The following is a 72,089-nucleotide window of genomic DNA, read 5'->3' on the forward strand; positions in this document are numbered from 1 at the left end:
TTGGTGTGTATCAAAAATAGGTGGAAAGTGTACTTGTGTTGTGACTAATGCTTTTTGACTTTTGTTTTCTCACTTTGCTGCAGCTTTGATAGAAATCAGCAGTTATTCCAATGAGTTCAGTGGGAATTGGTCTAGGTTTTCAGTTACCCACAGATACACTCCCCTGAATTTGGCATATAAAAAAACTATTTCAGTCCAGTTAGACAAATTTGTACTTCCACAGAGCAAAAACCAAAATTCCAACCTATTCCCAAGGGACCAGGACTTAGCTTAGGCCATTACTGAGACCTCAATGCTAAGAAGCCCAGAATAAAAATGAATACAGTAGTAGAATAGATAACAGGACATAGTTTTAAAGTGTTTAACTAGTTGACTGCAGACAGTTAAAATTAAATCTTTCCCCCCACTTTAACTAGGACTGATTATTTTCAAGTGTAGTTGTCATAGCCTATGCCCCTGACATCTACATATAACTGTGTGCAATGTCACCTTTACAGCTGCTTAAATACTGGAGAAATGAAAGTGCAATGCAAAAGAGTATCAGGGACACTGTTTTAAAGCTGTTCAAAGCTGAAGTGTAGAGACAGTTTTCCAGGTCTCATTTAGGTTAGAAATAGCTTGACCTTCCTAAAGTGTTAACGACCATCAGTTCTACATAAAAGACATGGAGCACTAGCTCAAAAAACTAATTTATCAGAGTTTTTTTTTTTTCTCCTCCTTCCTGGTCCACCCTGTTTACCTGTAGGTTGCAACTGGAACTGAGGAAAATGTTTACCCACACACATGCAAAATATAGCTGTTACATTGAAAGACATTTAATGCAGTGCACTAAAATGTTGAATTAATCTGAAATAAGATTAAAAAAAGATTAGCCTGCCTGTCTTAAGGACCACCCTCTGTAATGTTAAGACATAGGCCAGTTTCTTTTCAAGTAAGTATTTTTTACAACTAGTTGATGGACATGTTTTATTTATCATTGTACTCAGAACTTTTCATTCTGAACAAGTTTTATTGGCATCTAAAATAGAGAAGCTGGGTGGGTAATTACGCAATGTCTTAATGAAATCACAATTTTATCAATAGCTGAGGCGATAATTACATTAAACTGAAATTTTGCACAGTATTCCCCGTGCATGTGTAATTCATGTTAACATGTACACTAGCAGCATAAACAGAGTTTGGGCATGATGATGAGTACCATCTGTCTGGAATCATTTAAGGGGAAAAAAGGCATTGTAGAAAGACAGATCATTCCTTACAGACATAGCCAGAGCTAGGTCCTTACAGAATCATCCCTAAATTCTCCCAACTTGCATATAGTTGCTGTTACACATGTGTGCTAGCTGTACTGCTCAGACAATGTGGATTCGGAGAAAAGGCGGGATGAATCCTGTCCATTTGGGCTAATGTCCTGCTGGAAAGAAGACTGAGGAGTCTTCATCTTCCAGTGAACACCTAAGTCTAAAGTCAGAAAGAGGATAGAGAAGTTATTTGTTACACTTTACATTGCTGTTAATTTTACATTCATGTGCTGATGGGGGTCTATCTGGTCTTAACAAAAAACTTCTTGCCTATTTACATATTTTTTATCTCACTTTAATTGTTTGCTTTTGTCTTAAGAGATGGATTTCAGCCAGCACAAGTAACATTTTGCAATACACAAAATCATTCTGATTAGCACTGGGTAAACTAATCCTTTGAAACAGTTTAGCCATGCCTTTTCTTCTCTGCAAATTTTATTGTTCTTCCCCCACACACATTATTTGCTGGACTGTAGTTGTACTTCAGTTTAATGAACTCAGGCAATTTTCTTGAGCATGGCCTATTTCTTAGTATGCTGAACAGATTTATTACAACTGAAAGTATTTCAGAGTCATTATAACTACAGTCACCAAAGTTAGTAGGTTGATTTAAAAATCATTAATATTTTCCAGCATTATTATATTTGTGTTCCTTTAATTTACCTCTGGGTTCCTCAGCTTGTAATATTATGCTTAGATCATATTTTCCAACTTTTCTCTCCTATACTAAATTTAGTTTCAAATTCCTTATATTCAGACAAGTTTCAAAAACTTACACACTCTCCAATGAAGTGAGAGCTATTAATACATCTAATTCATCCTTTACTCCCAGACAAGGCCAACACTCCCAAGAGATATTTGCCTAACCTTTTCTTAAAACTGTCCTCTGTGATAAACTGGATAATATGTTCCAGTAGTTAACTCGCCTTACAGTCAGATTCTCCTTTTCTTGAGTCAGTTTCTCTCTCTCTCACTTCAATTTCTGCTTACCTTTTAACTTTGTGTGCATCGGGATTCTTTCTTTAAAAATGACAACTGCAATTCCTTTCCTCTTTCCTACGGGTCAGTCATTCCTGTTGCACTCATCTGAACTCTCCTTGATTCTTACCTTTGAACACACTGCCCAACGCTGGACACAATGTTTCAGCTGGAGCTTCTCCAATGCTTTGTAAAGAAAGACAATGACCTATGGGTCCTACTTCTGTTTACACACACCTGTTGATATTTGCCTGTTATTGCACAAGTATAAATGTTGCTTTCATTCTCTTTGTAGTCTCTTACATCCTTAGACTATTTCATTTAAAAATGTGATCTAAATCTCTTCATTCTAGATCTGTTCTGATGACTTCTCACCTAACTTTAGATGTTTGCACTCTTCCTTACAGAACTGAATCCTATTTCATCCTTTCAGAAGAATTCTCAAATCTGTTACTATAATACCAATTCATTACATTAACATGACACCAAACACTTTTAAATGTTTCATCTGTAATGTAAATGAGCAGAGTTTTTATTCTGTTATCCTAGTAATTAGTGAAAACAGAGCAGTACCCAATACAATGATGACCCCAGAAGCCCAGAAAAATGAGGCAATATTAGGTATTCTCTAACTACAATCTTCTAGCTGGTTTTTCCTGTATCTGACCATAGATCCGAGGTGGCAAATCTTTAGCAGGTTTTGAGGAGATCGTACAGGACATTGTAAAAACCTTCATCTGGCTGAGATAAATGAAAACTACATTTTCTCCTTTGTCCACATGATTTTTCAGTTGATATAAGAAAGAATTTTAAACTGTTTATTCTTGAGAATCAGTGTTGGCTATTTCACTTTTCCAGTTATTTTCTAGGATAATTGCTTACAAATAATTTTAGTATTTTACCCAGTATTTTTCTGTAACTGAAAGCAAACTGAATGGTCTGTATAGCTGCACAGCTCCTCCTCTTCTTCCTCTTTTGAAGATACATATTACAATCCATCAGAATACTTTATCTGCAATACGCCAGTTCGGAATCCTGACAAATTAGGCACCCCTTGTAATCACTGCAGAGAGACAGACAACTACTACGTATTTGCATTAAATACTAAGTAAGTGTAGACAATTAGCTAATTCAGATGTCTACATTAAATGCTTAAAGTTAGGGACCAGAAAAACTTATATTTATTCAAGAGAACATCATTCATCCTCCCTGAGTTCTCAATTCTGCATTAATATTTTAGAGGTTGTTTAGGTTACTCCTCTAATCAATCCAGAATGAATTTCAACAGACTCAGCTGACTGAAGATATACATCTGTTCTAGCTTGATTTTTTTACTCCTTATTTCTTATTATGTTAAAATCAACAGAAAACATTTGAAATTTTACTGAAACATGATGAAGAAATGACAACAAACACTGCGTTCTTCACATTATCATCTGTCGATAGCTTCCTTCTCTGAGTAGTAAACGAGGTGTCTTTCTTTTGTCATCTTTTCACTACAGTATGCTCATTCTTTCTCATTATACTTTATAGACTTTTCTAGTTCCATATTATTTTGTGCTTTGGTTTTCTCATTTTTATCCCTAGAGGCTTTCTCCTGCAGTTATCTGAAGTCATTTGACCTACTTTCCTATATGCTTCCTTCAATATTTGTGATCACTGAAAAGCTGATGGTGTAGAAAAGTTAATAATTTAAAATATTTTTTAGCCTTCCTCCACATCAGGATGGCGGGTGCTCGTGCACTATTAATATAATTTCCTTCAGGAATTGCCTGAATTATAATAATGTGGAAATGCCACCAACAAAATATGAAATTAAATTAAAGTTACGGATGAGATTTTGATTGCAGTGATGTGTACCTTATAGAAGGGTGGACAAATAACAGAAAAAAGGATAGAATAAAACTCCAGAGCATCAAGGATTCATTTCAGCAAGGCTGCTTCCAGGCGAACTCAGACTTCTTACCATGAGTGGCTCCTATATACACCTAATAAATATTTCATTCTTACTGTTCAGTCTGCTCAATCCATCTCTTGCTAATGAAACAGTTGTTTTTGAAAGCTCATCTATTTATATCCACCTGCTTCACATGCATGAGCAGACTTCTTGATACAGAGATGAGAGAGACATAAATATAGATGTACATTGATCTCATTTTGACTGCAGTTACATTTGGTATTACTAGAGTAACTCTAAATCTAAAGATACATTAGTATAAAACCAGTGCATTTGAAATCAGTTTCAGGCATGTACTGTTATGCTGCTGATGTATTTGTTCATCATGCTGAATTTCCTCATAAATAGAGCATTAGGAATACAATATGCAATCTGGCAAAGAACAGTCATTAATAACACCTACTATGCCTTACTTAAAAATTCCTTTGGCATAAGGTTTTGGTATTGCTTCAAGATTTTGATGTCTATATCCTTTAAAGGAGTTCAGGTGGTTAAGGATAGTGTCATTTTTCTTAACTTCAGACATGAAACAATATGATGTCCAAGGTATTATATAATCCTTTGTCTTTCTTATATTACATGATCAAAGACACTCTGATACCAATGATGAGAGTAACTTGAGCTCTGCTTTATTTCACTTAAGCAGAGAAAATGCCTTTAAAAATGTGTTTGGTTGCAAAGTCTGAGGAAAGTTGAAGTCAGTGTTTTCAAACTATCTTGGTTTGCAAGAAGAATTCTCCTCACTTGGCATAAACTTATCATCTGGACCTTGACACTTGATCTTAATACAGAAGGGAACGGTTAAGACTCCATTCAAAAACATATTTCTAAAGTCTGTGTTTGAGATATTTTCAAGTTTTTAAAAAGAAGATATAAATCTACACCCATCTGTTTAAAATCTTAAGCTCTATGGTGATAAACATTTCCTAGACATTTGCAATTCTTTGGCCTGTGTTAAGTAGAAAATCAGATCATAGTGGTCTCTCTTAACCTTAAAATGTATTAATGTAGTCTTACAATTAGAAATAATAACAGTAAAGATAATGATCATGCCTTTTTCATGGAGTGGAATTGTAATATAGCACTGTGGAAAAAAAAAAACCTACAAATGCAAATTCACAGAAGCTATGCAGAGTGGCATAAATGATTCTAGGTGTAAGATACTGAGTGAATGTGAGCAGAAGATGAGATTTGTGCACCACTGTTACTTTGTAGGGTAAACCTAGGAAATAGTTTCTCTTTATTTAAGTAGAAAAATAAAAGGAATTAACCAAATGGAAATAACAAAAATGGCGGAAAGAGGGGGAAAAAAACAAACCCATAAATGTCTGCCTAACAGTTACTCTTTCTCTTAGTTCACTCTCTCTTCACTCCTCCTCTCCTGCAAAAATCTCTTGCATTTGTGCACTCCCTAGTCCTATCAGGACAGGTGGAGGACTCCTTCTCCTTAGACTGTTCTGCACTGTGACAGCTAGGAAGATGAGGACTTACACAGGCTGAGATGGGTGAAGGATCATCCCAGCTCCCTTCTCAAAGAGTGAGCTATTTCCCCAGGGAAAGCAGCAGGAGCACCTCCTCCAGCCAGCTTTAAGCAGCACAGTTCTCATTGCTGGAAACGTGGCTCTAGTGAAGGCTTAGATTCTAGGAAGAACAGGGATATCTGAACCCTGACTTGCCAGAACATCACGGGGAAGAGGACAGACTCCTACACCAATTGTCTATTCCACAAGCCATTGTTCAGAGTGATGTTTGGGGCTTCTGTGACACGTTCCAGAAGTGCCTGACTCTCTCTGGGCACCATGTATGGGATGTCCTTTACTTAACTTTGGCTGTGTATTGTGGAGAAGTACCACCTAATATGGTTGTCCAGCTCCCTCTATAGCCAACTGAGCCAGAGATGCTGCCGGTCAAGGGGTGGCTCATCCTCCCTCAAGTAGGGACATCTGGGGCTGGTGGATGAATCCCCTCTGGTCTGCTAATTCCTGTCTAAGAGGAACCCTGCATCTTTAACTAAATCCCTAAATTTCAGATGACTTAAATTATGTGAAATGTATTCCAGCCCAAACTTGCATATTCTAACAGGAGGTATTTGTCTAATTATTTTAATATCTAAGTTGGACATTCCCAGCTAGGCACTCTGAATCTCACTTATCTGTTCTTAACCCAACAGCACCAGTTAAAATGTCTCATAGCAACACCTTACTGACATCTGCCTGAGCTGTCAGATGTGTTATAGCTTGGATGAAAAAACTCAAAAATTGATACTTATTAGGTTTATATTCTTTGAGTATCAGCTTTTTTTACTGTCAGAGTCATTTAGCCCACTTGAATGCCAGACTTCTTAAAGTGTGAATCTACATGCTTTTATAAGCTTAGATTTGCTCCAACATCCTTTAACAATACAGTTAAATGACCCACATTTCCCTGAGGATGCATGTTATGTACCCCAAGTTTTTACATGTTCCCAATAAATTTGGCTGTAAATGCTACTCCAGTAAGCAGACTTGCCTTTCCCCTTTAGCACATTCCCTTTATTAAGGGGAATGAAAACAAACAAACAAACTTTGTTTCTTAAGATGTGGTTTTTATTCATGGGGTGTGCAAGGGAAAACATACAGGAAAAAAGCACATGTTTTCACCTTCTTATGAACCCTTCAGAAAGCAGAAACACAGTCGCTTATTTATAAAGCCAGAGGAAAATTTTTTGTGGAACCTCAGAATCTGAATGTGTGGCTTTGCAGTTAAGTGCAAAAATAATTATGTTAGGGGCCTCAGGTTAGCTAAACAGGATTTTTCCTTGTTTATTTGTGTGTATGAGTGAGAAGGAGGGCATTACTATATATGGGATTTCTTGGTTATTTGTGATACAAAACGAAGTATGTGAAAGTCAAAAGTATTATTTTCTTTCATGCTCATGGGATCAGAGCCACGAAACCAAGAAAACAGAGTGGTCCAGATCCAAGAATTTATTTAGAAGAATGCAGCTGGTTTTGATGTCTAAATAGTCTGAATAGGGTTTGTGACACTAAAATTAAGGTTTTACATCTGCATAGTTTCAATGATCTCTGACTCTTTTGACACCATCATCAATCTTCACCGATATTGTTCACAATTGTTCTTGTTAGAACAAGAAACAAACAAGTTTATTTTATCCACATTCATAAAGGGGTTGAGAATATCACCCTCCACCTTAAAAAAGCTAGAAACCTAAACAGAAAAGCGTGGATACTACTGCCATTTCCTAATGAATTTATAACTTGGCCTAATTAGAGGCTGGAATAATGCTGAGGGTGTTCAAATACTTTGCTACTGTTTTTTTTTTTAGATTTCAAGCTTCTTTTCAAAGAGGATAAGGGCATGATACACTTCCTATTTAGACACTTATAAAAGACATGTTGAAGAGGTTGCCCATAATCTGAATGGCTGAATCAATAGGCACTTCATGCCAATGGCTCCTGCCTGGAAAGCAATTCCTGGTTCCATCAACAGGGTTTCCAGAAATATTTGGAAGCCTCTCGAATCTGCAATAAATAGTTTCTGGTTGTTAGAGAAATCATTCCTTCCTTGTCCGTTGTGTCATTCTGTTGTGCAATGTGTCATTATCTGTTGAAACTCATCCCAAAAGTGAAGCTTTGACATAAACGAAAAAGCAGACATAGTAGTAACATAAAAGATGTCTCCTTTTACAATTGCCTGAGGTCACCATCAGTTTCCTCCTACATTTTGACTATAGATCACCATCAAACACTGGCAGTAGTGTTAGAAACACAGTTCACACATGCATTGGCTTGATGGGATTGTTGATTTTCAAGTGAATGATACAAAGAGAACTATTTAGGTTATCAATTGGACACCTGCACAAACGGTGTTTAGAAAGTAAAATAACTTCTGGGGCATTATGGGAATGCTTTGAAAAAAGCATGAAAGACAATAACGCTGAATCTTAATTTTTAATTACTGTTATCTAAAGAGATAATGACTAACTTGCATAGCTGGATGGCTTACCAAGAAGGAGAAATCTTAGGTTTTCATGTAGTTCATTTATGGAACATTTGTAGCCTTAGCCAGTGTCAGCTAAGGCCTCTTGAAATAGCTTTTAAATAAAACACATAATTTATTGTTAAAAACTGAGTACGTTCCTTTCACAGCATTTTAATTACACTAGGAGGTAATGCCATTTGGTGACACATTGCAGTGCAGAAGAGCCAGGTGATCAGAACCCTTACCTGTCCAGTGCATGATGGTCAATTCAGATTCTTAAATAACTTTGTCATTTATGTTTATTCATGAGATTCTTGGAACAACATGTTCTTAAGGTTTTTTTTTTCCACAAAGGTGTCTCTACTCTTCCATTAGCCTTCTAGTCAACTTCAGCAAATGTAGCAGTATTAATAACTGGTAAGTCAGTGGATGAACATATGTAGAGGAGAGAAAAGGGAAAAAAAATAAAACCACTGATCTTCATTCAGGTTCCTACTCCAGTCTTTCACTTCTTTTCTGTGCCGATAATTGTGTTGATATGATGCAGACAGGTATAAGTTAAGACATTTAACTATGTGAATGAAGTTTCCTACTTATGTGATTACACTCAGCAGAATCTCACATAGTAAAAATAAAACCTATAATTATTTGTACATTGGCATTGCTAACCCTGCTTATCACTGAAATGAACTATACAGAGGACAAGGTAGAGCAGAGGAGGCGTGTGCTGCTCACCAAGTCTCAGGGAGTCCAAATTTAGGTGTGTCTTTTGGCACAGAAAAAATAGGATCCATCACACCAGCTCATGATAGGAATGGTGGAGCTTATGAAAGAGCAGGAAAAATATATTCCTGAAGTTTTTCCACTGTGTAGGAGGTCAATATATTAGGCCAGAATCACCACAGTTAAATTTAAGGACTTTGAGGTCCCTGATTTAGGACAGAAACATCATCTTTAGCCCAGGTAGAATGAGCCATTTGCTGGGGTTGCTTCTGCTGGTTTTTACACAGGAATGTTAGCTCAGGTCATGCATGTACTGCTGTCATGAATTTCCCTGTTGACTATTCTTACCATCCTTCTGTCTGCATCATAGAGAAATTCTTACAGCTCAAGGACCTTCAGGTAGAAACTAAACAAGAAGATGCTCTCCAGAGGGACTCCCAGTGATTCCCAGCTCCTAATGTGCCGGTAGCTCAGAGGTAATCTGACCAGCAACACCAAAGCACAGGCAGTCTGGACTTTTCAGTGTTTCGTTCTCCAGATCTGCTCTTGGTGTAGCCCACTACTTGTTGGCATACACATATCACATCTCTGTGCCTGTGGGCTGAACAAGAAAAGCAGTTTTATAATTAGAAATAAAGTAACTAGAGGTACTACTTTTCCAATTTAAGATTCACAGTGGTACTTTGAACTCCGTATAGTCATGTGGCTCATATGTCACTTTTTGAAGGAATTTGCAGTGTGTTTTAGTGATTTGCCCAAATCAGAAAAGCTGTTGACTGTGTCTGGAAGCAAGTTGCTGTTGCCTGCTGTATTACATTAGAGAGGGAGTGTATCCTGAGCCTGAAGCTTATTATGGCAAATATTCCACATCCCTCATGTTACTCAGCTAGTTAGATTATGTTTGAATTGCCTGGTGAAGCTACATACAGCTGCCGCAGTACTGATATGGATTAACTTCTGATTGGTGTCTTCACCAGAGAAACTGTGAAGCAGAGAACAGATCTTACCTTTGTCACCCTTTAAACAGGGCCAATTACACTGATGCAAAATGGTCATTTGTTAGACAGTTCATAAATACAATTTCAAAATAAAAAAAACCAAAAGACAAAATACTGACCTGTGTTGCTTGATCTTTTGTTTAAATCTATTCTTCTGAACCAATATACTAGTAATTCTGATATATTATTAAAATTAAATATTAGATTTATTTTCAAGTAGTTTTATTCTCTTTGAAATGCATAACCCTTTTAATAATGTATTATGTGCTTAGGCCTTATTTGTGCAGTAAGACTTGTGAAAATGACACCTTTGGAGCATACACAGGTGCAAATATATTTCCCTGCCACCCTTAAAATAAATACAACTCAGACTTCTTCTGAAGAAGCCTTTTAATTATGCATTACTTTTTATCTCATTATTTGGTTAAACATTTGCAGTTTTAGCAGAGCTGACATTGAACCAGTGGTTTGTGTTTCTGTGGCCCGAAGGCATTGGTAATTCCAAAACACTTGGGAGATTTATGAACTGCAGCAGACAAATTTTCTTAGTATCCTTCGAAGACCGCACCAATTTACTAGCATGCCATTGTGACTTTTTAAAAATTAAGGCCAAAGTAATAAGTTTTCTCATCCATCTACTAAGACGGAATTGCATCTTCATCATCTCTTGTAATAGTTTTCATGTCATATTCTTTTTATTGATCATAGACTAGTACTACATGGGAGGTTTCTTAGCAGGATTTATGAAATATTCAAATAGGATATCATAATCTGTTATAAAAATCTGTTCCCTTGCTTTCTTTGATTTACTGATTTTTATGCACGCATGCTACTATTGCTGGGCCCAATCCTCAGCTGATAAAAAGAAGTCAATCAGCCAAAGCGATGTGATAGAGAGAAAGTAATAATATTTTTTGTATGTTCTGATGAATCAGTTCCATTTTCTAACATTCTGAGTATTTTGTCTCATGTGCATACCTATTCCACCTGCTAGCTAAGAAGAGACATCCTCTCCTTTAGGTTCACTTACATGGAGCACTGAAGCTTTGCCTTTGTCGTCTGTGGACTACATTGCATAGAGGCGATCTCTTGGAAAACCAAAATAATTGATTATTCTGATAATACTTTAAGAGCATTTTAGGATGATTTAATTCTGTGACTGTACTATTCCATGGACATCATCCTGGCCACAGCACTTCAATTCGCTTCAAGCACAAATTTCAATGATTTGGGTCAAATGTGTTCGATTTCCTTTCTGAACGAAGGACCAGATAAGATAGATGTAGTATCAAAACCAGTTTCTGTTACATTAATTATTTTAGTATGTTCTTTAATAAATGGTTAGGAAATAAAAAGCAAGGTGAATCCTGGCTCTCTGACAACAGTAAGAGTTTTTCCTCTTAGTTAATGTTTTATTCTCAGATTAAAACTGTTAAGAGTCCTTGTTGCTGGAATTTTCGAGGATGTTTCTCTCCAAATTTCTCTGGAACTTTGGAATCTTCTGTCCTTACCTTTGTTTACCATTTTTTGTCATTGCCAGGTGTACACATACCCTAAGCATTTTTTTCTCACCACCAGCTGTTTGTGGACTTTACATTTGACCCTGCAGTAAAATCCAAGTACTAAACTGGGATTCCTTGAGAATAAGTCCATTTAATGAACCCATTGCAAGGTTGGGTGGAACTGGAAAAGCTCTTCAAATATATTAAAGAATTGGAAAGAAAATGCAAGAAATTAGTACCTAGTACATTGCTTTTTATAGTAAAATTTGAAGCAGAGCGCAAATTCTTTTAAGGATTGATTATAGGAACATTTTCAAAGGCAGCAAGAACAGTTAGTTATATAGTTCTCATTGAAAATTAATGGGGCTTAGGTACATAAGTCTACTTTGCACTGTCAAGAACTTCTTCAACAGTAGCATATTTTGCAGTTTCCCATGTGTTTGTCAGTTTTGAGTTTCAGTTACTGTGTTGTATTTTTTTCCCAACCTTGTTTCTAGAATAATTTTATTTATGAGCTTCTGTTTTCATTAAAAAAAAACAACAACCAACCTTACTTTTTTCCCGTTGTAACCTTTTCCTGAAGGCAAGAGAAAAATAAAAAGAAAGAAAAGAGAAAATGAAACAAATCAAATAACTTTGAAAATATTATTGTTTTGTAGAAATTTAGCTTAAGCAGTACTGGTGATTTTGGGAAGGCTTTCTTGATTTTCTGAATTCTCATGCTCAGCTATAATGTGCTTTTTAAAAAATTATTAAAAATTGTTCGAATTTTCATGCATCTCCAAGAGGACCAAAGCAAGATCATCTGAGTGGATGCAGCACAAGAATTAGAAAGCTCACAAATAGATCAACTCATACTTTTATTCCTGCTAATGCAGCTGGTCAGCCTTGCAAACCTTTCAGACATTTGGAAAACTGCCATTGTAGTTGTTTCTTCTGATACAGCACCATAAATTGTTTATTCTGGATATCTGTCACACAATCTCTTTCGACTGTCTTGTGACACCTGTAATAGAGATCAGTGTATTCATGTTATTGCTTTTGACAGTCTTTATTTTTTTAAATTACTTCAGTAGTCTTCCAGCTTATCCCTAGCATGTCTGTTTTCCTGCATTCTGTCAGCATGCCATGACAAAGTATCTATCAGAACTATCACTACTTAGACAGAAAGGAATTGCAAATGTAAAAATCCACATCTGCTGCTCATGTATCATTGCTTTCCAACTTCATGCAAAACAATCTCCTTAGCAGAAATTCTATCAGGTCAGAACCGGGTGCCTGAAAGGATCAGTTGTGGGTACCGTCATTCAATATTTCTGCTCCACAGTATGATCAGTGACTTCAAAACAAGATCTCTGCTTGCTCTTGGAGCACTCTAAGTGCGCTTTTAACGATTGTAAAGGGTTTCATTGGGCACCATATTTTCTTTTCCTGCAAGCAATTTTGAACAGCTAAGTAAATATTTATCTGAACAATGCTGAATATTTCTTTTCTGTATTCTGTACAAATGGTCATTCGTTCAGTTGTTCTCACTGTTCTAATGATTTTTAATTGCAGAATAACCTGAGTAGGAAATAGACATCCAAGAAGAAACAGCCATGTGCAGTGGATTTGTCCTCAGAGTACTCACGATAATTCTCTGAACTGTTTGTATTGTCTGTCATTTGGTATTCAAAACGATTGTAGTACAAAAAGTAAAAGGGGAAAATGTTTTTAAACATTAGATTTTTCAGTGTTTGAGTACAGGCATACTTAGACACCCCACCTTCAACATCTTATTTAATTATGTTAACTAGGCTGAACATGAAAAAAAGGAGTGATACATGGGAGAGCCAGGAGTAATTCAGGGCATTAGGATCTGAACAAGGATTTAAAGAAAAATTGCTGAGCAATATCAGTGCATGTTGGTTTATGCTGTTTGGGAAGTCACTAACAGGTTCCCCAGGCTCCCCTTATAATTACAAGATATACTCTTCAGATCAGAGAGGTACTTTTAGGCCATGATCAATTTGACCTACTTTACTTGCCTACTTAGAATGAACTAAATAACATTCTGGACTTTAATGACTATTGCCTTCGCGATGCTCAGATCTTCAGTGACTGTAAAGGCTCAGGGTGAAGAGCCCAGATCCAAGTGTAAATGAACGGAGAATCACTCAAATTATGCAGTTCAGGTTTGGTTTATCTTGCTACATTAAACAGAAGACATAAGGACCTAGATTTGCAAACTAATGCATTCTTCTCACTAATTTTAGCCAATTGAAAGTTGCTTTCAGAACATGAACTATCCCAACAATTATTACACCCAACTTACAACGTCGTCTATGGCACTCTGGCAGTGAATGTTCTTTTCCACTGACTATAGTGGAAGTTAGGTCATTCATTTAAAATTAGACAAATAACATTTACGTGGCTAAAATTAAGTGAGAAGAATATCCTCAGACACCAGCTTTGTGTTTCTGAATTGGTTTTCAGAATACTTTTATGAAGATTTGAGCTATGTTGCTCAGTCAAAGATACTGCCTTTGCAGAGGTGGGGACAGTCAGTATTGTTTTTTGATCCTAGTGGTGGGTTTAAGTTCAAAGGGCTTAAATGGAAGGTTAGGATGTTCACACATTTGATTTGTAAGTCTCATTCAGCCAATAAAGTCTGTGGAAACATGACATGATGTTGCACAAGTGGAATTAAATAATAAAGTAGCTATACAGAATCACAGAATCACAGAATTGTAGGGGTCGGAAGGGACCTCTGGAGATCATCTTGGCCAACCCCCCTGCTTGAGCAGGCACACCCAGAGCAGGGGGCACAGGAACGCGTCCAGGTGGGGTGTGAATGTCTCCAGGGAAGGAGACTCCACAGCCTGTGCCACTGCTCTGGCACCTGCACAGGGAAGAAGTTTTTTCTCATATTGAGGTGGAACTGCCTGTGTTCCAGCTTGTGGCCACTGGCCCCTGTCCTGTTGTTGGGCACTATTGAAAAGAGCCTAGTCCCATCATCCTGACACCCACCCTTTAGATATTTATAAGCATTGATGAAATCCCCCCTCCATCTTCTCTTCTCCAGGCTGAACAAACCCAAGTCTCTCAGCCTTTCCTCATAAGGGAGACGCTCCAGTCCCCTCATCATCTTGGTAGCTCTCAGCTGGACTTGCTCAAGCACTTCCACATCCTTCTTAAACTGGGGGGCCCAAAACTGGACACAGTACTCCAAATATGGTCTCACTAGGGCAGAGTAGAGGGGGAGGATAACCTCCCTCAATCTGCTGGCCACACTCCTTTTAATGCAGCCCAGAATATTGTTGGCCTTCTCGGCCACAAGGGCACATTGTTGACTCATGGTCAGCTTGCTGTCCACCAGCACTCCCAGGTCCTTCTCAGCAGAGCTGCTTTCCAGTAGTTCAGCCCCCAGCCTGTACTGGTGCATGGGGTTGTTCCTCCCCAGGGGCAGGACCTTGCACTTGCTCTTGTTGAATTCCATCAGGTTCCTCTCGGCCCAGCTCTCCAGCCTGTCCAGGTCTTGTTGAATGGCAGCACAGCCTTCTGGTATATCAGCCACTCCTCCCAGCTTGGTATTGTCGGTGAACTTGCCGAGGTTACACTTGATCCCATCATCCAGGTCATTGATGAATATATTGAACAGGACTGGACCCAGCACAGACCCCTGGGGAACACCACTAGTGACGGGCCTCCATCCAGACTCTGCTCCATTGATCACGACCCTCTGAGTTCTGTTGTTGAGCCAGTTTTCTATCCACCTCACTATCCACTCATCCAACCCACACTTCCTTAGCTTGCCTGTGAGGATGCTATGGGAGACAGTGTCAAATGCCTTACTGAAGTCAAGGTAGACAACATCCACTGCTCTCCCTTCGTCAACCCAGCCAGTCACACCATCATAGAAGGCTATCACGTTGGTCAAGAATGATCTTCCCTTGGTGAATCCATGTTGACTACTTCTGATAACCTTCTTTTCCTCTACATGCCTGGAGATGACCTCCAGAATGAACTGCTCCATCACCTTTCCACAGATGGAGGTGAGGCTGACTGGCATATATTTTCCAAGTTCCTCCTTCTTGTCCTTTGTATGTGACATTAGAACTGTGACAATAGATTCTGGCATGGACCATCTGCCCTTCCTTCTTTATTGGCCTCCTTTGAGACATCTTTTTTCCAGCCATCACTATATGAGTATCCATCATCTATTCTTGGCCAATAGCAACGCTTCCTTGTCAGATTCAGTTGTGTGCCCCTGGATTTGGAATAAGATTTTCATCTTTGCCACCTTTCTGAATGAGGTAAGTAATGGCTCCATGTAATTTCAGGAAAAAAGGCAAAGGGCTGGAAGCAAAAAAATAGAGTGACAGGACTTTAAGAATTTATCTGCAGCAGGGTTAGAAAGATACTTCTGGTTCCCATAATAACAATCTAGCACAAATAGGAAAGGCAACAGCTCAGTTAGGCAAAAGGCTTTCCAGCACCATTGGCTGCTATTTAACTTGTTGGCAACAGCTACTTGGTATTGATGAAGGGAAAACTTTCTGGTGCATTTAAATGTTTCTGTTAAATAATTGTGTTCTCTATATAGTAAGTTCTAGGCTAAAAAGTTTTCATAAGAAACCATTTCCATCTGAAATTAATAAAAACCTCTTCATTTTGTAGATGTCTCTAGATTTGCATGTTTTATATTAGAAATTTCCCAACTTCTTTAATCTAGGCAAACATGCTCAAAATTAACTACAGACTCGTTTGAGGAAATGTTTGCAATAATTCTTAGCATTTCTAAATCCTGTACGATCCCATGCAAGTTCATAAGATAGAAATTGATACAATTTAATCAGGAAATTCTTGCAGTTTTCCAAATATTCTCTTCTGTTATATAAATAGCAATGGATAAAATTATATTTTCTTCTTATTCAAACCAGAGAATCTAGACCCACTGTGAACATGCATTTACAGATCAAACGGTAACAAAATGGGAAGCAAATAGAATGCTGGTATCAGTTTGTGCCACTTTTCACAAGAAACTGAATGTTCAGAAAAGAGATTTAATTTGATTTAGATTTCTTAGCTGATTTTAATACTATTTCTTAGATATATGCATACAGTTCTGGACTAAAATCACAGTAACATTTGCTTTCATGGAAAGACAGGAGAGGAACATTTACTAGTCAATACAAACACAAAACATATACTTTGTGAAATTGTCTCAATAATATCTATTTCATACCAAATACAAAACTTTCACAAACCAGAGTTAGACACCTCCTATTCATTTCCAGATCAGCCAAGAGGACAGGAACTATTATTGTTATTGATGTAGAATGTTTTGATGGAAATAAATAAGTATATTTAACATATTTTCCCATAAATCTGTTAACTCTTTAGAGGCAGACATTAAATACAGAAAATTTAGATAAAACACATACCTCTTTTCCAGTAGAAAACTTAAGTTTTCTATTCCAAATTTTTGTTGCAGTACCTTAGTATACATGCGTGTGGCAAGAAAGTTGCAGCTCATGTTTCTCATGCTCCCTCTCTCCCTTGGGTGTGAGTTCATGTGTGTTGCTTACCACATCTCCTAGAGCAGTGGCTCCCTTGCTCTGGAGCATACTGGAAGTATAGTCCAGTCATGGAGGATGTCCATGCTGAAGAAGATGAGAGTGAGCTAAGCAGTTAAATCTTCAGAAAAACTGTACGGCAGCATATCAGGCTTACCTGTTTTGGTTGTTTTGTTGGGAAACCAGTATTGTTTGCCTTATTTTTGTTTTGTTTTTTTAGTTCACAGTATTAACTAGATCTCACTTAACTAGAACTTCTAATGAACCTTACTGAAGAGCAATAAACCATAGAATCATAGTATGGTTTGGGCTGGAAGGGACCTTAAAGTTCATCTCATTCCAACCCCTTGCCATGGGCAGGGACACCTTGCTTGTTCAAAGACCAATGGGAATGGCATGTGTGAATGTTTTCCATTTAAATTAATCAGATGGGGAAAATTAATAAAGTTACACAGCAAATTTTTACAAGAGAAATACAGAAATATTCCAAGAGAATGACATCTTATTTATTTTTAAAAAGGCCAGTTTTCTGGAAAAAAGATGGAATGCCTTCTGGGCAAACTTTCAAAGAAACCTGCCTGTCACTCCTGCAGCTTCCTGGAGGCAGATGGCAAAATAACAGCCCTTGGGGTGGTCAGATGTAGTTTCCATGCAATAGGGAGTATTGAAGCCCTTGAAGCCTTAGCTGGATTTCAGAGAGTTTTGGATTCCCATGTTGCTTGCTCTTTTCTGGGACTAGATCAGCCTTTTAAGTTTTTGCTCTAGACACAGGCTTCAGGGGTTTGGGTTTATGAAAGACGGTTACTGCTACTTTCAATGAAAGTGTGTGCTTTCTCATTTTTGAGATCAGCTGTTTGCACAATGCAGAGTGTTGCCTAATAGTGACAGCATAGAAGGTCTACAGAAGCCAAGAAAATGGGAAAGATCCCTAAATATAAAGTCAATTATGGCTCCTTTTTTATAGTAAATAACAACAGAAATGTTACAACTTTTATCTGAAAAGAAATATTGAGCTGATAATAATGAAAAGTGGCAGTTTTGGGGACAATAATCCATACTGTTCTGAGGCAATTATAGTCTTTTAATTGACTTCAGAAGGACTTTTATACAGACATCAAACGTTATTTTAAATAATCTGCTAGATTTTAATATCTTCCCTCATTCAAAACACCACCTTACTTATCAAATGTCATTACTAAATGGGAAACGAGACACCTTTCTAATGCTAATCTACTGTCCATGTCAAAAGTACCTCTTTCTGATATTCTCAATTCTGTTATCTTCAAACTTTTCATACAATTATAATATTTTTGTTTCAGTTTATTATGAAAAATATTACAACTAAATATGAAATATTCCACTAAGAAAAAAATCTTATTTGTTTTAGAAAACACATTCAGAAAGTAATTATAGCCCGATTCTTTGTCTAACACTCCTCTCAAGCATGGTACCTACATGGAAGTGTAGGTATCTGGGGCTAAATCCACAGACAGACTTAAGTAGGAAGTGCTTTTTTAGGTGGCTAATAGCATGCACTTCTTTCTTCAAATCCCACTTGAATTTACATTGGTATGAAATAAATAATCACTGGTTGGCAACATGACGGAAGCGGTAAAAAGTGGTAGCTGGAAGCATCAGAAAGTATGTAACTTTATAATATAAACATAAATCATCAGCAAGATGAAACATTCAAATTCTTGTACCAATGAATATTTAATCTGGTATATGGTGTTGAAAAAATTCCAACAGAAGACACTTCGGGAGTCTCAAATAGTCCATAGTTTGCAGATTAAATTGCTAGCCTGAGACATCTGAAACTTGGATTCAAATCCCTGTTCTGAGGTGGGTGAAATGCAGATTTGAAGTACAGGACAATTTTTAAATACTTTCTTAGTGATTTCTATCCTACTTAGCAATTATTAGAGCACACTGAAGTGGAGAAAATGGAATGGGCAGGTGTTTGGGTGCTTTTGTTCTTCTGTAGAAAAGATCAACTTACTTAAGTTCCCAATGGAAGCAAAAGTTCATAGCTGATGGCCCTAAATGAAAAAAGGTGACACCATTGACCTTCATCTTCCCTTCAGAGCTCCCCTTCATCTATGAGGGAAAGAAGTTGGAGAATTTGAAGTTGTTACTCAGATGACAGGTTTGAAAGCCTTCTGTGAGAGCTGCAAGAGGCTTCTTTCACTGGAGGGAGTCCTTTAATTCAATTTTGCTTCTGGATGCTAGGGGACAGGTTGTTCAAACACAGTCTCTGACTTTAGCAGTCTTCATCACAACCATACTAAACAGTTACTTCTCATGAACCTGCTCTATTGTAAGTGCTCAGTGCTCTTGAACAGCAAACTTCTATGTAAGTGTCTTTGTACTTTCAAAACATTGGTTTATGTTGCTATGGGATATTTTAATTATAAAGGTAATACTAAAATATAGTACAAAAATATATACAGTTTTATATTGGTTTAGTTAATCTCTAATCTCATATATTTCTGGTTTTAAAATTGGGTCCTGGGAAGAAATAATTTTGCTTTTGCAAGATATAATCCCCTTCATGAATTATTGACTAACCTTACTGCATAAAAGTAAGACACTCAAGGTTTTTGCATGGGTAATACTCATAAATTAGCAACACTGCCAACAATTGGGATAAAATAAAGAATGCAACTATAAATCTCTAAGGTCAGGTACAGGGACTGTTTTATTCTGAACATGATTCAGATGATCTCTCAGTGTATTTCTTTGTTCTTTAGCTCTGTGAAGCCCAAGTGTTGTGGTTCAGCCTCAGCTGGCAACTGAACACCACGCAGCCGCTCGCTCACACCCCCTCCCCACCCCTGTGGGATGGGGAAGAGAATCGGACAAGCAAAAGAACTTGTGGGTTGAGATAAGCACAGTTTAATGATTACAATAAAATGATGATGATAAATGATTATGATAATAACGACAATAATGTTAATATAATAAAAGGGAAAAGGAAGGAAAGGGAAAACAGGGAAAAAAAACGCAGAAACAAGAACGATACAGCCGCTCACCACCCGCTGACTGACGCTGCCCGTCCCCGAGCCGCGATTGCTCCCCCCCTCCCCCGGCCAGCCCCTCCCAGGTAGCATACTGGGCATGACGTTACATGATATGGAATATCCCTTTGGTCAGTTTGAATCCGCTCTCTTAGCTGTGCCCCCTCCCCTCCCAGCTTCTTGTGCACCCAGGAGAGCATGGGAGGCTGGACATGTCCTTGACTAGTATAAGCGCTACCCAGCAACAGCCTAAACATCTGTGTGTTATCTCAACAGGTTTTTTTCCATGCTAATTTCAAAGCACAGCACTATACCAGCTAGAGTGAAGAAAATTAACTCTATCCCAGCTGAAACCATGACACCAAGCTATCAGTAATTCAAAGTATGTGTCTAATGTGTACTTACATCCTCTATGTTCAGAAGGTGTAACATAGAACATTTCTTACCTGTGTGAATTGTTGATACTCTAAAGCAAACAATAAAAGTTCACATTCTTACTTTAGTATAGAACAACTGTTAGGTGCTAAATTGCCCTCGGGCATTTTTGCTTTAACAATAAAATTAAGGGTCCATTTTTCATCCGTCTACCTCAATAAGTTATTTACTCTTGAGAAATATCTCTTATTTGTTGTTGCTATATTGTTGAAATATATAATATCTCTATGTTGACAATATTCCTCCCCTCACATGACTATGCATCTTCATAATTCACAAAGTCAAGTTGGAGTGTAGAAGAAAGAGCAACTCCAAAGTTACTAATACTTTACTTTCAGAGGTGGGAGGTAGGAACTATAGTTCTGGCAGTTTTTCTTCATTCCCCACAGGACAAGTGACACATGTTGGACTTCATGACAACCTGCTGCAGGCATATTCCCAGTCTCTGAGGAGAGGAAACCAAGTATTTCTTGCATAGTGCTTCATACATATACTGCTGGGAGCTTTGTCACATTCAACAGGTGCAGGATGAGGCTTAAGTCAAAATCCAATACATGAAACAGTCTAAATACTTACTGGTTCCTAAATAGCACTTGTGGAAAAGTCTATGTATTAGAAACAGTTCTATTTTATGTCCAAGACCTCCTACGACATTAAGTTCCTTAATTTAAACAGCTTTCATATTAGGGTAATAATAAGTGCAAAAGAGGAAAACATCCATATTTTTACAAGTAAAACTGATGTAGATTCAATCCTTGCTTACATGTGTGCTAAGGTACAGACAGAATTTGATCTACTGAATATTTCATTAAGATGTTGACAGCTAAGCATCTGAGATACAACTGCTGAGATTATATATGAAACATGCCAACAGAGACTCAATAACAGACTACTCAATCTTTTTCTCTATTTTCAGGCTCTTTGTTTCTCTCTTTCCCTTTTTACTGTATACAGTGTAAAAACTGGCTCACACGTGTTTCCGCAAAGAAAAAACAAGAGTTCTGGTTCTGACTGCTGTGTGAGATTGTAATGGCCAATATTCTTACAGAACTGCTTCTGTAGTTCAGAAGAAGCCCAGAATCCTAGAGTTAAGCACAAATAAAATCTAGCCATGTGATAGATAATTCCAAGTCTCTTTATTGGACCTAATAACTACTTTCTGGCTTTAAAAAGTCTCATATAGAAAACAACAATCTATAGGGTGAATCAGAACCTATGGACACAAAGAGAAGAGCTGCAGTCACCAAAAACACTAACTTGCAAGCATTGTTGTTAAACACTTTGCAAACAACTGATAAGTCCTATAAGCAATATTTAGAAAGTTTAAATGAATAAAAATAATTCTTTTCCTTTAAATAATTCTGTAGCCCTGTGTTACTCTAAATATATTTCTCTATTTCAGTACATCAGCCTACAGCTAGTATAACAAAATGGAGAATTAGGCCTAGTTCATATATTTTACAAACTAGGACTAGTATGTCTATGATTAATTAATAGGAAAAGGGCTACATTTGCAACTAAATATTTTGACAATGAATAATTTATCCAGGTTTACTTTTAGCATATTGGTAAAGCAAGCTTCATTTCACATACTGCACAATAAATTCTCTCTAAAGCAATTCATGAGACCAAAAAATTGCAAACATAAAAATCAATTGCTCATTTCCATTTAAAATGTGGAGCAGAACTATATACAGTAGATTTAGGATATACTCCTAATATATGTGATTGTCTAGGAAGGATATAGGTTATATTATTCTCAGCAAGAAAAAAAAATGTTAATTCCCCTAGAAGAAAGTTGTTTGTGTTAATTTATTCATTCACATATTCCTCATCCCCATGAAAAGAATTCTTTGAAAAACTAGAGAAAAATATATAGTAAATTAAACTTGGCGAAGTGATTTAAAGAAGCAAATATCCTGTAAAGGGGTCAAAAGAGAAGTTATCTTATGAGCCTTGAAGTAATGAGTCACATCCTGTTATGGCTATTATATTTATGAGGTCTAAATGACTGTTAAAATAAATAACATTTCTATGACAATCCAAAATGCATGATGAGAATGCTACACAAAACCTTCAAAAGCATACTGAGATCACAAAAAGAAAATATTTAATTTCATTTAGTTCCCTCAGCAATTTTCAATAGCAACAATGATGTATGCAAATATGAAATACTGATTTAACAAGAAGCTTTAACCAACAAGCAGAGTCTAGAATTTAGAGTCATTATTCTCTAAAGTTCAAATAATTGGTGGTATTGTGTTCTCTCTTGAGACAACAGGAACTGAGATGCTGATTCAAAGTGAGGCAGAAGGACTGACGTTCAGCCTGTTCATGGATGTGACACACTCGCAAAAAGAGGCAAGAGAAGTGAACCCTTTGTGTATATGGCTGGTTATATAGCACAGAATATCAATCACTGATGAAAAAGAATGCAGCATGTTTCAAAGCAAAACTCTCTATTGTACATTAGCCACAGAAACAACAGTAGGAAATTATTTTCCACCCAAAGTTAGCAAAGCTCTTTTTGCTCTAATGGCCTAATGTGAATTGACAGTGAAGTATATCCCTGGAGAACCGAAGCACTATGCTGCAAGTGAAGTAAAGACAGCACAGTTCCATTATTACTGACATAAATGCCAGCTTATAGATTTCAATAAGAAATAGGAATTTTTTGAGACTTCTGTAGGGGTTTTAACTAGTATAGATTTAGATTTTTATAATGGCCTTTTCTCTTTTTACTCTTCTTTTTTTCCTCTAATAAAAACACTGATAACATAATTGCCATGTCAGATGTTTCATCACCTGAAAAGACAGAAAACAGATTACTCTGATCTGAATTTTCTGCTAATGCAGATTGCCAGAACTTTGTACACTCCTAAGCCTCTGCCATACTTGTTCATTCACTTCAACCCTTCAGTGGAAGAATCTTTAGTGTGAGCCAAAACCACTAGTCTGGTTTCTTGCTGCTTTTGAAGATTGGCTGATCAATTGTGCAGCCTTCATTTTATTGTATAGTTCTCTCATTCTCTTTGTGTCAACTGCATTATATTTTTGTAGATTGAAGTTTTCAGGTTTCCACTAACTGGCAAACAAATGAGCTTTTACATGACTGCACAGTAAACTGCATCTGCAAGTGCTGTGGTGGTGTATGGGTTCAATAATTCAAACATGAATGAGACAGGAAAATATAAGGCATTCTTTCTAAGCTTGTTGTTTATTGCAAAGAAAACACAAGAAGAATTATGCCAAGCAAAGGTGATTTCCCAGCTGCTGTGCCATACATTTAAAAGGTAGAGGTGTTTTTATACCTAAGGTGTGATGAGGGCATAAGTTGGTAGCCCTGGGCTGGCTACCAATACTATCCAGGAGTGGTTCTTCAATCAGTAGAGTGCAGTAATTGTAATTACAGCCAGCACACACTGTGTGATCAAGGGAGGAGACTGATTCCTTGTTACCTCCCATGTTTTTTGGCCCATTGTTGCAATAAAGCAATCAAAGTTCGACTTTTAAACAGGGTTTCTACACCTGCAACATTTGCTTCACAAAATGCTGCATTGTCAAACTCATAAGATAAGAAGTTTTGAAGTTGCTCTTACTAAGCAAATTTTATATCACAGTGTTCAAAACACAGTGGAGGTTTCAGTCTTGTAGGGAGTCCAGTATTGTGGTGACATCTGAGCAAAGTACAAGGCGTACTCCAAAAATGACGGTTAGGGAATCTCTGTTGTCTTCTGTTTAGGCATTTAGACCCAGCTTGTATTTGGAAAGCAGAAAGTTTGACCATCTTACTACACAGATAATCTTTACATTGTGGGGAATATTAGGGATGTTAATGATTGCCCTGGCCAATCTCCCTCTTCTTTTGACATGTGAGTTGGGAACAAGTTTATGACTACTGGAGAACTGGGTAGGCACTTTTTGCTGGAAGAAACCTACCACAATTCCTTTTTCAACCCTGCATTCCTTGGCTACCATCATAGCCTCACACATGGCCTCTAAGAGAAATTCTTTCCATGGTTAAGTCTTACACCCAGAGAAAATGGAAATCTGAATGATGCAGTGGTGTGATAGTACGGGACAGGAACTCACTTCCTTGAGGCAGAGGCCTATGCTACCTGAAAAAAACCCTCCCCCCAAAAAAATGTGTACAAATGTCTCAATAAGTCATTCACAACTGTGCCCTCACAAATGTAAAATCTTAACAATATGGAAGCATTCTCAGCTTGTTTGTTGCAAAGAAGGAGATACAATATGATATTCTCAAATGAGAGGAAGCTGACCAGGCCCTTGGACTCAGCCCAGCTCAATATGTAAATTGATATGTTTGTTGTGCATTCACTCTAGTCATACTGCTTTACATCAGCTGGACTTGGTAATACACTTGTCTTTTTATTTGTACCCACTGAGGTGCTCAGCATGAGAATCTCAATGATTTAAAACTTTATTATTTAATTATGCTTTTAAGTTGTTATTTTTTTCAAGCTAGGAAAAGTGCCATTTCACTGAGTGCACTAATTTATTTTTTTTTAAAAAAAGGAGTAGTTTTTGATGGATGCAAGAAGAAAGAAAAAGAAAAGCATAAAGGAGAGCATATTTTTCTAACTTCACATTTCTTAAAAACAGCTGAAAAGACTTTTCTTTCTCTTCTAACCATCAAAGAATATTTCTGAGGTCAACAAAGTAAGAAAACTCTTAGCTGCAAAGGGCACATTTTCATAACGTTATGATCACGTGAAAATGGAAGGCTAGGTAGAAACGTTATAGGCATAAGTGCCGTATAACTATCGATGGCAAAAATGCCATTATACTTTCACTAAATATGATTTCAAACATTAGCTACTGGCCAGCTGGATTAAATATTTATTTTCTAGGAACCCCATCTGTTTCAAGCTACCAGCCAGAAGAACTGAATAATAAAATGTACAATATACACAGTCACAAGGTACAGAACAATATTTTTCAGGATGTTTGCACTTCTGTTAACAAGAACAGACAAACAGATCTACCACTGGCCAATACGCTTTTTAGTGGTGGAAGTTTTATCTAATAATCTGCTGTTTGCTGTGTTAAAGGACTCTACAAACGTTATGTTTGCATGCTGCCTCCCATTGCCAACTTTTAAATAGCCAAATCTTTGTGGATTTCAACACTCCCTTTCTTGTTGTGACTAAGGTGTTGCAGTAAATAATACATGATAATGCTGAGAAAAAAAAAAAGCAAAACTGTAGCCTGAAAATCAAAGATATATTCCTATCTCTTCTGTAAAGAAATAGGGTTTTCTTAGATTGCATGCCACACAGCAGAACTGCCTTAATAAAAAGAGTTTACAGTGAATCCAATTACCTCTTATATAAGGAAAATTGCTGTGTTTACTCTGGATTTTTTGTTTTGTTTTGCTTTGAGTCTGAGATGATATTATAGAAATGATGGTTTCTGGCAACTTAGATGCAATCTATAAATCCCAGATTATTTCAGCTCTTTCAGAGAATAAAAACTCTGAAATGTTATGAGAATAATAATATTTCAGCTGTTTCAACGAATTGTTCTGCAATTATGCATGCAAATCTTAATCCCGTAACTGTCTGAGATTAAGCTGAGTCTGTAGCCTATAAGTGGCACAACTGGGAGGGTGCAGACATGTGGTCTTTATCCTTATAATCTTAACAGTTTGGAAAATGCTAGTAAAAGCAAAGGGCAAAACAGAGCTCCAAAGGGAATTCTTTTGCATTTACACATGCACCCATGCAGTGTCCCTTTCCACACTGTTAAAATTTCAAGGTATCACAGAGAAGAAAAGACCTCATGAAACAGAATCTCTAAATAGACAGATTGCTTACAGTTTAGAAAAAACATAATTTATAGTAACATGCTCTATGAAGCACATTTCTTTCTAGTTTCTGTAACTTCAATGTACTGCAGGCATGAAATAACCTATAGTTATATTTCCCAGTGATGCAAAAAGGGAGTATTATATTTCTTTAGATCATTTTTTAAAAGCATGTTTCTCCTTTTTTTATATATTCTCCTGCTTTATCAACTTCATTTAAAGACCTCTGCTTTAGTCATTTTGAGTCATAGTCACAAACTGTACTGTCATCTGTACTTTGGCAGCAATACTGTAGCTGGGTTTCTGTAGCAATCTACCAAACAGATTATTTTTTTCTCCTCCCTTACAGAGTACATATTTCTGATGGCATTCCTGTTGTGTGGGAGGGCGGCCCCACTCCATTCACACACTCGCGCTCGCAGATGTGGCCTCCTGGGTTTTCTCCTGTCGGGCTTTCCAACAGCCGAACAGTTGTAGCCTCAAGGCCACTCTCCAGCCTTCTAGTAAGCAGTCAGGGCATCACAGCACAGGCTTTGTTTGTTCCTTTCGTTGCGTTTTTTTTTTTTTTTCCCTGTGAAGCTGAGAATTTGTCTTTGGAAGGAAGGGAAGAAGCAGGAAAAGGGAAGAGGAAGAGGTAAGGGAAGGGAGAAGGAAAGGTAAAGGCGAAGGGGAAGGGAAGAGAGCTTAGAAAAACAACTGATATTGATATTTTCTAAAACTGTCAAGGAAAAAAGCCCTGTTCCATCATAACTGCTGTTCTATGAATAATTTTAGTTACATGGCTATGAAGTAATATGGAGTTTTTGAGTCCTTGGAACAAAACCTTGCTTGAAGCCAGTGATTTGATCAAGAAATGCCACAGAATACATTGTAATCTAATCTCTTCTCAGGCAGTTAATGGCATACATGAATGGCAGAGAAGAATACATTCAAATCATCTTATTTCTTTGAGTAATGTTACCACAGCAAGCATTCTATCATAACAGCTGTAGCTGCTGCTTCTGCCAACAGGGCATTTATATGACTGTATAGATCAGCACAGGTCATTTCCTGCAGGAATATTTTATTCTATAACTAAATCAGGAAGAAAAACACCAGCAACACAGTTGAAGGATGTTGGGGCAGGGGTTTTTTGAACCAAATTTTACTCCATGGTGTACTTCCTGGTAGCTTGCTAATGGAGCTTTCTGGTATATTGTAACATAACACAGGAAATCCAATGGCCTCATGAAGGGCAAATGCAACTATATAGCTGTGCATAGGGTGGTTGGGGAACTGATAGCCTTGGTGCTAAACTGGTACTACAAGAAGGAAGATGAGGTCATTACTTCTGCATGAAAAGCAATATGCCAGACATAACTTAAAAAGTGAGCCTCATTCTCCCAAATCATTTTAACATTTTCTTTCTCCTGGAGAAGACAAAGAAAGGTTCAATGCAGAGCAAGGCTATTTCCATTTGCAACTTGACAGTATTCTTATAACAAAGTATAGGGAGAAGGAGAAACAAGAGGACTTCCCTACATTTGATTGTGATTGTATTCTCTCTACCAGTAAATCTTCCTTGGTTCATACAGATTTTTCTAAAGAGCAATTTGATTTGTCTTTGAAAAGCACTGGAGTGCATCAAATGTCATTTGTTCTTTAAATATGTCCACAGACTGCAGTAGGCCTGGAGCTTTATGCAAAGTCTCTTGTCACTCCTAACCCTCACTTCTCCTTTGTAGGCTTCCAAAGTAAAATTGTCCTGTGTGTGTTTCAAGTAGCACACAGGGAGTAAAGGGCTTTAACCCATTCCCTATATCAGTAGCCAGGCATAGTGCATTAGGCTCTAGGATATACTTAAATTGCATGATTATATTTTGATGGATTTCTCCAAAGAAGGCAAATCTTGAGGCAGTAGCTTGAAACTACATAGCTAATCAGAATTATTCATATTAAATCAGTGGTATCATATTATCATTTGATTCTTTTTTGGGTGTACTTATTTAGCTAAATCTCCCTGTTTTATTCTTGCCTGACTGCTAAATTTTTCAGGAAATATCTGATGCTCTCTAACCTTAGCAATTGCATTTTTCTCTTCCCTCATCCCCTTCACCTACTTTTCTTCTTTCTCCCTCACTCCCATCTCGCTCCTTAGGCTCTCCAGTTTTCCAGTAAATATAATTATTCTCCTATGTCTTCACAATCTTTCTCTTATAACTTGAGTAGTGTCAGCTATTTTTCTATACTGAATAATTCAAGCTCTGCAACTCCATCTTTAAATGTCTCTGTATCCATTCCTCTATGCTAAGCATCACTCAACATGCTTTCGCACATTCCATCCTCCAGTACTTCGTTTCTCCTAGATGCTCCAATATAAAGCACTTGCTCTGATCTTACAAAAGGACAGATCATTCAGAACTGCCCAATTCAACCATGCCCTTCTAAAAATGGTGTTACTTTTGAAGATCTGCAAGAGGTAATCTGGGCAACTAGCTCTAGTGCCAAAACTATAATCTACCTTCCTTGAGAAATGACATGCCTGCCCTGACTGGAACCAGCTTAAATCACAGACAGTTAGAGACAATTCAGGCAGCACGTGTGTTTAATATTAGACACTTTTATAGACAAGCCTGCCAGTCATATTGATTTGTGTCAAATTAAGTGCAATGGGGGTTTTGGGTTTTTTGTTTGTTTGTTTTGTTTTGTTTTGTCTTGTTTTTTAAATCCATGCAGACAGCTGAGAGGCAGAAAATTAAACAAACCTTTCCCAATAATCATCTTGGCTGAACGTGAACTGTGGTCTTAATAATCAGAGAGGGGCAATCATGTTTTAAAAAGCTATCCCTCAGGTAACGAATGCTTGCCAAAATTAAACTCTCATAAAAGCAACAATAAGAGAGGCAACTTAGCAGGCATGATCTTGATTTTATGAACAATACTTTAGAAGTAAGGGATAATTCCAATAATTCATTGGGTTCCTGTGAAGTTTCTCATCACCTTACACTATCAATTGGTTATTGTTAGAGTACTCCTGTGAAATAGAGAAATATTATCCTAATTTTAAAGAAATGTGTATCCTAATTTTATAGGTTTCACAAGTCTATTGAGTCCTCATTTCACTGCCAAATTCTTTATAATATCCTTTCTAACTTAAAAAGATCTTTTCCTATGGAATATTTTTTTAAAATGAGGTCAGAGCGAGCAGTTACATTGTGCCTATTTTGTGTAAAATTACCAGTTACTTAAATCAAGAAGATACATATACAGGTCTGCAACGCAGAGCTTTTGGGACTCAAACGTGCACCCCCTGCGAAGGTGAAGACAACGATATTTCAACCTTAAAATACATTGTCATCAGGATTACTACTGAGGAGTGTTATGAATGGCTATATTTCTCCTTTCCCTCTTCTGCAGTATCCAGTTCAGATTTTGGGTACTGAATGACTGATGGCTGGTTTTGATATCCAGAGCAGATAGTAGTATATCATTTGTACGCGCTCTGAGGCAGAATCCCCACTCACAGTGACTGGAGACCGCTTAGAGGGATCTTGTCATATCCAACTCACTGGGGTGTAGAACAGCAATACTTTTCACAGTCTCTCTCATTAAGGTTACAGAATAGGGAAGGAAAATCACAGCTGAAAAAATACATTCCAATAAGAAATAGTAATAAACTTTTCCATACATCTCACCTTTCCAGGAAAGAACATAACTGGTAGAACTTTGCATGTGCTTTTGATAAATAGAAGTGACCCATGTCCAGTTTTTATTTAAAAGCAAACACAAGAGAGGAGGGAAAAGCCCAAAAAGTTCATCACATAAATAATCATTTAGTGAAGGTGCAATGCTAAGGAATCAAGAGATGCCTCAATACTTGCTGCCAAGAAGGATTCTTCTAACCCAGCTTTACACATTTACATGCAGATGACTACATTGTAAGCCGGTTTTATAGTAAGTTTGGATGTAAGGCATGATTAATCTAATGTGCTTTAGGCATTTACTTTAAGGCAGATAAATTGTGTCTTAGATACAACTTCTTATCCTGACTTGAGGTTCAGTAGCAGCAAAGAGAACTTATGGTGACTATATTGTAGATGTGTACATTTAGTCAAATAAATGCTGTCTTGGCTTGCTGCTGAAGTCATCATAAATATATATATCTTGTCATATATATATATCTATATAACTTATACTAGTGAGAATATGTCCTTCCTTCTTTTTCTGCACATGGACTCATTGCCTATGGCCACACAGGTCACAGCAAAAGTGAAAAACAAGAGCAGCCTCCAACACAAAGTCACTCGTGTGTGGTGCATGACATTTCCTAATTTTCACAGTTGAAATCTTTCAGAGTTTTGGTTTTCAACTGATGTGGACAGGAATGAGAGTTTCCCTTGCCCCCACCTCCACCACCAATATACTCAGGGTAAAAAAATAACAATTCCAGAGGGACAGGGACACTGGCAAATGTTCCTTTCCTAGATGGCAGGCTGCTATCTCGGTCACTGCCATCAGCAAATATCTTGCCACCATTTTTTTTTAAAAAAAGTAACTGAGACACCTTGCCTTTGTGAATACTGCCTTAAGTGCAATTCTTTTTTAATAATATGTGTTTTGTTGGTGGTGTTTGTGCATCACACAGAGGTATAAATGACCTGTTTGTGTGTGTGCCTACACCTGCGGAGGACTGCTTCCTATGCTGCATTATTGAGAATTTTGCCAGATATGGTTTCAAGAACAGGATTTTCGTGTTCTTTCAGGTACACACTAGACATACTCTATCACATTTAACCTTTTGAAATGTGAAGTTCTGTTTAGATGGGTACAATTAAAGGCTTTTTGGTTAGTTGATTGGTTGTTGCTTTCTATATGCCTAATTTGAAAATGTTACTGAAATGCATGACTGCTTTGTCTGTGGTATCTGAGACTTGACTTAATAATTTAAGCCTAATTATTCTAGACTTATGTCTTAAACTTCCATTTCTGTCCCCTTAAAAAACACATACATATATGTATATGTATGTGTATATGTGGATATTTGAAATTGGGTACAGTAGATGCCACAATGCCAGATGTTCATAGACATTCCAGACTGAAACCATCATAATTTGTCATTTATTTTTTCTTCATGTCAATACATCTCCACTACATAATTTGTCTCTCTCCAACAAATATATATACTATGTATTTTTGAAGAATTCAAAAATTTCTCTTGGTATGTTGGTCTTCAAGATATATACATTTTCTTTTCCTGAAATTGATTTTGATCTGATTCTCTCTGCAAAGTGATTTTATCTCCACTGATTTCATTTAACATCTCAGCTGATACAGGATAAGAAAACAGATTTTTGCTGGTTCTGGCCTTTTGTGAAATACATAAAAAGGTCATGAACCGTTCTGATGATGATAAGGTATACAGTATCTTTTAAGGAAAATTAGCCACAAGCTAATGATATTTGCTAGTGACACACTAATAAACCTTACCCAGTTAGATGTCCAGCTTTCTTAATACACTGTGATAAACTATCATGATCATTGTTATTATTTTATTTTCTTTTCATTTTATACTGGTGTCCTGAATGCCAAATGGCATTCAGTGCTCCTTGGGCTCAGTATTTCATAAGAAGAAATAGTGACAACAGATGGGTAATATAGAAGTTGTGTAAGCTGTTTCAGAATACCTTTGCCAAATCCGAAGACAGGTTGTCTCTACCCTGTACTTGTGCTAGATGCTGACGCCTCTTGCGTTAAATAAACCAGACTGGACACAGAAACCATTTATCTCTTCAATGTAAGACCAGGTGCAGTCATTTAGCATTTCAGGTTTGCTGTTTTGCTCAACTCCCCAACAGTCTGCTGCAGAAATCCTCCAAGTTCGTTCAAATCCCTTCCCAGTGCCTTAACCTGATCAAAGCTAATGGTCCCCTCTGCACAGCCTGTCTGCTATGCAGAGGAAAATCCTTCCTGTCACTAGTCCCAATATCAAACACCAAGTAGAGCAGAAAGGAGTATTTGCCCTTGACATCATCTTCTGTTTTAATCGAGTCCCTAACTTATTTTCTTCATAGGCTTCTTGGTAAGTAAGACCTACTAAATATTTTCTTTAGGAAGACAGTTTGTTTTGAAATTCTATAATACAAATAAATTTTATTTAAACCATTTACTATGTCTTCCTTAAGTTTTTTAGTTATGGTCTTTCTTTTTCCATGTACATCACAGGTAGTTTCTCTGTATTCATTTTATAAGAAGTTTTATATATATTACCATAGAAAAGCTCTTGATTTTAATCTTGAACCTCATCAAGTTCTGCACCAACATTTTAAAAATAATGTCAGGCCTATGCAAATGACTTCTGTTCCTAGTCCAGCTAATGCTGAGAAAGGTTAAAAAGCCTAACACAACAGTTTCAGCACTAAATATCAGCTAGATTATTTTTAGGATCTGCAGTTTTAAACTGAGAACTTTGTTAACCAAAACACCTTAATAGCTATTCAGACACACTGATATTACCAAGTCTTCTGCTTTTACCACAAACCGAGCAGTACTTTCAATGAAGTCAAAACTTTTATGTTGACTTCCACAGGTTCTAGCATTTAATCTGTAGTATTGTCATTTTTCTGAAGCCCCAGATTCTGGCAGTATGAAATTGTAAATGAAACTCAGCTTTTATTTTTTAATGCCAGTTTTTACAAACACAATGCTTACAACAAAATCCAAATGGCAAAATCAAATGAAAACAAACAAACAAGGCAACAAACAAACAAACATCTCAAGACCAAGACACCAAATCTACTCCTCAACAAAAACCAAAATCTATTTTGGGGGGATTAAAGTTGCACTAAATTTAACCAGTCCCATTTTTAGGGCCTTGACAAAAAATACAGAAAAGCTTTCAGTTTTCAAATCTGTATTTTGAAATATGTCTTTTTTTATTATTATTTTATTCTCATTCTTATTTTGAAGTATACATTTCTTTTTATTGATGTGTTTAAGGTACTTACTTTGTCTCCCCAGCCTTTCCTTTTCTAAGCAATTTTGATTTTTATTGCCTTCTTACATCTTTATTGATTTCCCTGTCCTCTTTTCATAAATTTTTTCAGTTTATGGATGAGTCTTTGTTCACATGACATTGGTTTATAGAGTAAAAAATATGAGAGGTGATAACAGGGGTTTTCAGTGGTCACCTCATCTAAGCTCATTTGCTATCTGCACAAATAGATCACTAGCAACGTATTGACTGAAGTGTTTATACTTCAGGAGTTTTATTTTGCACCACTGACATTAATGGAATTTTGTAACTCACACAATAGATGGTGAATAAGAGTTTGGATTGCTATGGTATTTTACCAATCTAAAACGGGCTTCAGTATCTGCTTTATTTTGTATAATCATAATTTACTTGATCATTTTTCTATAATTATTTCAGTATATTTTTATACATTCATCACAGAAATACATTTTTTACAATATTTTTCCAAAGAAGGGCAAGAACCCAGTTCACCCTAATCTGTATTTATCTGTGTGTTGGCATTTCCACAAATAATTTTCAGTGCACCATCATCATTTTTGCTACATTTCCCAAGTATTGAAATACCTATATTAACATTTCTTGGGTACCTGCCTGATATGCATGTTCAGTTTGAACAACTGTGTGTGTACCCCTGAGAATAAGATCTGAAATAAACTCTCAAGTACCTGATCATGCCTTGGTTTCTAGTTCTTAAATTCCTACCTAACCGGAATGTGGGTTTCCTGGAAATATGCCAGTAGTTTTAAGTAACATTCCAGATAAACAAAGAACATTACTGGAGTGTGTGCAGAAATTCAGGATGCTCTTATTACACAAAAGAAATCGAACAAGCAGACAGTATATGTCTAGGAGTCTTAATATATCAAGATAATCTATATCCTTGAGGTATTATAACACTTCCAGGGCCAAATTAAAAAAAAAAAAATAAAGATAATTTAAATGTAAGTCTGCTTCAGTCCCTGTGTCTTTCTTCCCTACAAAATACTAGCATCTAAATAATCATGTAATGAGATTTAATTAAGAAAACTCGTTTGGCATTTGACAAAAAAGAAGGTTTTTTTCTGTTTTATTTCTGCTACCCACTGACAAGATAAGTTTATAACACTCACAGAAATTAATGCTTAAAAGGATAGACACATTTGTGAAGACAGAATATACGCACCTAAATGGAATTCCCCTTCCACTTTGAATGCATGGGGGTAAAGATCTGTTTATATTTAAGAAGCATTACAATCTGCTACACTTCCTAAGCTGAAATTTTAAACATGGCATAAAGTTTTCTACGTTCAAGTTAGTACTAATGCAATTGTGTGTCTTCCTCTCTGTGGTTGGTAATGGCTGTATTTGTGTCTTTTACCCTTCTTATAGTTTTCTGAAAACACCACCACTGACCTGGATCAAAATCATTCTTACAACACACATGTTTCTTAACACCAGTATATCTTCTTCCTCTCCTTGACAATAATATGTTGGCTTCTGGTATCATCTCCCCATCCTCCTTCTGAACAATGAGGAAAATTGTTAATGTGGGTCTCAGCTGTATGCTCTGTTTAGTAATTATCTTTGCTGTCTCTAAGAAAACTAAGTTCTCATTCATTGACTTCTGGTTCTTTGTATACTTGAAATATTTCCTATTATTTATCATAACCACTTGTGTAATTATCTTTTTCTCCTCTGTTTGTTTCTATTATCATTCTTTAACTTCTTTTGCCTTGTTTCACTGACCTCTTAGTCCTTGTCTAGCACACGTGGTGTTTTATAGCTCATCGCCACTGAATCCTTAATTTCTTAATAATTTTTATGGTGAATCATGTTTTTATTATGAAATGTACTTGCCTTATATGCATATACTCCATTTTTTTGTATTAGAGTATGCAGACACCATTTTCTTTGGAATGTACAGCCCTGAAAGAGAAGGAAGTTGGGACTTTAAAAATCGATGTGTCCTAATACATGGCTATAGCATTAGCTTTGCCTTCCAGATTAAAAAGCATATTTGCCAAAATGTTTAAATATACAAATGCACACATAAAAAAATATATATAAATAAACTTTATAAATTAGCTTGACAAATGCTCGGAGAAAGCAAACAGAGCCAAGTACCCAGTAATTCAGATGCTCCAAACCCAGTATTCTGGGAGCTTGCTGAAGTCTTAGAGAGTGGAGCTTGGGCAGTTACATAGTCTATGGACAGGAAAGCCTATGATTTCTTGGCCTTTAGATATTACTTACGCTGCTGCAATCGTTCTCCTTCTCTCCTCTGACAGTAAAAACAACAGCTGTGGTCACAGATGGGATGTGCTTGTCAGAAGTAGGACTCTCAAACCCATAAATCTAGAATCAATCACCTCTATGGGTACAGGCTGGGAAAGTTCTGGTTACTTTGAAGTTTCTTGAAAATGCTGTAGAAATATACATTGACCTGAAATATCTATTGACCTGAAGGTAGGTGGTTTTCAATGGTATATGTGCATGCCTTTAATAGATATGGGAATCTTTGCTATAAGGCCTATAATATGCCTCTGAAATAAGTATAGCAATCATTTAGAAGCCCTTTGAACAGGTTACACAGGACATTAAACAAAAGGGCATGTTTTCAGTGTTATTCACTATTTATAGACATAGGTCACCAGACTTCTTTACTAGTTGTTGCTAGCTCAACCTCATTATTATAAGGTACAAAGAAGAGGTGAAGAAACCCTGAGCATTATATATATTATCTTTTTTAATTGCTGTTTCTCTTCTTTAAGATCCTGTAAGCAGGTATATTTTCAAAAATTTATCATAACCAGATCTAAATTACTTTTAAAATCTTATAGAGTTGACTTACAGGTATCCAACTTATTTGTGCAGAGCACTGAAAAAGAAATGTTTTGATTGTTCTGAACAATCAGAAAAGTGTTTAATAAAACAATAAATAGTTGATGCTTGTTTAAACCAAAGATCAGTTTTTCAAAACACAGGTGAGTTTAACTATATGCTTTAAGTTAGTTCTTGAATGGGATCTTCTTCCAAGTGAAGGCTTTGAACACTGATTCTGACCCACAACCAACCAACATGAATAAAAAGTGTCAATATGGAACAAAATGTTTGAAAGGTTTGGATCATCACAAAAGTCCTTTTTGCTGAAGCCCTTATGTGTGAGCATCTCCTCATGAATTTATTCTTCCAGTTCCTCCTACTCGTTCTTGCTGGCATGTCCATTCTCAGCAAAGAACATACCTACTTCCACAACACAAGCAAAGACAAATCAAAATATATATACAAGTGAAGTACAACTAAAAATATGCAACTTCAATATATCTTTATTCTCACAAAGAGTGAGAAATCGTCTGGCAATAGCCATTAAAGTTAATTTTTTTGCTATTTAATTTAGAGGCTTAGGTATATCAATCATTAATTGTTTTGAACTACTACCTGAGTGTAATCATTATTTATTTGTGGCTTTTCTCACCCAGTCTTATTAGAGATGTGTAAGGATACAGACCCCTTCTTCTTTGGGACTTGTGTTCAATATAAGGGAAAAGGTCAACAAGACATCATGAAAAAATGTGCTGATCTGGATAGCTCTTGCAGCTGGTGATATCTTTTATAAAAATGACAGGAGAGGTTTCTATATTTAGATGCTCAGAATAACTTTTTTCCTGCCCTTCAGCAATTTACTTTTCCTAGGCCTCTATTTTTCTTTCAGTTGAAAACAGCAGACTCTACTACAGTTGTTATATATTGACCTAAAAGATGACATTTTTGTCTGCTTTTTATCTGATCATGAATTGTGCAGTTCAGCTGATTGTGATTTTACTTTGCATTCATAGGTTTTTTTTCTGAATATACTTGATGAAAAAGTTTCAGATTATGACCTACTGAGAGCTCACATAACAATAGTTGTGTACTGCAAGAATAAGAACACCACAGGCTCCAGAAGTCTTTTCATGAAGATCTGGTAGTATTTGTGATTGTGTTTTTGGCTTCCTGTGTTTCCTGGTATAGTAGTGGATTGTTGTTTGGTCTCTCATTCACGAAAGCACTGTCAGCTTAACATTCTTCTTGCTTGTCCACCAACTTACAGTACTGGGAGAACTTAACCTTGAACAGAAAGGCACATTTTGTTTTAAACTGAAAAAAATGGAAGTTAAATGTAATCACATACCTTTGCCATTACTACCAGAAAGTTTAAATTCTGGATGTTATACATATTGTATATTGTTGATCCTGAATTTTTGTATGTTTTACTGCTTTGATGTGGTTGGTTTGAAACATTTTAGCCCATCTCCCTTTTTCTTGTGGAAGGAATCTTAACAGATAAATTACCCTGGTATCATTTAGTTGTTCCACTTCTGTTTTACTCCCTTTCACATTACTTGGGTTTTTATTCCCTATTACACCATTTCTTCAGAGGAAAATAACTGGAGGATATGTTCTCCTTTTTAATCTCCTCTGCCATTTAGTAAGAGGGTGGGTAGAGGCTGTACAAGGAAGAACAAAGAAGATATTGTATCGGTAGGAAAGTCTTATTCAGATTTCTAAAGTCACAGAGAGAATCTAGCCAAGACTTTGCTAATATTTTCCATCACTTTTTACTGACCTCAGCTTTGAATGAGAAAACACCACCTGGATATACTGTCTGCAATGCATCCCAAAATAAACATTACCAGTTACCACACACTCAGGGAATTCCCTTACCTTTGTAATAGGAAACAAAAGCAATAGCAAGTGCGGAAGTATTTATATGGTGCTGTAAATCTTCCATTCTGAAACACTGGAATCCTCACTATGACGTTACAGCCATGGTAACTGATTATCCAGTGTTTTGTAGCTAGGGATGTAATAAGCCTCTAGGCAGAGTTGCATTAGTTTTTTCTTATTTACATTGACATTCGCTAACCCATTAAATAAAGTCATTGCAGACTACATTCTATGTTTTAGCCAAAGTCCTCAGTAGGAATAAGTGCATGTCTACACAGCCCCCAAAAGAGAAGGGCAATTTCTTCAGGAGCTGGATGATATAACATTAAACTTCAATTTGAGAAGGTTCCTAGGCAAAGATGTAACATAGGACTTAAGCAACAGAAGTGCAGTCAAGGGGATATTCAGAAACCCACATTCAGAAGACATAATCAAATAAAGCTCAAACTCTTCCTAAATTCCTTAGCATCTGAAATGGAGTAGCAACCAAATATGGAGGTAAATATGCCAGTAAATAAATAAAATTCTAGTTTATGCTTGGCCTGATCATCTAGATCTCTTCCTCGTGTTTTATTTCTATGGGATTTTAAATAAAGTTTTCAAAGTGTTTATGTTGTTAGAAATACCCTGATTGCACCTAACTGCATAACACTGCCACACTTTTGTATAACAGCCCTTTGATTAGAGAGTTCATATAACAAATTGGAAATATGAGTCAAATGGGAAACCAGAGCTTTTGTTCTTAGGAAAAGAGGAAGGTAGGTAGGAAGGAAATTGTATCTCCTCTTCTGAGGGAGATATTATAAAATGTGGTTCAAGACAGCCTTCTCTCGGTTTTCAGGCTATGTACCTTCAACTTGTGTAACAAAGTTGAGAATATAAACATACCAGTGTTTCAGAAACTTTCAGCCAAGATGCAAACCCTGAATTCAGAAGTAGCTTCTGGTGCTGAACAGACACAGCCCTGGGACCAACAAATCTCATCAAATCACAACAGAGGCTCAGTCCAGAGGACATTGATAAACTTGGGAACTAGGCCAACAGAAAATGCAGGAGATCCAAGATGAAAAAGTGCAAAGTTCTCCGCATAGGGCAGAAAAATCTCATGGAATAGGAGGGGCTGGGAAAACACTGGCTAAGAAAGAGCATTGTGGAAACGTTTTCCATCACAGTCTTTATGGAGAAGAACCCCCTAAGCAACGGATGAAACAGTCAGGTTTACTTGGCTTTTGTACACACAATGGGGCTTTACAGTTACAGAACATGGCTTTAGCTTCTCAACCAGGCTGGGCAAGACATCACTGTCTGTATTGCCTCTGTTTTATGCTTTGTACCTTTTGTTCATAGGCATGTCTTCAGGTACTGTTTAAGTATTTTTTTTCACTAAGTGGAATTTCTCCAGTAGAAGTCAGCAAGCAAAATTTTTCCCAAATCCCACTCCCACCATCTAGTTCTTGGAATCTTCTACTAAGAGCTTGTGAGACAGAGATTTAAATCTCTAAGTGCACAAAGAAAATACGTATACTCAGTACACTTATGTATATGCAGGTGAATGTCTCTGGGTTCCTCCCTCTGGGTATATTTCATTTTGCATGAGATACATATTTATTCAGAAAGCAAGTAAGAATGACCCTCTCAACCTAATGATTTCCATTTGTGAGATGAAAAGCTGTGGTTCTTCTTTCTGCTTTCTCAAAAGTCATTCCAAGAAAAGGTGAACATCCTTAGAAGACGAGCTTGAGAGCATACCTAAAAATAGGCTAAAACACAGCAAAGACAAAGTTCTGGGGGAAAGGAGAGAGATAAAATCTATCAGTCAGAAAAGAGACTGCATCTTAGTGCTCCTGCACCTGAATGTTTCCTTCCATTCTGGACTGCTGCATCAGAGACCAACACCACCTACTGCTTCTGTCCCATTTAGAAATGTAACCTAAATGTGCCAAAAATTTTCTGAAATTCAAAAAATGTAGTTCACAATTTTTCAGTCAAGTCTAACTACATTTCACTAACAAATACCACAGCCTCCTTCTTGAAGAGCGTTATGTTAGACAGGAAACAAGTGAAGCCACTATGCTTAGCAACCCCAGTAACAGGGGTGCAAAAGAAAAGCAATTTCTGTGCTTCTCTGTGAAAGTTACATAGCAGAGATTACCAATCTCATTCAACACATAATGTATAAATTTGTCAACACTCAGATTAACAAGCAGCAGTATTTAGCACTCTGGCTAATATCCTAAACTGGCAGGGAAGGGGTTAAAAGGGCCCCAGGACAAATATTCCCCCTTTACCTGTACTGGATGCATATCTGAGTCAAAGATGATCTACTCTTGCAAAATACCAGTGGTTCCCTCTGTTATTTTTCTCTATGTCTGTCTTTAGGCTATGGAGATTTTTTTCACCTCAGAGGGTATCAGTCGTTACAGTCACACAGTATATTCATCTAAATATATCTGGAGAAGAAAAGCATACTTCCATATATAACACTTTACCCATATAACCAGGGCTTTCAAACTAGTAGATTACCAAAACATACATTTAATGTTTGTTCTCTTACCTAACTCACCGAATGAAGGCAACACACCTTTTTTTTTCTTTTTTCCTTGCTCGATGTTGCCTAGCAATACATTACACCGACTTTGTACAAATCTGTAATAGTAAATATTATGGTTTCATCTAACATTTCAACTATAAAAATAAACTTTATAGAATGGAGTTCACATAAAAGATACCAGGGTCAAAGACAGTTGGAGTAGGCATTCTGCATCCATTACAATACACTACCAATAGGCAGCGATTATTTATTGGAATATGTTATGAGTCATGGCAATTCATAACACTACGGTCTCTGGAAAATTCCATTTTCCATTCTGAGCCAACATTAGGCTTACAGTACATACATTTTGATTAACTGAGACACAAATGTATCCCAGCAGTTACAGGAGAGTTGTTTCCTATCTTTCCTAAAACTGAGACACACTTGTTATTTCCAGGAAAATAAATAAGGTCATGTGGAATGAAGCATTTACAATTCTTGGCAGGGCACTTAAAATGAATAAGACTGTACATGAAAGCTTGTTTAACTGTCTATTTAGTTTCATTTTAAAGATTGTAGCCTTATCGTTCATGATTTATGCACAACATGTACTGCCACTTGCTGGTCTGTTCTATAAATACCTTCATAATTTGAATTAAGATAATGCGATATCTGTGCTTGGTAGATGTATTACAGTTTTGTACTCACTTAAAGTTCCACCAAACCATAAAGCCTTCTTGCATTCTAGATTTAGCTAAAAATATCCCCCCCATTAAAATAGCAATCATCATTAAAATTAGTTCCCTGATTCTACTGATTAATTTTTCAGTAACAAGCCAGGTTTCCAAAAGTTACAATTAAACATATTTTTAGACAAAACCTGACAATTTTTTAAGAGCCTAGAAAAGCAATTACCTAGCATAAAAATCTGCAGGACATAATTAAAGGGAAGATGAAGTAATTTGAAATAAAAATATATATTAATGTATATACAGTCATAAGAATATTGCCAGAGGCAACACAGTAGTGTTCCTAAAAAAGTTTTAAATGAGTAGATTTAGGACTCTTCTACTTCTTTCTAGACAAATGTGAATCCTTCTATAAAACCAGATGATTGTTTATTTGTGAATGTACAGTTTTTGGTTAATCAGGTTTCAAATCTTTCATCTTCTGCGACCTCTGTAGTCTAAATAAGACAAATGCTAGTACTACTCTTATGAGGTGCAAGATCAGGATTTGTAATTACATTCTGGTAAATGGACATTTTTAGCCACAGGAGTAATTTGAATCTCGTACTCAATTTTGGCGGTTGCAAAAGAGGAGGGGAATAACCTGTTATCTATATCTGTGAGACATAGAAGAAAAAGTGATGTAGCCAAGTTTCAGTGAGAGGTATAGCTTACGTCTATTAGGAAATGTTGACTCACTGGCACAGACTGCTCAGCAAATTTGTGGAAATGTCATCACTGGAGATCTTTAAGATAAGTTAGGCAGTAAAAGGTCATAGCTTGATGCCTTTAGTCAGTCAATCTAAGTGTCACATAAATGTTCTGAAAAGAATTTAAGAGCTATGTAACACTTATCCCATAAAGACATAGACCATCTTGTATGTTTCTTCCCTATTCACCCTCATTTACAGTCAGAAAAAGTTGAGTTTGTGTCTTCATTAATTATTTTTAATTTTCCTATTTTCTATCATTTGATTACTGAACTGTATGAGGAGGTCTTGGGTATTTTTAAATTTTTTTTGTGGACCATTTCTCATGTCCTATAGTTCATCAGTTGGTAGCCACTGGACTAGAAAACCTCTTGAACGCCTCTGTCCTCGTTTGCTACAAATAACTTGTAAAAGATGGCTTTTCCAGTTACCTTTTCAACTATGCTTAAAACACAACCACAAAAATATAAATTCTAATTTTAAGTCTGAAAACAAGCCAATCGCTATAGCTGCCAAGTACTGTCATAGTTTAGGAAATATAAACAAAGGTACAACCCCTTAAACTTTGGCACATTCTAGAATTTTTTTAACTGTAGGCTGATACTCAAAGAAATCTGTAATGGCATATATTTTTAAATTTAGGTCTGCCATCACCCTTACATGATAGGGGGCAGAGGGGAAGCCCTGCACAGGCCAATAGACTGTTTTTTTAATACAAAAGAACAAAATGTCACTTTAAGTGGAAATGAAGTCCATTGCTTTCTCTTAAATAACCTATGTACCAGCCAAGAATTTCTGCTGGTTACCATGTTTTTAACTTCTGTTATGACTTTACTGATCATGAACATTGGACATCTTACAGTGAACTCTGATTTCCAGCAACAGAACAAATAAAAAAGAAAGCAAGCTGCAAACACCACTAGAAGCATAATGGGGCCTGAGAGCATGTATTTGTTGACAAGACAGAGTTTGTGAGTCAAGCAATTAAATATTGTTCAGCTGACAGTAACTACAGATGCAGTCATAAAATATTGGTGATGGACTTAAACTGCAAACAACAGCAGGCTACAGCCAGTCACAGATGACCACCAGATAGTAATCACACCTGAAGTACCACCCCTGAGCCTTTTAAATAAAGAGCAGTGGTAGATTTGTTTTTAAATGGTGGGGAAGGGAAAGGAGGAACTTGTAACAGACTGTTTCTATATGTCAGGGCAAGACAGAAATAACTAATTCAGACCTACCTGTCTGTGCTGTACAGGGAGTGCATTGTGCAGAACTCACAACTCTCCCTGTTCCCTTCGGAACATTGCAGAAACAAACAGGAATGACTTTAAAAAGAGCTCAAAGACTTACGAAGTCAACAGACTCATAATCAGATCCATGACTTGGCTCAGGTCCTTCATGTGCATTGCACCCACTCGGTAAAGGCTGTCCTGAACCTTCAGAATAAGCCAAACATTGGTTCCTGGTCGATAACTGCCTCAGCTCCCAGCACTCTGGATAACAAACTTTGCCTCCTGTTTTCTTCCATATTTAACAATAAGGACAAGTGTACAATAAACATATAAGCACTTCTGGCTCCATCCTTTTGCTACCCAGCATATGGAGAAGGGCCAATTCATTCCTTACACTTTGTTGTTCCCCCATCAATGTTCCCCTGACCAACATCCTCATATTTAGCAAATAAAGGAGATCAATACAGCTGAAACAGTCTTTTAGCTCATCAATCAAGAAGATGGAAAGGCCTCATGGGCTACATTGCTGTTTCAATTTATGGAGAAGGAAACAAAATTCCCCCTTCCTCTGTAAGAGAAGGAGCTCTGGTCTGCTCCCAGCTCACTGTCATCACGGTTCCATGCAGGGAAGACAAAGGCAACTTTACTCTCTCCTGTGTGGCTCTGAATTGAGTTATTCACCCAAAAATTCGTGGTATAGTCTCACTTCTGACTCGGAGCGGTTTGTACGTACTCCTGGCCATTTGAGTAAGAAAAAAGTCTGTATCCATTCTACCATACTTCAGCCACGTAAAAGTAATATGACTGGTTTGGACAACTGCCTGTGCTCTCACAGCAGCTGAAGGAAAACGAGTATTTTTCCCCTGGTTATATAATACCTACTTCAGTACTAGATAAATCACTTTCTAGAGATGACTCTTTCTCTCCAAAGACAATATGGGCTCCTGAAGGACAAGGCTGGAGGAGGGTCCTACCTTTTTGATGATGTAAGTTAAGTCAAATGAATTCCACCAACTGGCTGCTGCTGCTGCTATAAATCACAGCATGCTTGTGCCCAGTCCCATACTGACACAGCTCTCTCAAAGTAGCTGTAAGAAGTGACAGCTGCCTGGCAAGATACTAGCCTTAAATGTGAGCAGATAAAAAGTGAGATGCAGTGATTTTGGAGTTGGAAGAAAAAAGAGGAAAATATGAATCATCCATTTAATACAGTATATTATATCCTTTATGGTTCAAAGCAATTTATGGTCAAACATTTGTGTGACCCCCCACAGAGGGTAAATTTCAAATAGGCTATCCCAAGATACTTTTCAGACATGTAGCAAAAATGTTCTAGTATTCATCTGAAATGTAATATTGCCCCTCTATTTTATTACCACCTCAAGAAAGAAAAAAAATATGTTAATAAAGAGAAAATTCCTCACAAGATTTTGGTTGCTTCCAAGCACCAAAAATAATGAAAAAGTATTATTTCAGTAAGATTTATTTCATGGTTATCTGCTTTAAAACCCGGGGGGAAAAAAACAGAGGGAATATCGGGGGGGGAGGGCAAGAAGCTTCTTAACTTATTAAGGATATAGATTTCAGTGGAACATTTTTGTATTTATGGCAGGTTTTATGTCCAGTTTTTATATTTTGTTCACCATTAAGAATTCCCTTTTTATAAGCAGAAATGTTCTAAAATACCTCAAAAGTGAATGGTCATGTTAGCCATTTCTATCATGAATGACTGTTATTATCTATTTGCTTCATAATGGAAGTTTGACAGTATTAATCTTTTTAAAACAAAGAAAAACCAGACCAGACTCAGACAAATGCTCAAGTGCCAATAATGGCTAAAAGCAATGTAAAGGCATCATTATTGAAAATGAAAAAGGACTATTGAAGGAGTTTGTGATTGAGATGTAAATAACCCCCTTTTTTTTTTTTCTTTCTGTTGTTCAGTATTTGTGAACAGAATTAATTAGGAATATTAAGCGAATCCTGGGTGAGAGGCTGTTTATTGATCACGGTTAGTTCTTCTGCCTGCCATGCTTGCAGTGCTTTGAGATTCATGCTTTATTTTGCAGGAACGGCGATGATTGACCTGTATAATAATTCATAGAGTATTATTATTAATTTGGAAAACATTTAATTACATTTGCAAGGTAATGATATTGATGGCAATGGGTATATTTTCTATGGTTTCAATAGGTACTGATTAAGTCCCACAGAGCATTGCACATGTAAGGAGATAGAGATAAAATTAAATAGGAAGCTGTCAATAACAGCTGGTCAAGTCCTATACAATATTTCTATGCCGTTATTTTAGATCTGCCTTGAGGTCACATTAACTAGGCTGAGCCACATGAACTCATCATATAATTTTGTAGTACATATAAAAGCAATTTATATTTTTCTTTTGTATTTAGAGTGGTGTGGCTGTAGGAATTGATTCCTCTCCATGAGTTTAGAGTCACAGAATCATAGCATGATCTTTCTTTGCTTTTCTCTTACTGTGAGCCACAAAAGGAGGAATCTTGGTTCAGAAAGACCTTCTTTCCTCCCAGGAAGATGGGAATCCAAGTGGTGGACATCCTGTTCCTCAAGAGCTATGATTCCATCAATTTCACACAGAGAGCAGAAAAGGGAAAGCTACAAGACCTCTTCATATCTAGCAATGCAAAAAAGCTTCTAGGAGACAAGTTACAGTGTTTTCAACACAGATTATCAAAATCATTTTGAGTTTTAGGACAACTTCCAGACTGACAGATGTAACCTTAACTAGAAAATCAGACACTGTGGCAAGCAAACCTAAAAATATAGACTAACTGGAAATAATATCTTCACTTTTGGAAACAATGTGAATTGTGAGAGTTTATTTTAATTTCATTCTAGCATGAGAAAAAAAAAAGAAAACACTAAAAAATAATATCCCTGTGCAATTAAAACTTAGGGTCTCCCTGATTTTCAATACAATTTTGATTCTGCTTAACATGCAGTAAACTGCAAATACTTAAACAGACTGGGACCATAATTTCAGATCCAGAATAAAAAAAAATAAAAACCACATATTTTTGTTGAAAAATGTTTCATTCTGCGTTTTGTTTGTATGTTTGTTGCTGCTATTTGTTTGGTTTTTATGTGTGAGCAATTTTACTTTTTTAGTAGTCAAGAAGGGGTGGTTCTTAAATACAGTGGCATGTTACAGTCATTAATAGATGTGTTTTTCTATGTCAACTGACATTTAAAAAAAGGAACCTTGAAATCAACAAAGAAACATATTTATCCAGAATAGGTGAAATTTGACCTAATGTGTTGATTTCCCTTCCTTTGTGAGTTAGAAAAACCAGAATGTCCTCTCCACTGCTGGATACTGTTCTACAAACTCCTTCCAGGTAAGATAACACTAGTCTCATCCAGCTACCCGCTGTTAGCAAAATATAAGGAAATTCAATAAAATTAAAGACGTAACACAGCCCTGAAAAACATTAGATAGAGAAATAGATAACACATTATTTAAAATACTAAATAACCATCTTTTGTTTCTAATCAGTTGCATATTATGCATTTAAATGGTTGAACCCATGAACCTTTATTTACATCTCTGTTTCTGAGCAGATTGTTAGCATTTTTCACCCCTTTCCAACAGAAGTGAACTAAAAGCCATACCTGTTCCTGAAAACACATATCTGCTTGGTTCTAAACTATGCTTTAGGCATATTAAGTACTCAAAGGGGCAGAATGGTACCTAACAGGACTTTTGGAAACATGAGAGTACCTGTCTCCCAGGGAGATATTAATGATCCTCACCTTCCATTTTTAGCTGCATAAATATATCAGAGGATCCTCTGTTTTGTATAAAATATTTTGACATGCTCCTGAACTTTCAGACTCACAGTTACATGAGCAGTCAACTGTATCAGAATCTGTGTCGCTGATTGCAAACACTAGGTGAGACAGATAACTTCAAGGCATGTGAATAACCCAGGCTCACATGAACAATTCTGTTGAAAGCAACAAAAATGAAACAAACACCCCAAGGCAAAAACAAAGAATAAAGTTCTCCTGCTGTCAGAAGTGTTCTGGGAAAGCATACTCTCTTATCAATTTCTTTATACCGTTAAAATTTGTCTATCAGTCAGAGACAAATTTTAGTTCTATTTTGTTGTAACCCCTTTGTAAATGGCTGCCCAGAGCACTCGTACCTGGCCAATACATGAAGTTCTTCAAAAACATTACTTTTTAAGCAGCATTTTTCGGCTCTGAACAGGAAAACATTCCCCTTCATTTATCCTTCATAATCTTTCAACTTAAAAGATGTCTTTATCATAAAAGTTGTTTTTACTAAAAAGAAGAATTAGTGCTTCACTGTTTAGTCTGCTGTTATCCTTGAAGTTTGGTGATAGCAATACTGCTCTTAGACTTATGCCAGTGGACTTTCATAAAATTAGTGGCTGGTAATCTGTTCTTATGCTTTATTATTTACATGTGCCAAGTGCTGCTCTCTGGACCACACCAGGCTTCCATCATAGTGAAAATCTCTGACAAAATATTCCATCAAGTTTTAGTTTTCCAGGAAAGTTATTGAATTTGGCTCCATTCATTACAAAGTTTGTACAGGGCAGACTACATCAAAAGCACATGCTGAATAGACACCATGTAAAAAGTAAGTTTTCTTGAGATTAATAGATGAAAAAACCCAAACAAAACTGTGCAGTGAGAAACAATGTTTAAATAAGGTCATATTACTAAAAAGATTTTATGTAAATCTTTTGGAATTCTGAAATCAGCTTCCACTCCTTGTATTATTTCTCTTAATAATTTACTGTCTGAAAAAATATTTCCAAACAGAGAGTTATGTCTGTAATTGATCAGTCTCCTTAACAGCAGTATGAAATACCTAACAGAATCCTTATTTCAGAGGTATTAGTCTAGCATAGAGGAGTCTCTTCCCCTAGTCCAACGTACATATGCTGGCAAACAGAATTTTGTAATGGCAGAAGAAAAGCTGTGCAGATATCAGGTTACCATACGGGGAAAATAAGAGGATGAAATGTTAGTATGGGAGAAATTCTGCTAATGATAATCTTATTGCCATGGGCCTACTCAGCAATAGCATAAGTGTACCCAGAAAAGCCTCCAGGCAAACCCTCTCTTGAGGACAAGTAAGGAATTTCACCACCTCAACAAACTAGATAAGTGAAGTATCACCTGTCTGAGGCATGTGCACATGAGAGCAGCCATGTAACCAAGAAGGGCTTTTCTCACCTGATGCTCTTGCTCGATCTCTGCTAAAGTTGCCCCTTTTCTTGGATTTGCCTTTTATGATGTCTTGGAAACAAAAAGGAAAAGGAAACTGTAAAGTGCAACACCAACTTTCTCCTTTGCCGTTGTCTCTGCCTTTATGTCCATCTGGCTCTCAGGGACAACCACGTTCTCTCACACTCTTGGAAGTGAAAGGATACATTTGTTTGATAGGAGGGTGAGTTAGCATGAGAGCTTGGTATCTATATGAAGGACCCTTAAAACAGGTAGGAAAAAACAGATCCTGTTTGCAGATTATATTACATTTCATTATTTTAGCAGAGGAAAATGTCTCAATTTCTTTCTAACACTCATCAGTACATTTTTATGCTGATAATTTGTGCGTTCATCTACCTCTCAGCACTTCTGCAATGAATTCTGCCACCGCAGGTATCATTTGATTTTCCTTGAAAACGCATATGGATGTAGCTTGGAGATACCAATTTTTACCTTGGAACAGTTTTGCATTTAAAAAGTTTCATTGAACCCTGGAAAACATATCTGTTCTTCTTTTGCTTGTGATATAGTTTGAAGCTGTCAGCAAACATAGTTCCTCTGGTGATCCATGAGCAAAGCATCACAATGTCAAAACCTGACAGGGAGAGTTATCAGGAAAAGAGACATAACTTTCATGGTTACTAATATTCATCAGTTCTAGAATATTCTAATTTAGCTTGAAGACAACTGCACTGGGTAAAGGCACTGGGAGAGTTATGGTGCCAAAAACATCTGCCTTCTTTTTGGCAGGTGAGCACCACCTGTGATTTTGCAGCAGTGGATGTGTCAGCTGTATCCACTTTATTTCACAGTGGAGAGAAATGAAGTTAACATTAGCTGAGAACAACCAGACCTGAAATATGCAATTCTATGTAAACCATGCAGCTGATTAATTTGCACCTTTAGAAGCTGGCTGGAATTACTTCCTAGCTCTTTGTCTATTTACTTCCACTATTTATATTTGGCTATGCTCTGTCCAGGTCATACAAAAGAAGTTGATTTTGGCTGCTTGGGTGTAGAAATGGTGCCAAACCATGAGTTTTCTGTTAACTGGTATGCCAGCATGACTGATTCATATATGGGTCTCTACTGAGTTTCTTAAGTATGGCCATGATTCTTCCCTCCTACCATGCACTCACATAGATGAATTAATCTATTCTAGTTCAACCTTCACTTTTGTTTGAAAGCAATTTATCTGTGAGTGGGTTAGCAACTAATTACTCAATTCCCTGCACTTTTCTAAATAGACTTCTACTCTGCCCTGTAAGAAAAGGAGGGCTAAAGTAGAGGGCCATGTGTTGGCCCAATGCAGGGAAATTGCCAGGTTTATTTATATCTGTAGCCAAGCAATTAGGCTTTAAATAATTTACCTCACTACAGACAAAGCCACTTCTAGAAACTGCTATATGTTTCTGGGAGGCATCGGCTCTCCCGCACAATGGCTGCTGCAGCTTTCCACTCTTCTCCACTAAACATGTGCTCCATGCACCAAACACGTGTCTCATTTAAGAACTGGGTGGAACAGCGCAGAAATTACTGAGAAGAATCACTGCTGGAAGAGACTGGTCAAACCAGGAGAAAGCACAGAGAAGCTGCCAAGTGTCTAAATTATTTTTCATTTACCCCTCATTAGACAACTGACATAGTTACATGTTCTAGACAGATACAGTAAAACTCACTTGGTTACATTCAGAGTGAGAAATGTCTATTTCGTGATTATTTAATGCCATTTAGGGTGATATTTAATAATTATTCAAAAATGACAGAGGTATAATGTCTTTCCAAAGCAAGAGTACTTACTTATAGACTGTGGACAATTAAGGAGAAAGCAGACTGATTTCAATTGCTAGGTCTACACATACTCTCTAGAGGAAAAACAGCAGCCCATTTATTACCAGTGAGTTTAAAACACTCTTTTCCTATTGGGTCCTGTGAAAGGCAAAACTGCAATAAGTGCAGAAGAGGATCTAGGAGTTTAAATGTGCAAAACATCAGTACATGAAGAGCTGTACACCAGTGTTAAACTGTGGATGTCAAACTGGGAACACATAAGGTAATTCCTAGAAGCAGTTTAGCCTTTTTACCCACAAACTTACTCAGAAAGATTCAGGTCTAGGTTTGTTGTACTTTCAAATACTTACCTTTCCAGACACAGCATGTTTATTTTTAATGCTTTCAAATGCACAACCTGTTCCTTTGTATGCTGCTGCCACAGTATGATTTGCTCCAGGTTTGTGCCTCAAGCTTCATCTCTCTGTCCATGTGTGCATGGCCTCACTATGGATTTCAAAGCTACTATTACTTCATTCTTCTCTCTCAAATATGAGCAGCATCACTTAGTTGTAATGCCAAGGTTTAATTTTCACTACTTCAAATGGTTTTCTATTCATGATTAATTTGGGGTTCGGTTTTGTTCTTTTTTTCTCAGAGGCAAAATTATGAAAATTGCAGTTATTTTATGTACATTTGTGTATATAGGCGTACGTGTGTGTATATGTATTGATAGCCTTATACTTATTAGCCAGTAGTCAGCTGGAGATCAATGATTGTTCTTTACAGTTGTGGAGCATTTTTATAATGAGTAAGTCTTGGGACACGTTGTACTCTGGTGGCAAGAGGGGAAAAAAAGCTTTTTGACAATGCCTTGGTAATGGACTTCTCATGGATGAAAAATCAAGGGCATATAAAATGAAGGGTTTGGGGAGGGGTTTGTAATTTCCTACCAAGTGTTTCCTAAAGCTTGAGATGTCTGGTTAAACATAACCACACATAATCCTGTGATATTTGACTCACACAGTGTGCTGGTTTTGGCTTGGGTAGAGTTAATTTTCTTCACGGTAGCTCTTTTGGGACTACTTTTTGGATTTGGGCTGGGGACAATGTTGATAATACAGAGATGTTTGCATTACTTCTGAGCAGCGCTTACACAGAGCCAAAGCCTTTTCTGCTTCTCACCCACCCCACCAGTGAGTGGGATGGGGGTGCACAAGACGTTGGGAGGGGACACAGCCAGGACAGCTGACCCCAGCTGACCAAAGGGATATTCCACACCGTATGGTGTCATGCTCCACATATAAAGCTGGGAGAAGAAGAAGGACCCGGGGTACATTCAGAGTTACAGTGGTTGTCTTCCCATGCCTGCACACTTGCCTGCCCATGGGAAGTAGTGAATGAATTCCTTGTTTACCTTTGCTTGTGTGCACAGCTTTTTCTTTTTACCTGTTAAACTGTCTTTATCTCAACCCATGAGCTTTCTCACTTTTACTCTCCCAATTCTCTTCCTCATCCCAGTGGGAAAGTATGAGCGAGCAGCTGTGTGGTGCTTAGTTGCCAGCTGGGACTAAACCATGACAGTCCTTTATGGTGCCCAACGTGGGGCTTGAAGGGTTCAAGATAACAACAGGTCTGTTTGGAATGTGCTAGATAGAATTTGTAGCTGTTATTGCTGTTTAGCTCTTAATCAGCAGGCTCCTGTTCTTGCCATGGGGCTTGTATGCCTTACTGTACATTAGAATCTAATGCTCGTTAATGGCTGCTTTTTGCTTTCTCTGCTTGCTCTACTGCTGTACTGCTTATCATCTTACTCTGCTGTGCCTGGGAACATTTTGATAACAGCAATGGCCAGGCACCTGGGCTGGAAGATGGCCAGGGCCCCGCTGCTGTTTCTGTGCTGCTGTACTGGACAGGCTGGAACTCCAGTGTGAGCTCGAGACAAAGAGACTGTGACCTGTGGGTGAGTCCACACAGAAGCAGGACACTCCAAAGCATCTGTGGTTGTGTATAAGTCCATGCCAGAGCAGGTATATGTGGAAGTGTCTGTGCCGCAGCAGGCATACCTCTGAAGGGATTGTGGCCCAAGGATAATTCCACACTGGAAAGGGTACACCTCAAAGCCACTGTGGCTGCAGATAAGTTCGTGCTGCAGCAGGTGCACCTTGCAGCATCAGTGAATGTGCATGAGGTCATGCTGGAGCTCCTGAAAGCATGTGGCCATGGATAAGTCCACAAGAGAGCAGGTACTCCCCTGGAGGGACTGCATCCATGGGTAAGCCCATGACAGAGCAGGTTTACTTCCAAAGGGACTGTGGCTGTGGGTAAGGCCACACTGGAGCAGGTATATCTCTGAAGGCATTGTGGCCCATGCAGAAGGCCACGCTGGAACAGGTACACCTTAAAGCAACTGTGGCTATGAATAAGTCTATACTGCAGCAGGTGTACCCCTGGAGAGACTGTGGTGCATAGATAAGGGTCCACTTGGAGCAGGTACAACCCTAAGGGACTGCAGTCGGTAGATAAGTCCAAGCCAGAGCCAGGGCAAGGGAAGGAGTTAATTGCTGTGTTAAACCTAATATCCTGGCCCAAAGGCACCAGGGGTGGAGATTTGTAATGGAAATACCTTTAAATTGTAACCTGGTATTTGAGTTGCATGTTGCAGGAATTACTATAGCAGAAACCCCCTGAATCAATGGAGGACAAGCCTTACATGAAGCAGTGCGACAATGACCTGACCTCGACTCCAAAATCATAAGAGCCGACCTTGAGTGTCCCCTGGTGCTTTCTGCCAGAGGCTCAAGGTAGGGCCATTCTCCCAAGCTGCGGTGTAGCTGACTCTGTTTAGGGCCAGTCCAACATACTTGCAGTTTTGCCTGATAGCTACTGTACAAACCATGTGCCTGGTGCGCTAACGGGGAAACCATCCAGACTGGGAATACATGACTGCCAGTCAAATGCAGATAATTAATGTCACAGAGAATGAAGCAGAGATTAACAAAGAAGTGCGCCAGTTGGATCCCGTCCTAGAGTTTACAAATGACAAAGGCTTTGCTCTGTCTCAGACATTTAATTTTATTTTATTTTTTCTCATCAGAACAATCCCATTCTCTGGGTTGTTGTTACTGCCCTCTGAGACGGTTTACAAAATTACTTCGTAAAGATTAGAGCTGTGTGATCCCCTATCTTGCTGATTTATTTGGACAGATCCTTCAACATTTATATCATCAGTATGGATTTTCACATTGTGGTTTAGGATGGCTCCTTTTCTACTACCGTTTCTTTTTTAAAAGTGTGACAGGAGCCCAGAAAACTCCATGTGCTCTGAGGAGAACAGAATAAATTATGGGTAAGACTTTTTAATTTTGACGTTCAACACTTTCTTGCTTCCAGACTCAGGCTCACGTTCAGCTCAAGAAAAAAAATCACTAACAGTCAGGAAGGGTGTTTAAGCATGGGCTTAACATTAGACACATCTTTAATTCCTTTGGGCATTCAAAATTGAAAATGTGTTTAAGTATCTTCATGATTAGGACATTAAATCTCTCTTTGCATTTCGAATTCTGCAGACAACCTTTGCCTATACCCAAGGTGTCATTTGTACTCATTTCCATACTACTCTTTAAATATTAGCATTTCTTAGACTTACCCAGAGAGGCACAAGCATATGAGAAACTGAACAAGCCACATAATTTTTGTTTAGATTTCAATGAATAACATGTTTGACAATATCTTCTTCAGGTTATTTTTGTATTTATTGATCTATTATTACCACTGGGACAGAGATTAAAAAGATTTTAACTTAGTGCAAAAAATGCTTTGTGGATCATATTATTCATCAGAAAATTCCTGATGTTATCAGAAGGAAAATGACCCTGTGCAATTTGATATGGCTTTTGTAAGATCACAGTAATTACAGACAAAGTTCAGTTGTGAGTACTTGAATGTTAGGATTCATCCTGGAGTCACAAGTAAATGCCTCAGGAAACTTTTTGTTCTGATTATTTAGCCAGAAATTCTATTTTTAAATATAGGTACATTTGTTTGAAAACACTTACTATGACAGAAGTCTCTGCCTCAGACAAACAGGTACCTAGAGTGGGATTCACCTGAACCCATAAATTTGAGAAAACTTCTTGTAACATACACCTTTACCTTCGATCTGATGGTCTGTATCTTAAAAGTGACTCTATTAAATCTAAAGGGAACCTGAAATGAACTGACCCTGATGCAGACTTCTAAACTGTAGGGATCTAAAAATAGTAGGTGAAATAAATTAATTCCTATAGTCTACTGAGCCAGATTTGAAGTATACCGCATATTAATAATTTCAACAAACTCTGCTTAGTAAAAGGAGAATGTAATCCAGCCTGGGGATACTTAGGTAGTACACACATATAAAAGTGACTTTCTACACCATTATTTTTTAATTCATTATTTTTATGTAATGGTACATTTCTATGCTGTTCCTTAGATACTGTTTCAATTTGTTCTGTTTACATGGCTTCAACCTTGTATGCCTGAACTAATCATATGGGCTCCCTCTTTGTTCAGTAGGACTGAGAGAGGCAGATACTATTTTTTAAGCAGATTTGGTGATCTTTAATTTTGTTTTTACTGTCCTCAGTGTGAATCTGACTTTCCCTTCTATTTTTTAAAGATCCCCTATATTCCACTGAACAGAGTGTGATCATATTCTCCTGCCTGGCAGCTGCTCTAGTGTGATCTATAAATGTTTCACTAGTATACTTGGGTTTCTAGTGAATCTGAAAGTGTGCACACTGCGTAACTAATGGCAGCAGTTTCGCTCCCTCTCACTCTCTGCTGGATGCCAGCCCAGGAGCAAACAGCATCAGGTGCCAAGTTTCAGGGACATGTTACCAAGTTCAGAAATCTCTCATACACCTGTCCATTGTTATTACAATTCACAATATGCCTTTCTTCTTCCAGCTGTCCTCCACCATGCTGGCATGTGTTGCTTGCATAGCAGCCCTCGGTTACATTTTCAGTTACTTCAGTAGAAGGCACCACAGCAAGAAATTTATTTTAGCTTTGTATGTGTCCATGATTTGCTCTCTAAGAATCTAGGCTCTTTGCAATTATGATTTCTTGCCGACCACACTCTGGGAGGGAAAAGGAGGGGATAATTCTGAATCTTTTACAGAGGGACTTTGGGCTGACTGTGCTGGTCAGTAGTGTATTGCTCACTTTGAAGAAAGAAAGAAAGAAGAAAGCAGGTTCTGTACCTGTACATGTTTTCAGTGGTCACGAAGGCTGCCCTCTTTGTATTCAGTCCAAGAAAAACTTATGTCATTCAGTAGAGGAAGAAAGGGGACCAGGGAAATATTAGTATTGTCTGACGCTAGAGAGGTAGAGTCCTTCAGTTTTAAGCCAGAACATCTGATTTAGGAGTCTGTATTTCTCCATTGACTATTTAAAGGACCTAGGTTCCTATTTGTGTCGCTTGCATGCTTAAAAATAGATATCTGCTCCCTACCAAATTATACAATTTACTTCCTTCCAGTAACAACAGATCTCCAGCAGACATTCTGGCTAGTTAACCCTTCAGTTACAAACCTGCTGCTCCACATGCATGTTTTCTTTGAAACACGTACACTCCACTGAAGTTCTGCGGGAGGTACATGTAGGAGGAGGAAGAACAGTGATTTCTGGTTCACATCAAAAGCATCATTGGAAACCAGTGAAGCGTCTAGTCTGTCCTGGAATTTTTATTGGAATGCTGAAGCAAAATTACTTCAGGATTTATGGATTAAAATTCATGCTTGTTCATTATTATTTTGTTTGGATTTCTTTTCTTATCTGCTATTATGATACTCAGCATGCACACCTATATACCTTATTCAAAAAGTTTGTTTTAGCAGAGTTTAGAAAGTCAGTCTTGTTGCCCAGCACAGGTAGGGGACTCTAAAAGCAAGTGCAATTTGCAAGAGGAAGGATGGACACAAGAGTTGATATTATTCTTTCAATTTCAAACCTTTGAAATTGTTCCCGTATGGGGAAAGCATGGAGGTGAATTCTGCAAAGCGTGCATTAGGCTGTGTACCAGATAACAGGATTAACCCAGGATTTCAGCTTTGGCTTTCTAAGAGGCACAAAAGCTTCAAATCCTGTGAAAGATGGCAAAGAAAGAATGTCCTGCCTCTGCCCCACAGGAGCAAGGAGAGGAGGCTAACATGCTAGAGCTTTCTCCCAAAGAAATATTGCCTCAGTGCTGTATAGATTACTGGATTCATAGATTTTCATTGTGAGAGGAGACCCTACCATCACTTTATCTGTGAGGTAAGTATGCTATTTGTATAGCACAGATAGCAGCATTTCACTTGGGAATGCTCACATCATTCCAGGCAGTGGAGACCTCTGAGAGGGCAGAGGTGTGGGTGACAGAGGTGCGGTCCTGAGGCAGCCATGTACTTGGGAGTGAAGGCAGAGCATGAGGGCAGCACCTGAGCAAATGCTCCTTTTCATTCTCTGCATCACTGTGTGCTCCAGGCATACTCCTGCACTAGTTAATGTCTACATTTTAGAAAGACAGGTAATACTTTTGTGAGCATAGAACATGCTAGAACATATCATTCCTCCAGGGAGGAGTGATATTCACTAAATTTTCCATCACTGTGAAAACTTTGTATTTCCTTATTGTTTGATTTTGTCTACCTTCATTTTCCAGCCTCCAAAATGTGTCTTAGCCACTTGGAAATTCATAATAGGAGTGAGATAAGAGCCAGCAACTTTAAAGTGGTATAACCTAGAGGTATAATGTTAACTCCTATTCTTACTTTTATTAGTGCTTGCTTGCTGAAGAGAAAAACAGGCACACTGAAAACAGTGTTTTGTCCATAGCTTACATAGGTATGGATGCCTTCTGCTTCTCAAATGTCCAGGCTTTTTTAATATTGGCATCTGGAAAAAAAGTCCCTCTTCCATCTTCCAGAAACAGACTTTTTGTTGCCTGTCACCCAACATCATATATTCTTTATTACATTAACATATTAGAATTAAGTAGTCTTCCTTGCTTGTATTAGGTATTGCAGATCCATGAAACCCTTTCTTCCCAACTGCTTCATCAGTGACGTGCTGTTCTACTATTTCTTCTTCCCTCCCCCCCATTTGGTAATAACTAGGATATAGGGCCAAATACAGCTGTTAGTGGTATAAACATTTTCTATTTCTATGCATATTATAAGTGGGCTGTGCAATGTAACATTGATTAACTGCTGATGGACCACTTCCCGGCAGCAGACTAACAAAGAACTTCCAATCACTTAAACCCTATGTAGAAAGCTTAAGTGTGAAAACTCTGTTGGATCCTTTGTATAAAAAAGTTTTTTAGTAAAAGAGGATGGCTGCCTTACTACGTTGTGAAATAGCCTTAAATTCCTTAATGGATATTTATGTGTCCTCTGAGGTTGATAAGTGTTATGGGAAAGGAGAGGAAGACTGGTAGTACCTGAGCAATGCTATCTAAAGGCATGTGTTTCAAGTATGCTAGGGGTTGCTTCAGGAAAGATATCTTTGATTCTGTTGTGCAGAATAAAATATAATGCTTCAAGCTGCTAAGCCACTAAAATGGCATCCTCTGTGTAATAGAAAGTATCTGTGATTTTAGGTGCAGTTTAATTAGCAGATTGGACTAAAGAAGCAAAAAGAAAAAAAACCACTGGAGGAAATCAGACCATTTAATTTGATACAAAGTATTTTCTCTCTGGTTTATGTGCTTTAAGAGAAAGTTTAGCTAAAGTTAATAAAAAAAGGAAAGAAAAAGGGGAAGAATGGGGGAAAAAAACCCTTCACTAAAATCAAACACATTTTGGTTTTCATCAAAGAAAAATCAATTGAGGTTTTATTTTTCCCCTCCTAGGTTTTTCTCATTTTGGTGAGAGAGAAGCCAGAAGAATTAAACTGTTATAGTTCAGATCAAGCCAAAACAACATTTTGTTCTGGTTTCCATCTTGGCCATCTGTCAAAAACTGTTCATCACTTATAGTGCATTGTAATTATCCCACACCTCTGTAGCACACTTGGATCCAGGATTTCTTATCCTGCCTGCCCCAAGCAGCAGTGTGCTGGAACGGGCTCCCCAGCTAATTTGGCTGCAGGATGGGCAGTGCTGGGTTTAAGATAATGAGCTCTTCTGAGCAGCAGGTTACCTTGAGTATGGTGTTTTTCCAGACTCTTCAGGTTTCTCAGTCGTAGGTCAGGGCTTGTCATGCCCCACCCACCCCAGACCACCAGCACCGCCAGGGGACGGATGGCACAGGATCTGCCCCACTGCACTGCCTCTACCTCCTGACATTGGTCTGCATTCAACCTGGATACTGTTTTCTTTTCCCAAAATACTGTTTACTTGGCTGTGAAGACAAGACAGTTGTGGCCATACTCAAAGCCATACTTACCAGAGACAGTCTGATTTCTGCTCTGTATACCCCCACATCATGGGGATGAATCATGCATCGCCCTGATTCCATACCTGAGAAGAAGGTCCTATCCTTCTGTTTACAAAGCATCAAACTATGGAATAGCTATTTTCCTGCTCTTCAAATAAGAGCTATTACAATATTTGTAGCTTTTTAAAGCAATGACTAGTGTTGTGAGTACTATTCAAAACAACCAAATGTTAAGCATTATCCCTTTCACGTCCCTTTTGCTTTACCAAGTTCTCTACGTATGTAATATATACTTAATATTTCTGATGAAAAAATTCAGATCTTGAGAAAAAAAGAATAAAAGAAAAATAAATGCAGTGGAGTCCAGTGATAAGCATCTGATATAACCCTGCAAATTACCTCAATCCTGATCCATGAGATTTCTATCATTTCAATTCTGGTACCCTTTTGTAGTGAGACTGATAACTGCATCAAATTCCATGGCACTTCTGTGAGTTTTGTAAATATGTTCCAGGATAAGGTGACCAAATTCATTCCCACTGGTGACCTAGGACAAGATGAAAACAGCGAGACGTTTAAGCGTGGAAGGATTGAGCATTAATCCTCCACAGCTCTTAGCTGCCCCTACAAATACCTGCTATTTGATACAATAAAGATTCAAAGATCCCAATAAGCAGCATTACAAATGGAGTCACTGGAAGAAAGGCTGTCTGGATTCAAATGGATAAAATGTTCCATTATAGATTACAATACACATCTACTGCAATAATTTGTGTCAATCAAATCATTCTAAAGAAAACAGTCAATATCAAATAAGATTCTGTAGTCGACGGGCCATAGTAATTTCTGGTGTTGTTTCACAGAGGTTAATGGAGTTGGAAGGGGAATGGGCTTAGCCTTGTATAAATAAAACATAATAAGGAAACAGTATGCCATCTGGAAAATAAATGGAGGATACAGTGGGAAAATGCTAATCTAACACATCCAGGGTTTCAATTTCTCCTTTGGTATCAGCACTATCTAATGAGCAGCTGCATGAAGTTATCACTGATTTTCAGGAAAACAGACTCCTATTTCAGGGCAGCCCACAGGTCTGAGCATTACTACAGCTCTAAAAGGCTCTCTTCCAGCTCATTAATTTCCCTCGATCTTACTGTCCGTTCCTGCCTTAATAGATTCCTTTTTCCTTCTGTAAAAGGAATGGTGACCCAGGGAAACATTTCTCTTTAATGTACCCTGTGGCTTAGTTTTTTCAGGCATTTCCTGGTCTCCCAAGGAAAATATTTCCCATAGACCTTTTACTCATACTACAATAACATATTCCCTTATGAGCTCTGAATCATCATCCTTTAAGTATACATTTTCAGATCCCTTTGTTCTGCTTTCCCATAGACTGATGAAGAGATTGTAACTCTAGAGTTTGCTTTCTTTTATTTTTAGTAACTTTTTTCAGTAGACTCACCTAAAATTTGGTGGTTTCCCTTATATCTTATCCACTGCCACCCTACCCCCTACAATTACCTCTCTTGTATCCTGTGGCATTTTTCTTTTAAATAATAACAGAACTAATAACATTTGTATTACTATATATAACCATATAAAACTTAGAGTTTATGTCTCTAGATAGCCCAGAGTAGGTGTCTGTTTTATTATTCTCTATTTTTGTATAATAATTGCTAAATAGATGTATATATCTAAATATGCATACATGCCCAAATAAAATGAGGAAAAGAATGAGGTATGCTCAAAAAATGGTATTCAGGTCTTAAGATCTGGAAAATATATAAATTAGCATATTTGACTAGAATCTTACAGAGATGTCTTACAAAATTTAGTAAAACGTGGAAAAAGAAGTGATTTTGTTGAAATGTTTGATGAAATTAACAAGGAAATTTCAGCTCTGGAGGAATTCTACAAAAAGATCCATCCCCTGGGTGTAAAATTCCAGAGACAACTTTTGATATCAGAAGTATTCAGTTCTAACAGAATGTTTCTAAAATACAAGAAAAAAGGGAGATGTGACAGGTATACTGTATTTCTGATGCTGTGAAGGTTATTCACCCAAGATAGCTGCAGAGGTGTAGGATGCAGCCATCTAAAGCTCAGCTGCTCCTCTGGTGACTCTTGTAGGCATCAGAGAGGAATATGCATTTCTGTTTTAGGGAGCAATTCATCTGACTTAGTGTAGCTATCTACCTTATGCTGAGATTGATTCAGCCTTAATTCTTATTGACTATATTTCCTAGATCTCTGTTGGCTTTGAAGAAATCCATCGTGACCAGCTCAGATTTAATAAAATGAATCCCAACACTGAGTTATTAACCCAGACTGTCTCATACGTGGAAGAATTATTTTGTAGCAAAAATTGAAATTGAAGGCAGCATGCCTGCCTAGGCAGCGCAGGAAACAAGTCCGATGAATCATTAGGTGAATTTTCTCATCTGAATCAACCTTGACTACATGTTTAGGGAATGTTGTGACGAGGATGGCATTATTTTCGGTTTCATTTTAATCATAGATGCTGAACACATCTTTCCAAAATCATGGGACAACATTCTTGTAGGACCAGTGATCTTAACATCAATGACTTGGTGAAGCTTTGACAGAAATTAGATTTGAAACAACTAAATCATTCCCTCCCCCTTTACGTAGGATGGGTATAGCATGGAATCCATTTCCTGTCTTAGAGTATTATACAGTGCTTTTTTGCTGTGCAGGAATCCAACAGAATTTCAGAAAGGAAAAGGTTTTTGAGGTTCAGAAGATTAGCATGTAAGTGGAAAGTTCACCTCTGATGCTGAAAGTTATGTTTTTTTCATTTGGCCTGAAAAAAAGAATTCTGAAAAACAGAATTCTCTGTCCCTGCCCCAAAGACAATTTGGGTGTGAAATCTGAGAATCAATCATATTTTACAAAGCAGCTTAGTACATTCAAATATTACAAACCTGATCTTGAGAGATCCAAGTTCAAAACCAAGCTGAATTTTATAAATCAAGCCAATCTCTGAGTCTGTGGAGAGAGTTGGGTTGGCCTGCATTACATCTGCATTCAATGGGCACATAAGCTTTCCCTTCTCCAGAATCAGTCACACTACATTATGAACATGAACGTTACAGAGACAAAAACTGGCAGATGCCCCTTCAACCAACAGTTATAAATCAATCCTTCAAAAATCAAAAATACTATTTCTTCTTTTAAGGCACTTTTCCTGCTGAAGTTAACTCTGTTGAGGAGTTTTGCCAACTTGTACACAGTGAAAAAGGAACCAAGGCAGCACAAAATGCTTTTCTGCATTATTTGCCTTTTTTACTCCAATGCTGGTTTCTTTATTTCCCCTGTGGTACTTTCCCTTTGCAGAAGAAAAGAGAGTTTTGTAAAGCTGTATCTTAGATTTTCTGTTCCAAGTTTCGTTTCCAAGGTAGCTCCGGTTGTAATTTGGCTTTGCCACACAGCACACACCCACTCATGCTGATCTTTTACAGAAGAGCTGCATAGTGCCAGTTTTACTCTTGCCATATAATGCAGGCGTTTGAAGCTGGACCTGTGGCACATTTCTTCACTTACCATCAATGGATAGTGTGCCTGGGTAAGGATCATACAGCCCTCAGTGATTAAAGACCTGCTTATTTCCCAGCTACACACAGATGAGTAAAAACAGGAAAGCAAAAGAAAAAGAAAAAAAGAAAAAAAGAAAAAAAGAAAAAAAGAAAAAAAAGAAAAAAAGAAAAAAGAAAAAAAGAAAAAAAGAAAAAAGAAAAAAAGAAAAAAGAAAAAAAGAAAAAAAGAAAAAAGAAAAAAGAAAAAAGAAAAAAGAAAAAAGAAAAAAGAAAAAAGAAAAAAAAAGAGAAAAGAGAAAAAAAAGAAAAGAAAAAAGAAAAAAGAAAAAAGAAAAAAGAAAAAGAAAAAGGAAGTCTTTGTACACATAAGTACAGCACTCCCATACTGTCAGATCACATTATAATTAGAGGGTCCAATTAACACTTGTTACCCTTTCTAGGTTCACTTCTCATTAGCTACACTAAGATCACAAAAAGACCTGGGCTTGCTTAAGCAGAAATTGAGATGCAGAGTGAGCATTCTTTTCTGCTGAAATCAAAGATGTTTTCTACTTTGGCCTGACAAATGCACACAGCGCTGTGTCCAGAAACACCATTTTAACAAAAACCACAAAACTTACTTTTGCTCATTTACATAATTATTGGCTAAGTATTTCTTAAGCACATAGTTTAATACATTAGAAAAAAATTCTTACTAGCTGCAGGAGTAATTTTGTTCAAAATCACACCATTGATTATTATCATATTACCATGGTTATTTTGTAGTTATAACCAAGGATTACATGTCATTACTAACTATTCCAGCAGAAAAAACCCAAACTTACTACATTATCAAAACCAATTGTGTTGGGTTTTTGTTTTTCCTTTTTTTTTTAACCAACCAACAAACAACATTATGGCAACACTCTGAGTAATAGGACACTTTCTATATAATATTGACCTTACAGTGCAGTTCACAAGCATCATCACTGTGAATTTTACCTACCTGTGTTTCCACACACCTAAGACATCCCCACTCTGCTAGACACCACCAGTAATCAATAATTTATTACCAAGCAGCTGAGCTGTGTACTGGAGGCATGTGGATACCAAAGGAAACCTCACACTGCTGAAGCTATGAGTGTCCTATAATGGTGTCCCAGCAAGTGAACCTTTTCCTTCTTACTACTCATGGCAGCTTCTTGCTAGAGGAATAGCAGCACTTTATAGGAAGCAACTGGTTTGTGGAGAGGCTCCTGATACTGCCATCAGGTCACGTGAGCCTCAGCTGGCAGTGGAGCAAACCCTGAGGATGGCTTGGAGGCCTGGCACATGCCAGAGATGCATGCATGCCCCCAGTGCTTGCTCGCTCTGCACCAGTATGGCACGGGGAGAGCTCCAGTCATCAATACTCGTGCACTGACTTCATGTCCCTCACTGGCCCAGTTCTGCTGAAGTCAGTGATTAATAGCATCATCTAGTAACTCCTGTGTGTAATTTTAGTGTAGAAAACACCAGTTGGAAAAGTCTGTTAGACAAACATCTTTAGGATGGGATTTAGGGACTATGCCCCTGTGCAATTTGTTAATTTTCAGTCCACTCCCACAGAGTATGGCAGGCTCTGAGCTCTGACTCTGTTCAGTGGAGAGAGTTACAGCCATCACAGGGACGTCCAGGCAGGAGGGAGGGCAACAAAGCCTGCCACGTGGTTGTGTTGTCTCCAGTAACACCAGGATTACCTTCATTTCTGATCCTTCTTTTAGATACTTTTCTGCTAGTGTTTGAGAAAATCCTTTTAGTAATTCAATCATTCTCTTATTAACACTTATGGGAAGGAAAGATTTACTATCCTTGGATAGAGCCGGGCTACAAGTATGGAATAATGTATGAAGCCATTTCAGCTTCTCTATTCTAGGTGAGATCTTCTTATCCTTTGAAAACCAGAAGTATCCAAACATCCCGCTACCTGGGCAGTGTGAACACATGGACTTTCCACACCAATGTGTCACTTCTGAAGCATTGCTTCTGTATAATATGGTAAATAAATGGAATCCAGTGTGCATCTAATTTCTTTTAAATAGTTAAGGCAGGGTGAAGTACGTGTGATCTGCTGGTGCAAATAAAATTAAATTGGTATGTAAAAGCCTGTTCCTTCCCAGGAAGCACTGGAAAGACCACGTTGTTTAATAAAGCTATTTTTGCAGTCAATGTTACTTTCATACTTGCCATGAGGTGCTCATCCAGCCAGAGCCAGATAACCTGGAGTTTGAGTCACAGGCACAATTTTTAGGGAGAGTGATATTTGATTGTCCTCCTCCACACCTCATGCTTTACAGCAAAAGCTGAAATGATCCCGCAAGCACAGCTTTTCACGTAACCCAAACTAAAACAAGCATGTTACACAGGAGAAGGTTACAGTTTATTTTGAGCCTGCTGTGTCATTCAGGCTTGGCCTGAGGCTTACCCATATAACCAGTGGTCTTGGCAGTAAGTCACAGTGGCAGCTTTTTAGGTTAGAGACTCCTTGCTCAAGTGTATAAATGCAATCAACATTTTAAAGCCAAAGAACCAACACTAAATAATCCCCTCTTTTTTCTCAGCCACATTTTCATTCAGTTAATTAACTTTATTTTCCTTTGATTCGGTTGCAGACAACAGAAAACTATTTAAAAAAAGTCCTCCACCGAGTAGGGTTATTGATGTTAAAAGGGAAAGGAAATTGCTTAGCATTTTCTGCAAAGAACTTCAAAAAGAAATGGGTGAAGGAAAGCACTGAGCTAATTGTATTCTTTCAAAGCCAACACTAACATCTTCCAACTTTCTTATCCTTTTAGGAGCACTCTGAAGCTCTAATTATTAGCTGTGAGCCAAACACCAATTTTATTTTTTTTAAAGATATAAGTAGCCCCGCCCCAGCCCTGCGTGCTACCTTCCCAGACAGTGCATGGCTATCACAGCCGGGCTGTTCTCCATGCATTGGATGGGATGAGGGGCACAGATTCCCCAGCCCCAATCAGGAGCTTGTGGTCACCCACAGCCAGGTCTGTCTTACTGGGCAAGATGCGTTGGCCTCCAAACACTGTGCTGACAGTAAAGGGGTTCTAAGAAGTCCCAGATGCTGGCATTAAGGTAAATGTTGTTACTTTTGTTGTTAAACTCTGTGTTCTCTCTTGGCCCTAATACAGTCAGCTATAAATTTATATTTTTTATTTTAGAGGAGATGGTTTTTAGCTCTGGTGCTGACATGTATAAATGCATCACAACAGCCAAGATGTAGCGCTTCTTCATATGTCAACTTTATGTAATAGTAAATGTGAGAGTTGGACTTCAGTGTCTCAGAACATCCCTCATTAGTTTATGGTTGGCTACAAATAAAGCAGACTCTTTGGAGGGGTTTGAAGGTCGGCACCATATTTTATTCTCATAATTTAAATTACTTGCACATCTTTCAGAGCTTTCTTCCTCTGTTTTCTACTGAAGTATCTTGTTTAAATAAATAAATAAAAACATTAGACTTATCTGTATTTGTTAGTGCATTATTTATCCAGGAAAAAAATTCTGACATCTCATTTCATAGGCAATAAGTCAGTTGCTTCAAACATCCACTTTGGAGTTGATTACTTCCAAAGGCCTGTAAAAGCTTTTCCTTTCATGTTTTCAGAACCAGTTTACAGGGAGTAAATATTTTCTTTCACCTCCTGACTGAGGTTTATTTAGTTATTTAGCTGTGTGTCCACTGCAATTGCTCATGAAGACCTTATGTAATGTGGAATATAGCTGTGTTGTATTTTGGATTATCTCAGTTTCACTTAAGTTAGGTAGAGGTACTTAATAAATAAAATGGGCAGTTACAGAAATGTGGTGTTTACAGAAAGAAGATTTTGAGTGCTTACTCAATGAAATGTTGACAAGTTGAAAAGGTGTATGAAATCTGAAGAGTTTCCAAAAGAACGGTACATAGTTTTAAGTGATATATTACCAAAGGTACACAAATTTTAAAAGCTCAAGATTAAATTTTGAGCTAAAAGCTAGGCAAAGAATGAGTACAGCAGGTTGTCTGGTATTCAGGGTGGAAATCTCTCTGGAAAGGATGGCCCAATTGATCAGGCCTGTTCAAAGGTACTGACTTGGGAAAGCCTGAAGAAGCTAAAATGAGAAACTTAACAAACAATGGAGTTAAAATTTAACCTCTAACCTAAATTCCCTAAAAACACAAAAGAGTGAACACTGGAAACACCCCAGAAGTTTTTAAGGTAATTAAAAGATGCCTTTCACATAATAAAAGTCTTTCTGAGGGACTTGGCAAACTTCTTCATGAATGTAAACATAGATTAAGGATACAATTCAAATTATAAAATTTATTTTGGAAGCACAGCTTTATGTTTATGAAATATTTTTCCATCCATTTAGTGTGTGTAGTGTATTACCCTTCAGCAGTTCGCTTTCTAACCTTAGTATCCTTGAATATTACCGTCTTCTACAACCAAGTCAATGCTGCTGATTTCAGGGAAGTACTCTGACATGGTCATTTTATACTAAACTAAAGTCTTAACTCAAACAGTGGTTTTCCTTCATTTTGTGTGAAGCAGGAACCTAAAGCAGAAAAGGCTGCCTTAATACATGCATTTCATGACCATAGCATTTTCCTAAGAGTTTTTTGGTTTTGTTTTTTTTATTCTTCATTATTAAATGTATACTGAATACTGACTGCTTGTGTCAAGGCATATTTTTGTATATAACACCACGCATGCATTGAAATGTGAAAGCATTTTTGGGAGATTTTTTTTCCTCCCTAATTATGATATTGTCTATAAATTATATTTGACTGGAACAGTATAAACAAATGCCATTCTAGCACTCAGCACCTGACTCCCATTCAAAGGATCTATTATGTTTACATAAATATACATATAAATATGTACATATAGGTATTTGCACTTAAATATATATGATTTCTTCTTAGAAACTACACATTAATAGCAGTTTTGTGTTGACAACAACTAGGCAGGGATATTTTCAGGAGTGTTTCTTGGATTAACTAGCAAAAGCTTTAATTCTAAGTGATAGCTCCTAAATGACTGAAGGTAACTAGAGGAGACAATAGCTCCTATCCCTGCAGTTCCATTACAGAGCAAGTACCCGGGATTCTTGAAACATTCTAATCATGATAGTGCTGCTCTTAACATAAGTTAATTTGCCTTACTGAGAAGATTTATAGTTGAAACACAGAAGTGTGGAATGATAAATTTGGCAGGTCCCAGATAGCTCGCCTCATCCTTTCCCTCTGGTCATCCTGAGATACTTTTATAACTTTTTCTTAAGGACTTACTGTAATAGAAGTTCCCAAAGTGCCATGGGCATTTTGGCTCAGTGAATCACTGCTAGTACTTTGCTTACATTAGAAGCTATTCCTGATATCTAAAATGGGTCCAACTGAAATTCAGTCCAATGTATTTTGTACTGGTTTTGTCTTGCACAGTGAGAATAAATTCTTCCATTCTTCTGTAGCAGAATTTTATGCATTCTGTACTCAAACCCTCAAACCCTCCCCAACCTTCCCTTATTTAGACTACACAATCCCAGTTCTTCCCAGTGTTTCCTTTGTGCAGCTATGTTTTCTCCACCTCGTTGTTTTGCTCTGACTTGTCTCTGCACCTTACTTGAAGGGAGGTGTCCAAACCAGCACTCGCTTTCCAGATGAGGCCTCCCTCGTGCCGAGCAGAGCCCAAGGATTACTGCATGTTTCCTAAGGGCAGTGGGAAACCTGGTCTGGGTGCTGACACGGCTGTTCCACTTCCAGTTCCAGAATTATCTCATTGGCTTGGATATCTCTGACTGTTACCCTTCAATGTCTTGGAAACCTTTCCATTGATCTGAATGGAGAAGTGATTTGGGACCGGAGTTATCCAAATCTTATGACTAGTATCCTTAACTGAACTGATATCCCAGACAAAAAAAAAAAAAAAAAAAAAAAAAAAATAAACACCACCCCTAGCCCCCCACCTCCAAAAGCCCAGGATAGTTTGCACACACCAGTGGCAGAACACAAATATTAATGTTGAAATGAAATAAAAATAATAATACACTTTAATCAGCTCAGAAGGGAAGTTGTCAGTGCAATTTTCATCTGGCATGTATCTGTATGTGTGGCAGTTAGAGGCTCAAGCTAAATATTTTTTCTTTTCCAAGCCTAACACAGTGAATGAATGTTATTAAATATTTCTTTCTATTATTCTGGTGCAGTGGGGCTCTAGATCTTATTTAGAGCATACTACCTAAACTCTGAAGGAAATATAAGGTCATTATAGCTATTTCTGTGCTCTTTTGTGTGAGGACTTGGCATATTTTACACAAGAGGTGATTTTCACTTCACACTATCACTGAGAGTTTAATGGGGCTATTATTCATATATTATGAACAAAGAGCTGAGGCACAGATAAACATCAATGTTGTCAAGTTTATACACTTATTTTTGATTCCCTACTTGAAACACACAAGCTCAGGAATAACAACACTTTTTAGAACACTTTTCAAACATAATTGACTTCATTTGCAGCTGTGAGTGCTCAGTTTTGGAAAATCTGGCTGCATGTGACCCAGGATGGGCAATCAGAAAATGAGTAATGTGCAGTAGTGGTTACTGGTGAAAAATGTGGTTTAAGTGAATTGCTTGGTGCCATCAAAAATGACACTGATGCAATGATCTGGATTCTCAGAGCATTCAGTTGTCTTAATGATTAAACCGTCCTTTCTCTCTCAACACTTCTCTTGCTACATTTACTACACAGCTTTGGACTTCTACACCTAATAAGGCAAAAGGCCAATTTGCAGCACACTCATTTGCTACATGATCCTAATTAATTTCTCAGGCACTTTTTGCCATCATACTGGAGGAAGCAGGTTCTTAGGAAAAAAATGCAATGTAGCAAAATCAATAAAGATTACCCTAACAGGCCTGTATGGGGAAATCTAACTCCATATGTAAGGGCCGATCTAACACTGAGATCATCTAATATCTCAATGTGCGTGTAGGTCAGACTCATTTCACCCAGTTTCAGGTATCTAAATCTGAAGTAGTCCATTAGGCTGTAGGTTTCTCTCATAGCTGGTGGGGAGAAATCTGTCTAACCTGTCCCAGCAGTCTTCTCAGGGATGTCAAAGTGCTTGATTCTCTCCACACACTATAAAGGCAGAGTTATTCAAACCTAGTTGTTTCAACTTGGACACATAATACTTACATTCCCATTAACTCCCTGTTGCTCCCTCCTTTTCCCTGTTTAATTTCCTCTCCATCTCCATGGTTCCTCCTGTCCAGATGGCTTTGCCCAGCTCTTACCCAAAGCAGCTTCTATCTCTAGCTTTTTGGTAAAGCTCCCAAGAAACCTGTAAGCCATCTCCTCAAGTGTCACCCCATTTCACTGCCCTCTGAAAGTAGGGAGGAATTCAAACAGTGTTATCCTGTAGAGCTGTCCTGGTTTTGGCTGATATAAAGTTAATTTTTTGCCTAGAAGCTGGTATAGTGCTGTGTTTTGTGTTTAGGATGAGAATAATGTTGATAACACACTGATGTTTTAGTTGTTGCTGAGCAATGCGTACAAGAAGTCAAGGAGTTTTTAGCTTCTCATGCTGCCCTGTCAGCGAGGAGGCTGGGGGTGCATAAGAAGCTGGGAGGGGTCGCAGTCAGGACAGCTGACCCCAACTGACCAAAGGGATGTTCCATACCATATGACGACATGTTCAGTACATAAACTGGAAGGAGTTGGCGGCCAGGGGGCAGCCATCACTGCTCAGGGAATGGCTGGGCATTGGTCAGCAGGTGGTGAGCAGTTGCATTGTGCATCACTTGTTTTGTATATTCTTTTATCATTAGTATTATTTTCCCTTACTTTTCTGTCTTATTAAGTTGTTTTTCTCTCAACCCAAGAGTTTTATCTTTTCCAGTTCTCTCCCCCATCCCACTGCAGGGAGTGAGTGAATGCCTGCCAGGCCAAACCACAAAAAGAGTACACACTGGATCTCTATGGCATTTGGTGATGCACACATTTTTGGATCATGTACTTCCTAAGACCTCTGAGGGTCACAGGGTCAGTTATTGCCAGCTGTTCGATTTCCATCTAGATGGTAAAAATCCTGCCCCTGCAAAAGTAGTCTACCAGCCTATTTTCAAGTCTCCTTACAGCAACTTTTCTTTTTTAAAAGCTATTCTTTACATGGGCACAGAAATGTCTTTTGCCATAATATCATTCTGTGCAACAAGTGAATATACTTCTTTTCAATACCAGGAAAAAGAATGTACCCTTTAGCAGAAAACTGACATGGCCAATCTCTCTTGTCATTTCATAAAGTTTTAAGCAGCTCAAATCAGGGCCAACCAAACTTATCTGTTTTGCTCTACCAGCTGCAGTTAATAAGTGATCATTAGAAGTGAAATACATTTGCTGCAATTATCTATTCATAAGCTGCACTGAGACAGGAATAGGTACAGAACTGATACAGAATTGATCCTAATGGAGGGTAGGGGGTTATAAGGCATTTCCTGGGGTTGTGACATGTGACGTGAGAACACATATGCCCTGTGGCTAATGAGGGCTGGGGGAGATGCACGACCATAGTCCCCTCTTCCCCATTTGCTCATTAGTTAGCCTGTATCTCTGGGGAGAGGAGAGGAAGGGGGGAGAAGTACCCAAACAAACAAAGGAAATTTTAACCCCAGCTGCCTGTACTATTTTTTATAAAGCAATCTGAAACAATAACAAGGAAGTTTCTAAGCAAACAAATACTGTTATTGTATTGAAAACACTGCTAACTCAGTTGATAGGGCCTTAATTATGACCTGGAGCTGCCTTGAAAAACTTGACATAAGAAACATGTTTGCTGGAGAGGATATATGAAAGCAAGAAAATAAATTATTTATATAAATGGATACAAATTCTGCATGTTCTGCTACAGTATATAAACAGGTGATTAAAAAGATGTAGTTAATTTAGTGTATTTATGGCAACGTTTTGCAATAAAGAGACACTTGCCACAAAGCAGAAACAGCTAAAGGTGCTGTAAGTCACAGTAAAGCTGACACACTGGCATAGGCAGAAATTCTATAAGATTTAAGAGCTTTGCTGTACACATGTCCATACTATTGAATCATACTTAAAATTGAATCAGTAATAAATATTGAATCCTGTGTTTTTTGTGGGGCAATGAAGACAGAGGTAAACAACAAAATCAAATTTTCTCTTGAAGGCTGTCTTCTAAATTAATTTGTAATTTTGGTAGAGACCTAAATAAAACTTTACAGGATATTTTTATATAAATATATGTGTGTGTGTATGTGTGTGTGTGTACGTGAATGTACACCTTTTACACATAACTGTGAAAAATTATTTGCAACTTCCAGTTGAAAACTGAATATTAAGGGGACGTTTTTCTCCTGGGTTCTATCACTTGCGTCTTGTAGTTTTATTTGGATCTGTTGAATTTGTTGAGTTTTTATCTTTTAAAGTTTTCACTTCTGAAAATATTTTACTAGGAATAGCTATGATTTATTTATTTTTCCTCTGAATTATTGTGGAAAGGAGAAAGTATTTGAGAGATTGTGTGTACTTACTCACTGTGTTTTTTAAATAGTTAAAAGAGTGCCTGCAGCAGCAGATGTCAGCTCTTTTTCAAAAAATGTGCAAGTCTCAATGAATATATCCATCACTTCTGGGGCTTATGCTTCAGAGGTAAACAAAGATCTGTACACCCTTATAGAAAGTTACGTGCATCTCCAATCCAGAAAAGCCCCATTGGATTATGTGAAATCAACTAATATTCAAGCAAAAGGCTCATGCACTGCTTTTGCAGCAAACTATTTAGGATGGTTTTAAGAGTTCTGAGTATTCAGCATTAAAAACAGGGTTGTCTTACAT

The sequence above is a fragment of the Phalacrocorax aristotelis genome, chromosome 2 (genome assembly GCF_949628215.1).
Source record: "Phalacrocorax aristotelis chromosome 2, bGulAri2.1, whole genome shotgun sequence".
Taxonomy (NCBI): Eukaryota; Metazoa; Chordata; class Aves; order Suliformes; family Phalacrocoracidae; genus Phalacrocorax; species Phalacrocorax aristotelis.